Below are 72,089 nucleotides of genomic sequence, written 5' to 3' on the forward strand. Positions count from 1 at the left end.
ACAGTACTCATCTCATAGGTATATACCGTACTCTATACCATGCACTGCATCTTGCCTATGCCGTTCTGTACCATCACTCATTCATATATCTTTATGTACATATTCTTTATCCCTTTACACTTGCGTGTATAAGGTAGTAGATGTGGAATTGTTAGGTTAGATTACTTGTTGTTATTACTGCATTGTCGGAACTAGAAGCACAAGCATTTCGCTACACTCGCATTAACATCTGCTAACCATGTGTATGTGACTAATAAAATTTGATTTGATTTGATTTGTGTATTTTTGAATCACAGCAGAATATTCATACTCGTCAATTGACATTTCTCCATTTTTGCAGCTGAGCAAAAATGGAGGAAAACTAAACTTACGGAGGACCTACCTTCTCCTCCTCTGTATCCACTGCCATAGCCACCCACACGACAGACAGGGAATGCGGCCACCCCCCAAAATTATCAACCTGACTACCAACCACAAAGCAACAATTCCAACTCCCCCACCTATCATGGTAAGCGTAAAAATAACGACCGGTACGCGCAAAATAGGTCGTATGACAGCAAACCTAATAAAACACATGTTGCTAACCAGTCAGACAAAGGGTCAGACCAAAAAGGCAACAAAACATGGAATGGGAATGCAATGCTGAGCACGGCCTCTGCGGAAGAATTGCTCAACAGCTAAACAGGGAAAAGACGGCTAAACAGGGGAAAGACGTCAACAACTAAACAGGGAAAACAAATCGTTATGACTAGGCGTGGGACATCAGTATAACATTAATGTGTCCGCTCCCACTTCCACTCAAAATCCAACCATGTGACTTCCAGACCCCGAAATAAGCACATCTGTTTTAACCATCAAAACAAATACTAATGACGAGCTGTAACCCTATGAAACACCCCCTCTCCACTTTGTTGGGGAGATGACAAGTAAAAACAACTCTGAGGCCTTACCTTTACGACAGTCCCTGAGGACTGTCTGCCCTGTGAAGCTCTGATCAATTCTGGTTCTACCATTTCCCTAATGTCTCTGACATTACTGGATGACCTTAAAAGGATCGTCAACTCGGCTAAACGTGAGTTCAAATTGGAACGATGTGACACTAAACTTTGAGGGTTCACACAAATAACTTCACCTCTCACAATTCTCCTAAAACTAACCTTCCAGAACGTGGCCCTTGTTCACCCTGTGTACGATCCCAGCCTTGAAACCGAGCCACTGCTAATTGGGTCAGACTTAATAGATTGCTTGGTACTGTTGATAGACTGGAGCAGGAGCCAAGTGTGGACAAGTGACCACAGATGCTCCCCTGGTCTTACCATCTTCCCAAGACACTTGGTGCAACACTGTACTCCACAGTGGAGAGCCGACTTCAGCTACTCAACCACCCCATGACACCGAGCCAGACACAAAGGACTTCCCTCTTGGCCACTCAATCACTCCAGCATCCCTTATTGCGGACGAGAAATCATGGCCCTCCACCCAGCCCGTGAACAAAAAGGAGGCTTTCTTGTCTGCTCTGGACCCATTGCCAGTTGACGAGGTCCGCTCCTAGATGGTGGGCGGTGTCAGCCTCAATAAACTACGATTCCCATGAACACGGGGCCCTGCTCACACACTCGTTCCACCCCAAAGTTGGGCATAACCTATTGGCTTGTGTCCCGGTCCACCAACACCACTCACAGATGTGTGGTCCCAAAGACACAAAGGGGGGTGATGATAGCCCATGCCCACGATGAACCTTGCGGAGGCCATATGGGGTCAAGGCTACATCTGAACACATGGAACATGATGTGACACAGCACGTACAGGGATGCTTAATCTGTTGCCAGTTCCAACCTTCCAAACCTTCACAAAGAACCCTTACAACGCAATGGTGTATCTTATCCCGAGAGGTCAATCCAGATTAGGATGGGATTGCTCTGGTTGATCCTGGCACTCTGCGCCATTGTCGAATCAAACCAACTAGATGTACTAACGAGCAGACCCCCATCGGTTATCGTCCTGCACAACGATCCAGGACTATTAATGACCAACTGTAGAGTACACACTTGTCCACTAATCTCTAGAGAGTGTACGTCTGCCTGGACTCTGAGAACGTATACCGTAAACCCATTCCCCCCTGTGCACACCTGAGTTGGTTCCGGGTCTGATTGGATCGGCCAGGCAGTTAAGCACGCCCAGCTAGACACTGCTCACATGTTGGCCCAACTCCAAAAATTCTCCAAGAATTACCAGAGCCCAGACGGCAGAAGCGATTCATTGGAGCCTTACTCTCAGTAGCAAGAGCTGTAGGGTCACTACTCTCTTTAGGTACCACTGCCGTCAACACCGTCAGTCTGGCCACTGTCAAAAATTATGTTAGAGAACTAACAGATGAGATGCCCCTGATCCAACAGCAGATGAAAGACCAGTCACTTAGGTTAAAACATGTAGGAAAGACGCTCCAAGGCCCTATTCTGGGTAACATGCATGTTACTTTCATTAATAGAACTATCCATTCAGTAGGAAAATTGGTAGAGGTCATGAATCATGATTATGCCCACGTACAGCTGGTAAGAATGTGGGATTGCTGCTCATACTCTTTGTCATTGATGTAGAGAATATCTACAGGTTAAAAACCGTACTCAACATAGGGTTCTGGCAAGACAACACACGTGTGAAAATCAACAATCCCTGGTTGTAGTTTTCCAGGAGGAAAGGCCAGACTTATATCTGACAAACAATCTATTAGTGTACTAGAACTAAAGACGTTCATTACTTTCGCCCTAGCGAACCATTTGTTAGGGACAACACCGGACATCTTTAAACCCCTAGCCAGCGATGAGCGCTGCCATGCAAGACTGACAACCAGTGATAATATGTCCACCACTCAGGTGGAGTTAGTAGAATACAAGTGGCTTGTTTACACTGTTCACATCCGCTGCCATGACTTATGACTTTCATGACTCAATCACTCAAATTACCATTCCTAACCAGACTGTCTTTGTTAGTGTGCAAGATCGAGCAATTGTCCACATAGCTATGTACCATCTCTGGACACTGAGATAACAATTCCTGATTCATTTTCAAAACGCACTCTTGAATTGGCTGAACTGTACCATTCAAGACCAAATTTTTTATGAGGGACCGATGGTCGTTGATCTTAGTCTACTTAATGATGGCCTGGTAATCAACCCTGCTGATGATAAGTCCAAAGACTGGTCCGTCACCCACTCGTAGACAATGCCTGACAGTATTTTGACCGCTATCATGATCCTTGGTTTCATTGCCCTTGGCGTCTGTTCTTACTACATGCTTAGGCGCACACACCCAATGGAGGATGTAATAAAGACCTATACTAGAATCACTAGTGCCAGGTCCGAGTCAATACCAGTCTTTGGTTGGCTAACAAGTGATCCCGAGAGTCCTATAAGCAGTACAGCCACTGGCCCCCCAGAGGTCTGCAGGCTCCCTAAGCTGATGCCCCTAAGTCCACGTATACTAGTGCCTTAAGCAACACACCACTGAAGTAGGAACACCCTAAGTAAGACATCTTAGACAAGTGTCCTAATAGAGAAATCTTTCCAAAATGTTGGCTTAGATAGTTACGGTGTGTTAACCAGAATGAATGTGTTTATTTACCTATTTTTGCCTAAACTGCCATGAACAGTCTTCCATACAACCACAAATTAAGTACCACAGCGTCCACTAATAGGAAAGGAAATGTAATGGTGTATTGGTTGAATGTCATGTGCCATTAACATTGTAGCTAAGTTACTGCCTAGGTCAACCAAGACGGCTGACTGGACGACGTGGTCAGGAAACTCAGCATCATAATGACAGCTCGTGGACAGTCCTACATTGTGGTTCACAGCTCGGGAAAACCTTCCAAGCTGAAACCACAAGAGGGGAATGTTGTAATGTTAGCCCACGAGTGGACAGAGTACCACACTCCAGGCCAAGATTTACAGTTCTGTAATTGACAGCACCCCCATTCAACCAATCACAAGACCAATAAACTGCTCTTCTCCCTTTACAACTCTGAATGGCCCTGAGCAGGTTAAGGAGACATAAACCAGACCCTTCTGCAAGTCAGCAGACCAGCTGGTGATCTGCATGTGAATCCGAAGAGGAGTTGGGAATTGTTAAGCTTTGTAACAAATACAAAATGGCGCCAAGCGCGCAAAAGGACATATAAACACGTTTTCTCCATTGTATTAAAACTGAAGGACTCATGACATGTTGAATATCAACTTGAATAGCTAAATTGAATATCCATAGCTAAACTAGCTAGCTAGTTAACGTGAGCCTACTACATCTAGGATACATACTGAACTTAAATCTTCTCAGGCCAATGGTACAATGTATGAATTTGTAGTTAGATCAGAATTTCCATTATAGTCAATGGCCTGTACGGAGATTTAAGTAAAAACAGCAAGTCCAAATTCCCATCTCCATCCATGGCTTAGTAAAGGGCCGATTTAGCTAGCTCGCTACTTTAGGACAACAAGCAGACCAGAAACAGATTTTTTTTCTGACAATGACATTTTGAATTTGGTTTGATGCCAAATCCAAACTTGCCTCCCTTGGGGGGTGTGTTGCTGCGCCAGGACCACCCAGAGTTGAGCTCAACTCAATGCTGATTGGCAAACTATTTTAGAATTGGTTTATCAACTGAGGCCAAATGCTCACTGGCATCAATCAATCAAACGCTTTGGTGGCAACATGTGATATTATTTTTGTCCAGACAGCATCAGATACATGTGGTACACATTCTGAGACAGAGGGCGCTTTCTCCGGTGAGATAGATTCAGCAAATTGCAAATTGAAGGACAATTATGAAAACACAGAGGGAAGAAAGATACACTTTTTTCGAATTTGTGTTAATTTATTTGTAAATCGTTTTTGGTACGCCTGGCTTCCCTTGGCATCCATGAATACACACCACATCAGATCCTGTGACTCATTGTTACTCATTGCTTGGAGTTGAAAAAATGTCAACAAAAACAATAGGACTAATATATTTCATTCAATGTTTTGCTCTCAGTCCAGTGCTGAGTTTAAAATTGCACAGTGTAGTCAGAGATTTTGCCTAAGTTACTAATGGGGGGAGTTCACATGCTGTCAGAGTTATTGGAACTTCAGTGTTTCGACCTGGGAAGTCGCGACTGTGGCCTTGTTCAGATGGTGGAAGGCACAGGAGTAATTTCCCCTCCCTTGAATGCATGCCTTACCTGGGACAACTTAAGAGATTGCTGTGTTTCTAAAGTCAAAAGATTACAATAGCCACAAGACTACTATGACTACAGTTATTTAACATAACAGTCAACCTATTTCCTTTAGTGGCAAATTAATACAAATTGTGTTAATTTAATTATGTTTATTTCTACTTCAAATGGAGCACACTTTGTTAATAAAAGGTATTAAATTATATAAAATTCAAAGAAGTTGACTCACTCACATAAGTATGGGTGTATCAAATTTGAAACATAGTTTTCTTTGTTTGGGCTAATGGCTATGGCATATTGCTTTTACCTGAGCAAATGACATGTGGTAATTGACTGCAATTCACACCTCATCATGTAAATGGCGATAACAAGCAAAACACTCAGTGCTCTGCCCTTTTTTCCTGCCTAACGTTTGTTTGTTAACCGGGCAGCATTGCTGCATGGCCCAGGCAGTGTAGAGCAACTAAGACCAAAATTGGCTAGCTGCACCATACAGGTTGCAAAATAGTTGGGAGGCGATTTTCAATGTACTTATTCCATGCCACATGGTTTACAAACTGATACACAAAATGATACCGGATTCAAAACGTAAAGTTTTTCAATTAAAATACTTTATCAAATTTTTTACAACCAATAGAATGCTATATATACAGTGCATTCAGAAAGTTTTCCGACCCCTTCACTTTTTCCACATTTTGGATTAATACATTTTAGAACAAGGCTGTAACGTAACAAAATGTGGAAAAGTGAAGGTAGGAATACCTTCCGAATGCATCCCATCCCAGCTCTGCATATTTTGCTGCGAAGAGACAGAATAATTAGATGACATGTTTTGGTACTGCCCATATGTAGCTTGTTTTTGGTCACAGGTTCAGGAATGGCTGAAAAATTGCAACATTTACATAGAGCTAACTCTGCAAATAGCACTTGTGGGTGATTTGAAAAGTCATAGTCAATCGATCAATACTATAATAATACTCTTAGCAAATGTGTTTATCTTTCATTTACAATCTGTAGAAACAATGGGAAAGGTTCATCACTTTTGTGAAACGTCACAGCACAGTGGGAAAATGTATGGCATCTAGAAATCAAAACTGGATGGTCTTCAGGGATAGATGGGAGGGGTTAACGGTAACTGAAGGCTTGGTCTAAAAACAAACAAAAGTTAGCTCATGTAAAATATACTGCCCATCAAATGTATGTAGTACTGTATGCATAAGCTGGAAGTGTAAGACTAAGTATTGTTGTCTGTTAGTTTACTCCAATTAGGGGAGGGGTGGTAGAATTAGGGGGAAATAATAAAGAAGGAAAATATTTAAAAAATATATGTATATAATTTTACTGGCCCAACACGTTAGCCACGCTCTATCTGCAATATTAAAGCTGATCTAACACCTAAAAAAAATAAAATAATAATATACCGCGCTGCTGCCATTTCGCTGACGTAGGAAGTGACTCCACTTCCGTCGGCGGCATACTGTTTTGGGACTGCTGGGATACTTTTTTTACGGCTATGAAACCAGCTTGAACCAACAGGAATTTGTCCATTGGTTGATGAAATCCACTGTCGGTCTCAGCTAAGGTGAAAACCACCAATGGCCGAACTGTGAGGGAAAAATCCTGTATAACCTGTTTAAGCTTCTATAGCAGAGACAATGTAATGAAGAATTACTTTAATAGTTCTTAAAGCTAAACTTTGTTATGCACATGCACTGTATGAGCCTTAAACCTGTACATTTCCACTGTCTGTTTGATGGTCTTGTAAGAAGGAGCTGGTGTTTTTCCACTCTGCCTTTGTTCAACTTAGTCACACGGTCAAGACAAAGAGCCTCTTGAGAGTGACCACAGTTTTTCAGTCCATCATGTTTTTTTCTGTCTTCCAAGGGCACAGCTGTATGGAGATATGAAGAGAATAGAGGCTGGCTTGAACAGAGAGGAGTAACGGAACTAACGTTATCACTTGTTTGTGCGCTATGACCCGATATACATAGCCACAAGAAGAAAACAAGGTAGCTTATGATTCCCCGATCTGCCGGGAAAGGTGGAACCAGCCATGACTAAGCATTTTTAGGTCCAATATATAAGACCTCAGCATTTCCTGTATTGTGCGGCTCAACGAACCACCCACCAGCTCCATTATTGTAATAATTAATCGATATTAAAGTACAATTGCTTGAAGAATTATCCAAGTCTCTCCTGATTCTTTAGAACTTCCATGACAGAACTCTGCCGGTTCACACTGGGTTCATATCCTCCCCCAAAAGTGTCCCAGCTGTCAAGAACATTTTTTGCCACCAACGGAAGTAGAGTCATCGCCTACGTCAGCAAAATGGCAGTGAATTGCAGCACTGAAGTTGGTTTCCACCTACTGGTTTGAGCAGCAAAGTTGCTCAATGAACAAAGTAATTTTGGGCGGGAAGGAGGAGCACTGACAGTTATGCTAATTAACGCTATCTACATGGGAGGTGTGAATTGCAGGCTACTACCTAGAACCATGCTAGGTGGTAGAAGAAACATTAGCCTAGCCATTAGCCAAAAACAAAGAATATTTCAAAGTTGATACCTGTGCATCCAGGTATACTTATGCAGGTGATTCAAGTTATTTTAATAACATTATTTCATTTAATTTAATACATATTATTAACAAAGTGTCCTCCATTTGAAGTAGAAATCTTTAACTTTCATAATTTTGAGACTACAGGAAATAGGTTGACTGCTAAACAACTGCTGTAATGGAGTCTTTTGATTGTAGAAAAACAGAGATCTCTAAAGTTGGCCCAGGTGAGGCTGACAGCATGCCAGGGAGGGCCAACTGCACAGGCATTTTACCTAGTTGGTCTGGAACTCAAATCTTGCATTGCGCTCATCTCCATGCTCATGTTCCTCTTCTCAGTCGTTGGATTGCATCAACCAATGAGCCAGTTCCTGCCGGTTCACATTGGGTTCATAGCCCCAAAACGTGCCCCAGCTGCCTCGGTGGAATGGATGTGCGCTACAGAGCGCACATGTAGAAGCACTTCAGTGCTTTGCTGACCAACCTATTCTCAACACTGAAATCAAATGTATTTATAAAGACCTTTTTACATCAGCAGATGTCACAAAGTGCTTATACAGAAACACAGTCTTAAACAGCAAGCAATGCAGATGTAGAAGCTCTGTGGCTAGGAAAAACTCCTTAGAAAGGTAGGAACCTAGGAAGAAACCTAGAGAAGAACCAGGCTCTGAGGGGTGGCCAGTCCTATTCTGGCTGTGCCGGGTGGAGATTATAAATGTGCATGGACATTAAGGCCAGATCGTTCTTCAAGATGTTCAAACGTACATACAGTACCAGTCAAAAGTTTGGACACCTACTCATTCAAGGGTTTTTCTTTATTTTACTATTTTCTACATTGTAGATTAATAGTGAAGACATCAAAACTATGAAATAACACATATGGTATCATATAGTAACCAATTTATTTTAACAAATCAAAATATATTTTAGATTCTTCAAAGTAGCCACCCTTTGCCTTGATGACAGATTGGCACACTCTTGGCATTCTCTCAACCAGCTTCACCTGGAATGCTTTTCCAACAGTATTGAAGGATTTCCCACATATGCTGAGCACTTGTTGCCTGCTTGTCCTTCACGCTGCAGTCCAACTCCTTCCAAACCATTTCAATTGGTTTGAGGTTGGGTGATTGTGGAGGCCAGGTCACCTGATGCTGCACTACATCACTCTCCTTCTTAGTCAAATAGCCCTTACACAGCCTGGAGGTGTGTTGGGTCATTGTCCTGTTGAAAAACAAATTATAGTCCCACTAAGCGTAAACCAGATGGGATGGCTTATCGCTGCAGAATGCTGTGGTAGCAAAGCTGGTCAAGTGTGCCTTGAATTCTAAATAAATCACAGACAGTGTCACCAGCAAAGGACCCCCACATCATCACACCACCTCCTCCATGCTTCACGATGGGATCCACACATGCAGAGATCATCCGTTCACCTACTGTGCGTCTCACAAAGACCCGACAGCTGGAACCAAAAATCTCAAATTTGGACTCATCAAACGAAAGGACAGATTTCCACCAGTCTAATGTCCTGATTCACGCAGTCTCCTCTAAACAGTTGATGAAGAGATGTGTCTGATACATGAACTATGTGAAGCATTTATCTGGGCTGCAATTTCTGAGGCTGGTAACTCTAATGAAAAATAACGTCAAAATAAAACACACAAAAAAAGTATGTTTGAATGACACTGAGGGGCAGTGTTTTTACAGCTAATGCCAGTTTGCCTGAGGCTGAGGCCGCGCAGGTGTTTGTACACATGCATATACACACACACTCATTCAAATGCACACAGATGCACATACACGGAGACACACATGTAAATAAGGCCATACATGCACTACATGCCTTGCTGTTGTGATTTTTGTTGTCCTTGATGTGTTTTATTTTTTGCATTGTTGTTTTCTGTTTTCCTTTGTCTTTCTCTTTTGTTAATTTTCTTGGTTATGGTGGGGAATGGAATATTCTTTTATTATCTTATTTTCTCGGTGGGGGGGGGGGGGGGGGGGGGGGGTCTCGGATGGTTGAGGGGCCGCTCTTGGGGAACTGTGTGGGGATCTTGGAGGGGTGATGTAGGCCTGGCGGTTGGGAGCTTGGGCCGGTGGCTGATGGATCGCTGGTTCAGGTCCCAGTTTTTGACCTTATGGGAGATCTGTCGACGTGCCCCTGAGCAGAGTGTTGACCCTGGTTGCTTCTATGTGTCGCTCTGGATGGGAGTCTGTTAGATGACTAATGGGATGTAGTTGTTGAGCGGCTTCACTGCAAGCATATTGTATGTTTTAAATATGAATAAAACAATTATAAATAAAGTCTAATGAACTTTTCCTCTGCAGCAGCGGTATCTCTGGGTCTTCCTTTCCTGTGGCGGTCTTCATGAGCGCCATGGGAGTGTGTTTAGCACCAACTGAAGTTTATTTAGTGGTTCAGACAAAAGCATGGATTAGCTTTGATGCATCATTTTTGGACAAAACATTTCAGATTTTTGCAATGTTATGAAGATGTAAAAAAGCTGCCCTTGAAATATTCTTGATATGTTCGTCAGAAAAAAAGTAACGCAGACGTCCTTCACTGTTTTATTTGAGATGGCTGTATAGCCATCAAGATTAGTTGTCAGATCAAACAGCAGATGTCTTTGTTTCTTGGGACCTAGAACTATTATCTCTGTTTTGTCTGAGTTTAAAATAAAAAAAATTGCTGCCATCTACTTCCTTATGTCTGAAACACAGGCTTCCAGGTTAGGCAATTTTAGGGCTTCACCATGTTTCATCTTAAATCTACAGCTGTGTGTCGTCCGCATAGCAGGGAAAGTTTATATTGTGTTTCCGAATGACATCGCCAAGAGGTAAAATATATAGTGACAACAACAGTGGTCCTAAAACTGAACCTTGAGGAACACCAAAACTTACAATTGATGTGTCAGTGGACAAACCATCCACAGAGACGGACTGATATCTTTCTGACAGATAAGATCTAAACCAGGCAAGAACCTGTCCGTGTAGACCAATTAGACTTTCCAATCTCTCCAAAAGAATGTGGTGATCGATGGTGTCAAAGCGGCACTAAGGTTTGGGAGCACGAGGACAGTCTGGTCTGATGCCATTAAAAGGTCCCTTACCACCTTCACGAATGCAGTCTCAGTACTATGATGGGGTCTAAGACCAGACTGGAGCATTTTGTATACATTATTTGTCTTCATGAAGGCAGTGAGTTGCTGCACAACAGCTTTTTAATGTTTTTTTTTTCAGGAATGGGAGATTCGATATAGGCCAACAGTTTTTTTTAGAATTTTTCAAGGCACGGTTTGACTTTTTCAGGAGAGGCTTTATGATTGCCCCTTTTAGTGATTTTGGTACATATCCAGAGGACAGGGAGCCATTTATTATGTTCAACATAAGAGGGCCAAGCACAGGAAATAGCTCTTTCAGTTGTTTCCTTAGAATAGGGTACTAGGTCCTGGCAGTTCTGTTCCAACTCAGGACAACTGAGTTTTGGAGAAATATGCAGATTCAAAGAGGAGTCCGTAAATTGCTTTCAAATGGTCATGATCTTTTCATTTAAGAAGTTCATGAATTCATCACTGCTGAAGTGAAGAGGAATGCTGCTTTTTAGTTATTTTTGTGAATGTATCAAAAACACATTTTGGATTGTTTTTATTCTCCTCAATTAGGTTAGAAAAGAAGGTTGATCGAGCAGCAATGAGGGCTCTTCGATATTGCACGGTACTGTCTTCCCAAGCTAACACTTCCAATTTGGTGGAGTGCCATTTGCATAAAACCCTGACCTCAACCCCATCGAATACCTTTGGGTTGAATTGGAACATTGACTGTGAGCCAGGCCTAATTGCCCAACATCAGTGCTCGACCTCACTTATGCTCCTGTGGCTGAATGGAAGCCCCCGCAGAAGTTCCAACATCTAGTGGAAAGCCATCCCAGAAGAGTGGAGGCTGTTATAGCAGCAAAAGGGGGGGAACAACTCCATATTAATACCCATGATTTTGGAATAAGATGTTTGACGGGCAGGTGTCCACATATTTTTGGTCATGTCGTGTTTCATATGAAATGGCTGATGGACATCCACAAATTAATACATACCAATAAGAAACGTAACCTATCTGCTCAGACCCCAACCAAGGATTATCAAAAGCTGCGCTATAAATTCCCTTCATCTACCCAAGGATGTCAGAGTAAAAAATCAGTTATCCACCTAACCAAGGATCTAAATGTAACCTTGCATAATACCCTAGATGCAGTCACACCTCTAAAAACCAAAAACATTTTTCACAAGAGATTAGCTCCCTAGTATACAAAAAATACCTGAGCCCTGAAGCAAGCAACCAGAAAAATAGAATGCAAGTCAGTCAAGTTCTTCCACACTTATCTCAACAAACCATTTCTGTATGGACCTCGCTTTGTGCACTGGGCATTGTCATGCTGAAACAGGAAACTGTTGCCACAAAGTTGGAAGCACAGAATCGTCTAGAATGTCATTGTATGCTGTAGCGTTAAGATTTCCCTTCATTGGAACTAAGGGGCCTAGCTCGAACCATGAAAAACAGCCCCAGCCATTCTTCCTCCTCCACCAAACTGGGGGCAAGTAGCATTCTCCTGGCATCTGCCAAACCCAGATTCGTCTGTCGGACTGCCAGATGGTGAAGCGTGATTCATCACTCCAGAGATCGCGTTTCTACTGCTCCAGAATCCCATGGCGGCAAGCTTTACACCACTCCAGCCAACGCTTGGCATTGCACATGGTGATCTTAGGCTCATGAAGCTCCCGACAAACCGTTATTGTGCTGACATTGCTTCCAGAGGCAGTTTGGAACTCAGTAGTGAGTGTTACAACCGAAGACAGACACTTTTTATGCACTACGTGCTTCAGTACTCGGTAGTCCCGTTCGGTGAGCTTGTGTGGTCTACCACTTTGTGGCTGAGCCATTGTTGCTCCTAGACGTTTCCACTTCACAATAACAGAATTTACAGTTGACCGGGGCAGCTCTAGCAGGGCTGAAATTTGACAAACTTACTTGTTGGAAAGGTGGTATCCCATGATGGTGCCATGTTGAAAGTTACTGAGCTCTTCAGTAAGGCGATTCTACTGCCAATGTTTGTCTATGGAGATTGCATGGTTGTGTGCCTGATTTTGTACAGCTGTTAGCAACAGGTGTGGCTGAAATAGGTCAATCCACTAATTTGAAGGGGTGTTGACATACCTTTGTATATATAGTGTATGTTACAAATTACAATTCATATTATATGTTATGAATTTGCAAAATGTACTATATGTTACAAATTTGCTAAACGTACAATATGTTTCGAATTCGCTAAACTTATATGTTATGGGTTAGCTAACATGCTTTGCAAATTAGCTCAAAAGTAGTAAGTAGTTGAAAAGTTGCTAATTAGCTAAAATGCTAAAGTTGTCCGCAATGAGACTCTAACTCACCACCTTTGGGTTGCTAGAAGTTCATGTTATAAGTAACCTAAGTAACCATCTGTCTTATGTAACCATACTAAAAGCAATAAAATCCTTCTAATTTGAGTAATCATATTATGCTACGTCTAGTCTATGAGACCAGGCTAGACTGACAAGGAGCAATGATGCACTATGAACAAAAGCATTTTAGGCGGGAAAGAGGTGCTGCTTGTGCCAACGTTAGAACGCTTAGTCTATCTTTAAATAACTACTTTGTTACTTGGTTAAAATGACTAGCATTTTATAACAGCAGCATAACTCATCTTGAGGTAAGAAACACGAAAATTGGGGAGATAGGCAAAGGCTGCCATAGGCTGTTTAGGATCTAATTGCGGGTGTGTGGGTGTACGCCATAACCTTCGTTAAACAAAAGGGCGAAAAGCATACACCTTGTTGGCTCAAGCAACCAGAAAAGCAACAGCATAATTTTCCTACTTTAGTTATTTGTTCACTATCTACCCACCAGATGGTGCCATTCCTGCACATACTCTATCTCCCTATGCAGTACCAATGTGCACCATCTATTAATCTCCATTAAATACATATACTAAGTCACTCTTCCCCTTATTTGGCAATATTTTCATAACCCAGTCTGAGAGCCAGCACAGTCCTCCCCCTAATAGGCAGTGGGTTTCTGCTAGAGTGAGGCTACAGAGACACATGGGAGGGTTACACTGGGTCTTTAACAGCTGCAAGTACTCTCTAAGACAGCGTCCGACAATTTCACCAACTGTAGTTATTTTCATTCTTCAAACTCACAACAAATTGACAATTTCAAGGAAACATTTATTGAGGTTTGATTCACATACTACTCAGACCCGAAATGCTCGAAGATAATTGCAATCTCTTACTTACTAAAGCAAACTACTTGGTTGGTTGTTTGTTGTGACATACTGCAATCTAGCGTACTGTATCTGGTTCTGGCTCTAACGCAAGAACAGCTTTCTATAGAGAGTTCAATTGGCTTTCTTTTGCTCACATAGTTGTTCTGCTATCAACGATTCATTTTATATAATTTCTGAGCCAGTGAATCCTTACAGGGATAAACACTTACAGTACATAAACAATCACTATTAAGGTAAAAACACTGTCAGCATCATTGCTGGATATTTCTGTTTCCAGTGCTAACGCCTTAGCTTTAGCTCAGTGAGATAACATTGTCTTCAAAGATGGGGGCTTCAAGCTATTGGGCTTCAAGGTTCCATTCCCTGTTGGATACAGGACACAGTTAACATGTATCAAGATCAAAGTGTAATAAACTGCCTGCTCATACTAATGTAATAATAATGTAATACATAAAATAATTCAGGCACACACACACACACACACACACACACACAGGAATTGTTCTCAGGGTCAGCGCCAATGTAACTTGAGTGGCATGAAGTACTTCTGCAGCTGACTTCCCAGCTAACTGGCCCGGGCCAAGAGCGTCTGTGACACCAGCTGTGCATACCACGCCAAGCCCTTCCAACCACCACATCAAGTCAACGTACATCCAATACCAATTCACTTCCTGCCCATTCCCCATGGCCCGAACACTAAGATGTTAACGGATCTGTATACAGTAGGTTTAAGCAGTATGGGGGAGCTTCCACCTTACAGACCTGTAAATGTTGTTAGAGCCAAGTACCCACTATTGGGCTGATATAGTGAGTGAGCTTTTAAAATCAGATGGTGATCTTGCTTCCTTGTTCATATCACGGGGAAAGATTCACTTCCTGTTTGCTTCATTTTCCTAAAGCACATAGCATGCAAGGTGCTTTTATTGTGAGATTTAGTGTAGTTGTCTTTAAAGGTATAAACCTTTTCACAAATGCTTGGTATCTGTTACTCACTTCAATGCTTCCAACTTTAGCACTACGCTGACTCAGTTAGCTAGTACGTATATGGCAGAAGACTCATTGAGGCCATGAATAGCTCTAAATAGTTTGGTGCAGACTGGACGTCCCCTATTGTTAGCTCCACAGTTCTAAATAGAGAATGCCTTGCTCAGCAGCTGTTGTAACTGGGGTTAGGAGGGGGGGGGGGGATTTGCCCCCACCATGGGAACGTTGAAGCCTGTCTGCTGTGGTACATGACTGAGGCGGATATGAACAAACACTTGGGGTTTACAATGACTGGTTCCCTTTCTTTGTCCCCCCAATAGAACTGCTAGGAAATCAAGTTCTAACCACAACAGAGGGAGAACGATTAGCAAGCTATTGGCAGTGTGCTTTTCTGTGTTGTCCATTATCACAGTCGTAGCATAGAGTATCTGGAGCTAGATCTACTAAGCATTTACACCAGTGTTGTTCTTCATTCATCCAGGAAGTCCCTTAAGGCTTGACACTTCCAGTGGAACAAGTTATATTCTAAAGGTATTCTAAAGGGTATAAAACACAAAAAGTTGAAGGTAAAATAAAGATTAAGAGATGAATAAGGAAAAGTTCATCAAGACAGTTGAATGTTTTGCCTTTGTCTTCCATTTGCATTGCACTAGACTAGAGCAGAAGCTGAGCAAATCAGCCTCCCATTGTACTAATCAATGCACATCAACCATCAAACATATCATGCCCACATCTGACCAACATGAATTGAGAAACGTACATACAGATTTGAATATACGGTCGTTTCATTTGATTTCAATCCCTTTTTGAACTAAACTTTCAATACATATTTGCCCATGGTAGAAGTGTTCAGAAAGTGACTTTCAGGACCTTTAGGAGATATATGTGCTCAAAGTTGACCTGTTTTGCATACCCCACCCTCCCAAGTGTCGCAGCGGTCTAAGGCACTGCATCTCAGTGCAAGATGTGTCACTACAGTCCCTTGTTCGAATCCATTCTGTATCACATCCGGCCGTGATTGGGAGTCCCGTAGGGCAGCGCACAATTGGCCCAGCGTCTTCTGGGTTTGTCCGGGATAGGCCGTCATTGTAAATAAGATTTTTTACATTTATTTACCATGATACATCCATGTCTTCATCACTGGAACAGTTAAGTTTGATATCATTTAAAAGCTTACAAACAGGGTTATATTATTTATTTATTTATCATCTTTAACATCAATTATCTAAAAATGTGTAAAAGACACAGCATACTCTTGAAGACCGAGTGGGTCATTTCAATCATAGAAATAGCATTCATAGAATGGACATATCCCTTCAGACCACTGCAATTTAGCTGGTACATAATTTAAATTGAATTGAAATATTAACTTCAAAGATAGATTAACCACAAAGATGACCGCCGGTCAACCCACCGTTGAATGTCAACTTAAATGGGAATGTATATTCTATTAACTGTATTTCTATGATTTCAAAAGGTTTCCTATGAAAGATTGACACTATAGTTTAAAACAAAATTTTCTGATGTGGTGACCTCCAATAATCTTTGTGCTACCATTTTAAAGTTGAAATGTTATTCCATTTTAATACATTTATCAGCCAAAACATGACACCCAACATGAAAACCCTCTGATGATGTAAAATAGGGTCTAAGTTGTTAGAAAACCTTTCTTGTAAGCTTTTAAACGATATGAGACTCAACCTTTTATCTTCTCCAGAAATGAAGGAATGGATGTCTCTTGGTAGGGTGAGGTATGCAAAACTTTGAGCACCTCAATCCCCTAAAAAATATATATATATTTTTACAAACAGGCAACATTATCCTTACTCATTGAGTTCTTCTTCCTCGTCGTCAAATGTCTCTTCCCCGTCATTAGCCGTGGCCTCCTGGTACTGCTGGTACTCAGACACCAGGTCGTTCATGTTGCTCTCGGCCTCTGTGAACTCCATCTCGTCCATGCCCTCCCCGGTGAACCAGTGCAAGAAGGCCTTGCGGCGGAACATGGCCGAGAACTGCTCCGAGAAGCGCTTGAACAGCTCCTGGATGGCCGTGCTGTTGCCGATGAATGTGGAGGCCATCTTAAGGCCGCGGGGCGCAATGTCACATACGGCCACCTTGACGTTGTTGGGGATCCACTCCACGAAGTAGCTGCTGTTCTTGTTCTGGATGGCCAGCATCTGCTCGTCCACCTCCTTCATGGACATGGGCCCTCGGAAAACAGTGGCCACGGTGAGGTAGCGGCCATGGCGCGGGTCGCACGCCGCCATCATGTTGCGGGCGTCAAACATTTGCTGGGTGAGTTCGGGCACTGTCAGGGCGCGATACTGCTGGCTTCCCCGGGCGGTTAGTGGTGCAAAGCCAGGCATGAAGAAATGTAGGCGGGGAAAGGGCACCATGTTGACGGCCAGTTTGCGAAGGTCGGCGTTGAGCTGGCCAGGGAAGCGCAGTGAGGTGGTCACACCGCTCATGGTGGCCGACACCAGGTGGTTGAGGTCTCCGTAAGTGGGCGTGGTCAGTTTCAGGGTACGGAAGCAGATGTCGTAGAGCGCCTCGTTGTCAATGCAGTATGTCTCATCCGTGTTCTCCACCAGCTGGTGCACAGAGAGCGTGGCGTTGTACGGTTCGACCACCGTATCGGACACCTTGGGTGAGGGCATGACGCTGAACGTGTTCATGATGCGGTCAGGGTACTCCTCACGGATCTTGCTGATGAGCAGGGTGCCCATTCCTGAGCCCGTGCCCCCACCCAGGGAGTGGGTGAGCTGGAAGCCCTGGAGACAGTCACAGTGCTCACACTCCTTCCTCACCACATCCAGCACAGAGTCTACCAGCTCTGCTCCCTCAGTGTAGTGGCCCTTGGCCCAGTTGTTCCCCGCACCCGTCTGCCCTGCAAGGACAGCATAAAGGGATGAAGATTGTCAGTTAAATCCTACACCCCATCCCTCCAGTAACCCCAAATCCACCCCCACTACCTCAAACACAAGCTAATTGTGAGCCATTTATAAGCCAGTCTAAGCGGAAGAGAATGTGGGGTCAGAACAGGGTGTGTGTGAGGTGAGATTCTCGGGCTCAAGTCCACGTGAAAACCCTGAAAAGTTGATGAAACAAATGTCCAAGACATTTAGGCAAGAACGTAGGTTGAGTCTGGCATTTGTACAAGCTACATGTTCTGTCAAATAGTTTTCCATTGTCTCCCCGTAGCTGCTAATGAAAAGGTAAATGACTAAGGCCATGTATCATGCATCTCCTGACAACTTCTGCTGGGACTGCCACACTTGATCCATCCCAGTCTTCATTAGGTCACGCAATGGAAAACTTCTTAAAAAAAATGTAATTAGTGTTTCTTATTGGACAAACCTAGGTAGTCCCTCCCCGTTTCACTCAGCTTTTTTACATTTGATGCCGAATGGTGCCTAATGACTATATTCACCTCCTGAAAAATACTGCTGGCACCACCACACTTGAACCCAGGTAGGAATGTCTGTACAGGGACTTCGAACAGAAGAAAACTGTCTGTGAGGGACTTCCTTGACTTGTCCAATGAGAAACTCAAATTTCTGTTCTCAATTGCAGAACATTTTAAAATGTTTTCCATTTTGGGGCCCTAATGAGAACAACTGGACTAGGACATCATATGGATTAAGATGTGTGATGATTGAACAATTTAATTCATAACTGTAGATCACTTAATTCCATTTTGTTTTTGTATGACAATCATGTGTAGTTTAGAGTCACATGTCATATCTTTGGTTCGTACTAGACACAACACAAGATAGCACGCAAGTCCTTGATGTAGATTGACAATCAGTTGTTATGTCTGTAGAGGATCCCATTTGAACAGCCTTCACATATTTACGTTTACCTCACATATTTCCTGTTCAAGTAAGGTTTTTGAGAGCACTGTTCAGAGCCAAAACATCCATTTCTTTGATGCCATGGCTCATCTATGGAGCTTTCAGGGGCTTTGTGTTATAAACTTGATCAATTCTGATCCCTATGGCCCAGTTTTTCAAAAGTTATCTGATCGGATTTTGACAATCAGATGGGATTAAACGTCAATTGGGTTTTTCAAAACGGAACATTTTGATTCTGATCCTGCAGGTATGGATTTGGATTTTGTAATCCAATTTGACCTTTAATCAGGATTAAATGTCGTTTTTGCGTTTTTCAAAGGTGATTAGGATAGTTTTGCTGCTGAAAATCAGGATTATCTTGATCCCACTGGATGGCTGGATTCAGGTTGCATTTAGAAAGGTTAAAAGCACTACAACCAAGACATTGCAATCTAAGGAAAGGCAAACAAACAAACATTATTACATTTGAAAACCAAAGGTTAATTGGGTTAAATTGACAGCAGTTTAGGTATGTGGTCAGTTGTTATATTAAGAAGTGTCAAATAAATGTATGTACATTTACATTTACATTTAAGTCATTTAGCAGACGCTCTTATCCAGAGCGACTTACAAATTGGTGCATTCACCTTATGGCATCCGGTGGAACAGCCACTTTACAATAGTGCATCAGATCTTTTAAGGGGGGGGGGGGGGGGGCAGAAGGATTGCTTTATCCTAGGTATTCCTTGAAGAGGTGGGGTTTCAGGTGTCTCCGGAAGGTGGTGATTGACTCCGCTGTCCTGGCGTCGTGAGGGAGTTTGTTCCACCATTGGGGGGCCAGAGCAGCGAACAGTTTTGACTGGGCTGAGCGGGAACTGTACTTCCTCAGTGGTAGGGAGGCGAGCAGGCCAGAGGTGGATGAACGCAGTGCCCTTGTTTGGGTGTAGGGCCTGATCAGAGCCTGAAGGTACTGAGGTGCCGTTCCCCTCACAGCTCCGTAGGCAAGCACCATGGTCTTGTAGCGGATGCGAGCTTCAACTGGAAGCCAGTGGAGAGAGCGGAGGAGCGGGGTGACGTGAGAGAACTTGGGAAGGTTGAACACCAGACGGGCTGCGGCGTTCTGGATGAGTTGTAGGGGTTTAATGGCACAGGCAGGGAGCCCAGCCAGCAGCGAGTTGCAGTAATCCAGACGGGAGATGACGAGTGCCTGGATTAGGACCTGCGCCGCTTCCTGTGTGAGGCAGGGTCGTACTCTGCGGATGTTGTAGAGCATGAACCTACAGGAACGGGCCACCGCCTTGATGTTGGTGGAGAACGACAGGGTGTTGTCCAGGATCACGCCAAGGTTCTTAGCGCTCTGGGAGGAGGACACAATGGAGTTGTCAACCGTGATGGCGAGATCATGGAACGGACAGTCCTTCCCCGGGAGGAAGAGCAGCTCCGTCTTGCCGAGGTTCAGCTTGAGGTGGTGATCCGTCATCCACACTGATATGTCTGCCAGACATGCAGAGATGCGATTCGCCACCTGGTCATCAGAAGGGGGAAAGGAGAAGATTAATTGTGTGTCGTCTGCATAGCAATGATAGGAGAGACCATGTGAGGTTATGACAGAGCCAAGTGACTTGGTGTATAGCGAGAATAGGAGAGGGCCTAGAACAGAGCCCTGGGGGACACCAGTGGTGAGAGCGCGTGGTGAGGAGACAGATTCTCGCCACGCCACCTGGTAGGAGCGACCTGTCAGGTAGGACGCAATCCAAGCGTGGGCCGCGCCGGAGATGCCCAACTCGGAGAGGGTGGAGAGGAGGATCTGATGGTTCACAGTATCGAAGGCAGCCGATAGGTCTAGAAGGATGAGAGCAGAGGAGAGAGAGTTAGCTTTAGCAGTGCGGAGCGCCTCCGTGATACAGAGAAGAGCAGTCTCAGTTGAGTGACTAGTCTTGAAACCTGACTGATTTGGATCAAGAAGGTCATTCTGAGAGAGATAGCAGGAGAGCTGGCCAAGGACGGCACGTTCAAGAGTTTTGGAGAGAAAAGAAAGAAGGGATACTGGTCTGTAGTTGTTGACATCGGAGGGATCGAGTGTAGGTTTTTTCAGAAGGGGTGCAACTCTCGCTCTCTTGAAGACGGAAGGGACGTAGCCAGCGGTCAAGGATGAGTTGATGAGCGAGGTGAGGTAAGGTAGAAGGTCTCCGGAAATGGTCTGGAGAAGAGAGGAGGGGATAGGGTCAAGCGGGCAGGTTGTTGGGCGGCCGGCCGTCACAAGACGCGAGATTTCATCTGGAGAGAGAGGGGAGAAAGAGGTCAAAGCACAGGGTTGGGCAGTGTGAGCAGAACCAGCGGTGTCGTTTGACTTAGCGAACGAGGATCGGATGTCGTCGACCTTCTTTTCAAAATGGTTGACGAAGTCGTCTGCAGAGAGGGAGGAGGGGGGGGGAGGGGGAGGAGGATTCAGGAGGGAGGAGAAGGTGGCAAAGAGCTTCCTAGGGTTAGAGGCAGATGCTTGGAATTTAGAGTGGTAGAAAGTGGCTTTAGCAGCAGAGACAGAAGAGGAAAATGTAGAGAGGAGGGAGTGAAAGGATGCCAGGTCCGCAGGGAGGCGAGTTTTCCTCCATTTCCGCTCGGCTGCCCGGAGCCCTGTTCTGTGAGCTCGCAATGAGTCGTCGAGCCACGGAGCGGGAGGGGAGGACCGAGCCGGCCTGGAGGATAGGGGACATAGAGAGTCAAAGGATGCAGAAAGGGAGGAGAGGAGGGTTGAGGAGGCAGAATCAGGAGATAGGTTGGAGAAGGTTTGGGCAGAGGGAAGAGATGATAGGATGGAAGAGGAGAGAGTAGCGGGGGAGAGAGAGCGGAGGTTGGGACGGCGCGATACCATCCGAGTAGGGGCAGTGTGGGAAGTGTTGGATGAGAGCGAGAGGGAGAAGGATACAAGGTAGTGGTCGGAGACTTGGAGGGGAGTTGCAATGAGGTTAGTGGAAGAACAGCATCTAGTAAAGATGAGGTCAAGCGTATTGCCTGCCTTGTGAGTAGGGGGGGAAGGTGAGAGGGTGAGGTCAAAAGAGGAGAGGAGTGGAAAGAAGGAGGCAGAGAGGAATGAGTCAAAGGTAGACATGGGGAGGTTAAAGTCACCCAGAACTGTGAGAGGTGAGCCGTCCTCAGGAAAGGAGCTTATCAAGGCATCAAGCTCATTGATGAACTCTCCAAGGGAACCTGGAGGGCGATAAATGATAAGGATGTTAAGCTTGAAAGGGCTGGTAACTGTGACATGTACTTACTTGTAAGTGATATGCAGGCTAATTTATTTTTATTTCTATCTAAGGTACCTTTATTTGTGTAGTTTACTCCCCTCTGTTTCCCTATGACAGTGTAGAAGTAGTACCATAACCTGTCCAGTAGATGGCAAGGTGTAGGTTTGTTCGAAACACTGAGAATCCGTATTCTGTGATCTTGATATTGTGGTATCTGGATCAGAATGATCTTTCCGATTATGTTCTGAAAAACTGGCTCAAAAACAGTCAGCACGATCTGATCCTGGATTGCAAAAAAGACAAATACATCTGGATCATTCTGATCAAGATTAAAAGTTTTTCAAAAACTGGGCCCTGTAGACCTCCCGTGACCGCCACAAAACTGCTGTGTGTCCTTGATATTGCAGAAACAATGAAAACACTTAATGGTACACATACCTAAAAACAGCCATTTTGAAAATGTGTTAGCTACATAGAGACAAAATAAGCCATATAATAGGATATTATAAATGCTCTTAGATGCCTATAATACCTAATAATAATGCATTATTTAGCTGTTGACTTTAAGTAAGGTGTTACAGTGTCCACTTACCGAAGATAAAGTTGTCAGGTCTGAATAGCTGTCCAAAGGACCCCGACCGGACACTGTCCATGGTCCCAGGTTCCAGGTCCACAAGGATTGCTCTGGGGACATACTTGTGTGCTGGAAAAAAGACAACCAAACACCTATACAGATTGGAATACATTTCAAATATATCTGAATGCATGGCATTGTACAGTAGGCTGTTTCACAAGCAAGACTTCGTCAGGTATGCCTATAGCCTATTACTTAAAACACATTACTTATTTGAAGCCTTAAGGAATTGCCAACAACCTGATAACATTTCCCTTTTCAATGCGGCCTGCCATCTTTCCCTCACATTGAATATGTCAGTCCTAACTAACACTAACTTTAAAGGCTAAATGAATATAAAAAGGTGCTTCAGAAATAATGTATTCACATCATGCTATATAAACAGCCTGGTGTCATAGACTATACTTAACATATTAAGTAACAATCTAAGCAACATAAAAAAAAGCTATAGATTGCATTTTGCATTGGATGCATCTCAATCCACCGCATCCGCCTGTATCGCACTTCCGCATCTGCGGTGATAGGTAGTAGAGCTAGAGCGGTGTTTGTCAGGCTATGAGACGTCCCAAAAATCGGACTTCTCACGAAAACGTCTGTAGCGTCCGAACGGCTTTGCTCTACGACCCCCACAAGCGTCAGGAGACTCGTCTGACGTCGGTACCGTCGATGTGCCAACTTCTGTTTGTAACGTCCGAAAAGTTTGGGCTAAGAACTAATCTCCCCTAATGTCAAAGGGAGATTCTCACAAACACGATGGTGTTCTCAGTTTCGCTTTACGACCCCCATAAGTGTCACGGGAGTTGTCTAAAGGTTAAAAAGAAATCAATGGAAGAATGAAGGCCTACCCAAAAAATGGGATAAATAAGTGTAAAACAATATATATATATATAAACTCAGCAAAAAAAGAAACAACTCACTGTCAGCTGCATTAATTTTCAGCAAACTTAACATGTGTAAATATTTGTATGAACATAAGATTCAACAACTGAGACATAAACTGAAAAGTTCACACAGACATGTGACTAACAGAAATGCAATAATGTGTCCATGAACAAAGGGGGGGTCAAAATCAAAAGTAACAGTCAGTATCTGGTGTGGTCACCAGCTGCATTAAGTACTGTAGTGCATCTCCTCCTCATGGACTGCGCCAGGTTTGCCAGTTCTTGCTGTGAGATGTTACCCCACTCTTCCACCAAGTCACCTGCAAGTTCACGAAAACATTTTGGGGGGGAAATGGCCATAGCCCTCACCCTCCGATCAAACAAGTCCCAGACGTGCTCTTTGGGATTGAAATTTGGGCTCTTTGCTGGCCATGGCAGAACAGACATTCCTGTCTTGTAGGAAATCACACACAGAACGAGCAGTATGGTTGGTGGCATTGTCATGCTGGAGGGTCATGTCAGGATGAGCCTGGAGGACGGGTACTACATGAGGGAGGAGGATGTCTTCCCTGTAATGCACAGCGTTGAGATTGCCTGCAATGACAACAAGCTCAGTCCGATGATGCTGTGACACACCGCCCCAGACCATGACGGACCCTCCACCTCCAAATCGATCCCGCTCCAGAGTACAGGCCTTGATGTAATGCTCATTCCTTCGACGATAAATGCGAATCCGACCATCACCCCTGGTGAGACAAAACTGCGACTCGTCAGTGAAGAGCATTTTTTGCCAGTCCTGTCTGGTCCAGCGACGGTGTGTTTGTGCCCATAGGCGACATTGTTGCTGGTGATGTCTGGTGAGGACCTGCCTTACAACAGGCCAGAAGCCCTCAGTCCAGCCTCTTTAAGCCTATTGCGGGCAGTCAGAGCACTGATGAAGGGATTGTGCGTTCCTGGTGTAACTCGGGCAGTTGTTGTTGCCATCCTGTACCTGTCCCGCAGGTGTGATGTTCGGATGTACCGATCCTGTGCAGGTGTTGTTAAACGTGGTCTGCCACTGCGTGGATGATCAGCTGTCCATCCTGTCTCCCTGTAGCGCTGTCTCACAGTACGAACATTGCAATTTATTGCCCTGGCCAGATCTGCAGTCCTCATGCCTCCTTGCAGCATGCCCAAGGCATGTTCACGCAGATGAGCAGGGACCTTGGGCATCTTTCTTTCTGTGTTTTTCAGAGTATATATATATATATATATATATATATATATATATATATATATATATATATATATATATATATATATATATATATATATATATAGTTGAAGTCTGAAGTTTACATACACTTTGGTAGGAAAAACTCGTTTTCAACCACTCCATAAATTTCTTGTTAACAAACTATAGTTTTGGCAAGTCGGTTAGGACATCTACTTTGTGCATGACACAAGTAATTTTTCCAACAAATGTTTACAGACAGATTATTTCACTTATAATTTACAAATCACAATTCCAGTGGGTCAGAAGTTTACATCCACTAAGTTGACTGTGCCTTTAAACAGCTTGTAAAATTCCAAAAAATTATGTCATGGCTTTAGAAGCTTCCAATGACTCATCTGAGTCAATTGGAGGTGTACCTGTGGATGTATTTCAAGGCCTACCTTCAAACCTTGCGCCTCTTTGCTTGACATCTCGGGAAAATCAAAAGAAATAAGCCAAGACCTCAGAAAAACTATTGTAGACATCTACAAGTCTGCTTCATCCTTGGGAGCAATTTCCACACAGCTGAAGGTACCACGTTCATCTGTACAAACAATAGCACGCAAGTATAAACACTATGGGATCACGCAGCCGTCATACCGCTCAGGAAGGAGACGTGTTCTGTCTCCTAGAGATGAATGTACTTTAGTGCGAAAAGTGCAAATCAATCTCAGAACAGCAAAGGACCTTTGCAAAAGCACAAAAGCATCTATATCCACAGTAAAACAAGTCCTACATCGACATAACCTGAAAGGCCGCTCAGCAAGGAAGCCACTGCTCCAAACCCGCCATAAAAAAGTCAGACTATGGTTTGCAACTGCACATGGGGACAAAGTTCATACTTTTTGGAGAAATGTCCTCTGGTCTGATGAAACAAAAATAGAACTGTTTGGCCATAATGACCATCGTTATGTTTGGAGGAATAAGGGGGAACCGTGAAGCACGGGGGTGGCAGCATCATGTTGTGGGGGTGCTTTGCTGCAGGAGGGACTGGTGCACTTCACAAAATAGATGGCATCATAAGGCAGGAAAATTATGTGGATATATTGAAGCAACATCTCAAGACATCACTCAGGAAGTTAAAGCAAATGGGTCTTCCAAATGGACAATGACCCCAAGCATACTTCCAAAGTTGTAGCAAAATGGCTTAAGGACAACAAAGTCAAAGTATTGGAGTGGCCATCACAAAGTCCTGACCTCAATCCTATAGAAAATTTGTGGTCAGAACTGAAAAAGCGTGTGCGAGCAAGAAGGCCTACAAACATGACTCAGTTACACTTGCCCTGTCAGGAGGAATGGGCCAAAATTCACCCACAATAAGCTTGTGGGAAGCTTGTGGAAGGCTACCCGAAACATTTGACCCAGGGGAAACATCTATTTAATACATTTTAGAATAAGACTGTAATGTAACAAAATGTGGAAAAGTCAAGCGGTCTGAATACTTTTGAATGCACAGTATATTTCCGGAGCTTTCTTATATCTCCTAGATGTAGGACAGACACTTCAAGAGCTTGTTTCTTGTAATTTTTGTTTTTGCCATTCATGAATGTGTTATTCAATGCATTTCTCTGGGCTATAGTAGTAAAGGCCAAATTCAATAGATCAAATAATTTGTTCATATATATTTTTTTGTACCTAAAGGAGTCCTTAATTCAATAGCTAAATGATCCATAGTATAACCATCTTAAAATAGTTCCATTGTTAGAACCCCTGCATTCTCACCAGATATGTCACCCATTGAGCATGTTTGGGATGCTCTAGATCGACAGCGTGTTCCAGTTCCCGCCAATATCCAGAAACTTCGCACTGCCATTGTAGAGGAGTGGGACAACATTCCACAGGCCACAATCAACAGCCTAATCAACTCTATGCGAAAGAGATGTGTCACGCTGCACGAGGCAAATGGTGGTCACACCAGATGCTGACTGGTTTTCCTATCCACAGCCCACGTTTTTTTGTTAAAGATATCTTTGACCAGATGCATATCTGTATTCCCAGTTATGTGAAATACATAGATTATAACCTAATGAATTAATTTCCATTTACTAATTTCCTTGTATGAACTGTAACTCATAGAATTTTTGAAATTGTTGCATGTTGCGTTTATTTTTGTCCAGTTTAATTGGAGTGTTCCGGATTTACATTTACTGCTACGTCTACCACTGAGTTCAGGTTGCAGCAAAAGGTGGCAAAGGGGTTATGGCAATTTATCAAAGCACCAGAAGGAAGGACCCTGTAGCAGGCCATGAGTGCGCTTATGTTAAAAGCTCTATGCCTTTAACAATTGGGAACAACTTGGAAGCATGTTGACTCATTCTACCACAGACACACTTACGGGACGCTTCGTTGTAGTACACATTAATCCTGTCGAGTTGAAGCGATGAGTCACCCACATAGTTTCCTGCCGGATCGATGCCGTGTTCATCACTGATAACTTCCCAAAACTGTCGAGTTATCAATATAGGAGGGAAAAAAGGTTACAGTTAAAAATCATAAAGTTATTAAGGCATCATGAAAAAACGAATGGACATTGTGCATCCTTCGGTCTTATTTGATGACTGAAGCACACTCAGCTGCTGAAATGGATAGACTCGCACAATTTCATGGCACTCCATGGCTGAACGCTGGGGACCTTTATGAAGTTTATTATAGGCTAAATAGATTTGTAATTAAGCGATGGCAATTTACATTTTCAAAGGGCAAAGTCGTAGCCTATGACTCAAAGCATGGGGTCATATGCTATATAGCATTGGCCAACAATTAGCCTATAACTTGTCACATCAGCTTCTAAACATTTAGGTTAAGGACACACCCACGGTATTTTCGGAGTTAAAAGACAGACCGTTCATTCGTCATCCGTTGTCATTCATCTGGCAACGGATGATTCCCATTGAAAAAAACATTGGCTCCGGTAAAAATTATTGGACAAAATCCGTGTGCGATGGCATAATAGAGTTAAGAAATCGTTTTTCTACACAAAACATAAATCAAATGAAAAAGTCATTCTTAATAAAAAGTCATTCAGTTCAATGGTCTCTACTTGCCTTGGTGCCAATCTGATTCCCACATTGTCCGGCTTGTATGTGAACTATTTCTCTCATGCTGTCTGTGTGCAAGGGTGTCTTGGCGGCTGGAGTGTGTATGCAGCCTGCTAAACTCAACTGATTAGCAGGCGCGCTAAATTCCCGTTCACCTCTGCCGAACTTCCACGCCCAGTAGGGCTGAACAAGTGAATGACACCCCAGCTGTGCAATAAAGTAGTGAACCGTTATCTTCCATCCCGTCTCCGTTCTCACAAGAGAAGTATATTATCAGGCTTAGTTTGTTGAAATAATGTATCAATTCAATTCAGTTGTGACTTATGATGCAAATGTAGGCTTTTAAATCATTGTTGAATAATTAAAGAGTGGCCTAGGCTGTATTTGCTTTAGGTCTTGCACCATTTCAAGTGTTAAAGTTAGAAGTTGAGCTCACTACACTCATTCATTATGAGTGTAGTTCCCTTGGGTACAAAAATATCAATACACATAATATACCTTCAGGAGGTACACATTTGATCTAACATGGTACTGTTCTGTACATTTTATGGTACATGTGCGGCTAATCTAGTAATTGTACATTTTTGTACACAATATTTTGAATATAAAAAAGGTATAATCATTGGGTGCGTGGCTTTCAGTTATTTTTGGACACCCGTGAGTTGAAGTTTTGTACCAGTTTAAGTGGTCTATCGTTATATTGCAAGTTTGAGCATGTCTGCTGACAGTTCTGAAATCTTTATATAGACTTACGTAAGAGCATGTGACAATATTGTAATTAATTTTGTAGCGAGCTTAACCCAACACTGAGCAACCTAGTCAAGTACAGACTTCTTGGTGTAATGGTTAAGGTGTTGGCTTGACAGTCGCTGGACCCAGGTTCGAGTCCTGGTTGGGGCTACCCTCTGAATTTGCTATGTGGTCAGAAGTGGGATGGTGAAGTGTAAGCGACTTAGTTAATATTTGCCACTTGAAATGAACAAACATCTTTGTCAATGTGGTGGTACCCCCCAAAAAAGGTACAATGGACATACCTTACCGGGTGTGACAAGAAATCCATCACATAAAAGAAGTACATGTTGCACATTTGTGACCCGTTTCAGGAAACTAGGCGTATGTCGCAAGTCACAACTTTTTTTGGGGGGTGCAGAAATGTCTTCTGGAACATGTGAACTTTCATGTGCCTTAATAACAATCTTGGATGCCATCTGTAAATACAAATAAAATTGTTAAATTACGAGCCTTTTTGGTTAAGCAACAGAAAAAGGTAGCTACCTTCCCACTAGCCACGATTGGCTGAGATAATGAGTGGGCTGGACATGTCGAGAGAGGAGTTCGGATTGGTCTGCCAAATAGAGGGCTTCTGTCTATTTGAGCTGGTCAGTCTGCGTTGGTAATCCTGTCGAACGCAGCTTTTTTAATGTATCGTGTAGTGGAGCTGCATAAGTGTTGATCTCCACTTTCTGGAGAATTGAGTTCTGAAATCAGTGGAATTAGAGTATGATAGCTAAAGAGATGGAGAAAACACCTGTCTATGGATTACATCTTCAAACTAAGGGCATCCGTGACAGGGAGACGCGTCCATCATGCATGATGATGTATTAGGATAATCGAGCTAGCTACATTTTCAGATATTACACATTTCTAATTGACAAAGTGGTTTCATTTCAAGCTAAAGTGTACTGTTAGCTAGCTAACATTAGCTGGCTGGCTCCCTAGCTAACGTCACGTATATGGCATTATTATTCGTATCCCAGAGCTGTTTGCTTTGCTAGTTAGAGTCTAGCAAGCTAACATTGAACCTGGTTGGTATGCTCCCAGCAGATTCATGCAGGGTAGTAGTGCCAAATCATGTTATGTTCATTGTTTTTTTAACTAGCTAACGTTAGCTGGCTTGCTCGTTAGCTAACGTTACGTGTGTGATCTTACACATTGTTTACCTAGCTAGGTTCATTGCTTAGCTAGCTAGCTACTGGTCTTAAGCTAAAGTGTACAACACCCGTTGAATATGGCCTGTGTCAGTAAACGTCAACAAAAAAGCATAAAGAAATGATTGCCAGCAGAGCTGGTAGGCTGTTTATGTTATCCAGAGTTAAACAAATCAGCCAGAGCACCAAGTGTGCGCTCTGAACGCACCGAGAGCGAAATGAGATGGTGGGGCTAAAGCTTAAGAGGGTGTGAACAATGCTATATGGGTGTAGACAAAGAGCTCTTTAGCTACCAAAAGATTCAAAGGCCACTCTCAAAAACTAGTTTACAAGTTTATCAATTTTCAAAGGAAAATTACTTTCCCCATTATTCCTCAAATGCAGTGAATGATATACAATTTTGTTGCTCTGAATCACCTTCTTTCCAATGTTAAATAAAATAAATTACAATTTTGCAACATACTGTAACACCAAATCCAGGTGGTGAGTCACATTGGTGAGTTACGCACACCAGACTGAAACGGGACTAGATGGGTTGTATTCGACTCAAGCTAGTCTTGGACAGGTATTTGTAGTCGGTCCATTTTATGCCGCTTGGTACGGTGTCCCCTTATGAACACAACCCAGAATGTAGCCTACTACCCTTAATTCCCCTGACCATGAATAGATCACATTTCTGCAAGTGTCAAGACTAAAGGATCAAATTACCCAATTGAGGACATCAGAAGTGTGGCTTTCACACTGCTAACTTTGGACTGTCCATAAAGGAACCAAGGCCCTTGGTTCAGGAGGGTGCATCAATATACAGATAGAATTGTACCATGTAGAACAAACAGGATTGATCAGTCATGTATTGGGAAGTGTCCACAAGTAGTCTAATTGCACTTAAAGATTCTAAATACCTGTTCACAGAAATGTGTGTCCATTGGTCTGGTGAAGGATATGTAAAAGTCACTGTGGTTACCCAGCAGAATTAGTGATAAGGTACTGTAGCATTTTTGACCACCCATCACTAGCACACAGCTCAATGGATTTAAAGAGCTTAAGGCCGACAAAGGAAATCATGGCAGTCTGCAAAATGACTGCAGCTAAGCTCTGACTGAAGCATAGGAGCCCCAATGTCTATGTATTTGACATCACCCACAGAAAATGTACAATCATTGACAAACTAATAGCTTGTATCAAGACAGATTAGACTTTTTACAAAAACCTTTATTTATAGATTTGACAGACAGGGCAAATATTCAGTGACATTTTAGTTTGAGTGCCTCCAAATTGAACTTCTTTGTACTTAGACAATGCACAGTCCCAGACAGTTGGGCTTTCAATTGGTCCTAGAGTAACCCCCATTTTAGTCATTTAGCAGATGCTCTTATCCAGAGCGACTTAGACACAATTAGGCCCTTGCTCAAGGGCACAATGACAAGATTTTTCAGAGTCAGCTATTCGAACCTAGGCTACCTAGCGTTGGGCCATAAAGTCTTTGCTCGATTCCTCACATCCTTAAAACTCATTGGAGGACAAGATCTTAGGTGATCTCCTCCAATGCAATTTGAGAAGATGCATGGAGAGGAAATACTTGATTCACCCTAGTAGATTGCTATTCTGATGGGGAATGGAATCACTAAAAACAGTCACCATCAAGTCAATCCAAGCAACATTTCAGGCATGCTTTTCTCTTTAAAAACATACGACACAAATGGGGCCGTTCAGATTAAGGGATAGTTTAAGAACATTGATATTTTGCTTTTAATGACTTTAAAAATCAACAAAATCACATCATCCCAACTAGACATGCAAGTTAGAATATGTTGCCCATAGTAAAAATGTGCATATTGTATTTACGTCCTCCAGCAGGGCAGTGCTTTTATTTGATATGTATCAACATTGTTTTACATTCATTTGCAATGGCTCAACGAAACCAGCCGGTAACAAGGCCTACAGCAACGCATGAAGGAATTTCCCCAGTTACTTAGTGAGACAAATGGCATTCAGGAGGCCCTGGACACTTTCACCTGGTTCATTTTAAAGAGCTCAAACAGGGCCTTGGACTGGTCATGTCCTAGTAGTCATCATCCCCAAAGTACTGCAGTATGTGTGAGGAACCACAAAGAAGCAGCTGCCCCGCCACTCTCGCCACATACGTCAGACAACGCAGAAGAGATCTAAAGAGAATGCGAAAGGCAGAGCTGAAAACTTCCTAAAAGTCAAAGAACATATTCCAATATCTCAGAACTTGTTAAGTGAAGACCCATTTGTAAGGCCCAACTTGTTCATGTTAAAAATAAAAAAAACAGGTGGAATCTTCAGAGATCCTTGCAGCCAACCCACTGGACACAAACTGGTAGAATGAACATTGTTTCTATGTCATTTAAACACCAACAATTGTCCCAACTGATGACGTTGAAACATGGAAATAACTGGCAAAGGAATTTAAATGTTTTAACTTTAGTCCAATGACATGGTTCAATTTGTTGTTGGTTTCACATTAGTTGCCAACGTGATGAAATGTAAATCAGAACTAGATGTTTAACTGATGTCCGTGCCCAGTGGGAATGAATGAACAAAAACACAAGAGGACACAATGACCTGCCCACTTTGAATATTTCTGCTAAAATATTTTCCATTTTGACTAGTGCCTATATAAAATGTACAGTACCAGTCAAAAGATTTGACACCTACTCATTCAAGGGTTTCTTTGTTTTTGCTATTTTCTACATTGTACAATAGTGAAGACATCAAAACTATGAAATAACACATATGGAATCATGTAGTAACCAAAAGTGTTATATTAAAATATATTTTTATATTTCAGATTCTTCAAAGTAGCCATTCTTTGCCTTGATGACAGCTTTGCACACTGTTGACATTACCTCAACCAGCTTCATGAGGTAGTCACCTGGAATGCATTTAAATGAACAGGTGTGCCTGTTAATTCCAGAAAGTACATTTGTGGAATTTCTTTCATTCTTAATGCGTTTGAGCCAATCAGTTGTGTTGTGACAAGTTAGGGGTGGTATACAGAATATAGCCCTATTTGGTAAAAGACCAAGTCTATATTATGGCAAGAACAGCTCAAATAAGCAAAGAGAAATGACAGCTGATCTGGCCTCCGCAATCACCCGACCTCAACCGAATTGAGATGTTTGGGATGAGTTGTACCGCAGAGTAAAGGAAAAGCAGCTAACAAGTGCTCAGCATGTGGGATCTCCTTCAAGACTGTTGGAAAACCATTCCAGGAGAAGCTGGTTAAGAATGCCAACACTTTGGCAACTACATGATTCCATATGTGGTATTTCATCATTTTGAAGTCTTCACTATTATTATACAATGTATTAAAAAAAAGGAAAAAGAAAAGAAAAATCCTTGAATGAGTAGGTGCCCAAAATTGACTGGTACTATAACTCAGTCTACTTCACCTGACATTTACCCCCCCAATAATTTCCCCTTGAGAGATGGTGTGGTAGTAGTGTACTCACTTCAAGATACCCTTCGCCCTGGTGCATTGAATGTCATATGACAGTGTGTAGATTTCATAAAGAGTCGCTTTGATGGTTAGACAACCGATGAAGTCCTTGGGGTTCAACTTGTACAGGTCAAAACTCAATTTACCGATTCCATTTCTCTTGGGCTGGCTGGCACTTGGGAGGACCTGCACAAGAATGGACAAAGGTCAGTCTAAGACAGGGTTATTCAAATCTGTCAAGCTAGGTGAGTTACACTTCTGGTTCATGCTTCACTCTAACCAAGGCATGATTTAGACATACAGTGCATTCAGAAAGTATTCACACCTTGACTTTTTCCAAAATTTGTTATTTTACAAAGTGGGATTAAAATGTGTAATTGTGTCAACAATTACACAAAATACTCTGAATGATTCAAAAATTAAAATTAGATAAGTATTCAACCCCCGGAGTCAAGAGATCACCTTAGGCAGAGATTACAGCTGTGAGTCTTTCTGGGTAAGTCTCAAAGAGCTTTGCACACCTGGATTGTACAATATTTGCCAATTATTCTTTAAAAAATTCATCAAGCTCTGTCAAGTTGGTTGTTGATCATTGCGAGACAGCCATTTTCAATTATTGCCATAGATTTAAGACGATTTAATTCAAAACTGTAACTCCGCCTATATCATAACCCCACCATGGGGTACAACGTGTTCTCAACGTTGACATCAGCAAACCACTCGTCCACACGTGTCCTGCGGTTGAGGCCGGTTGGAGATACTGATAAATTGGAGTCTAAAACATTGGAGTCAGCTTAAGGTAGAGAATTTTATATTTCCAGGATCTTTTATTTCAGCTCATGAAACATGTGACCAACACTTTACATGTTGCGTTTATATTTTTTGTTAAGTGTATATTTAGCCTTGTGTTTTAGGTAATTGTCCTGCTGAAAGGTGAATTTTTCTCCCAGTGTCTGTTGGAAAGCAGACAGAATCAAGTTTCTCTAGGATTTTGACTGTACTTAGCTCTATTCGGTTTATTTTTATTTGAAAAAACTTCCTAGTCTTGCCGATGACAAGCATACCCATAACATGATGCAGCCACCACCATGCTAGAAAACAAATGAAGAGTGTAACTCAGTGTTAGTTTTGTTTGGGGCAAATACAACACCTTTGTATTCAGGACAAAAAGCGCATTTCTTTGCTACATGTTTTGCAGTATTATTTCAGTGCCTTATTGCAAACAGCATGCATGTTTTGGAATATTTTATTCTGTACAGGCTTCCGTTTCACTCTCAATTAGGTTAGTATTGTGGATTAACTACCATGTTGATCCATCCTCAGTTCTCCTATCACAGCCATTCAACTCTGCAACTGTTTTAAAGTCACCATTGGCCTCATGGTGAAATCCGGCAACTGCGTTTGGAAGAACGCCTGTATCTTTGTAGTGACGGTGTATTGACGCACCATCCAAAGTGTAATTAACTGCACCATGCTCAAACGGATATTCAGTATCTCCTTTTTTAAATGATTTCCCCCCTCTCTTCATCTACCAATAGCTGCACTTTTGTGAACCATTGGAAAACATTCCTGGTCTTTGTGGTTGAATCTGTGCTTGAGATTCACTGCTCGACTGAGTGACCTTACAGATAATTATGTGTGGAGTACAAGAAATTAGGTAGTCATTTACAAATCATGTTAAACACCATTATTGCACACAGTGAGTCCATGCAACTTATTAAGCACATTCACTCCTGAACTTATTTAGGCTTGCCATAACAAAAAAGGGTTGACTACTTATTATTAAATCAAGACATTTCAGCTTTTCATTTGTAAACATTTCTAAAAACAAGGAGGGCCACACTTTCACATCAAACCAGGGATCGCCAATTCTGGTTCCAGTTAGCTACTTGGAGATCCCTGTTTGATGTGAAAGTGTGGCCCTCTTGTGGTGTGTGATAATACAGCAAGTCTCCACAATTGGGAAATGTGACATCCAAAAATGGTAAAAGTCACAGTCCTACAACAGAGAAGTACGACATGGCCAGCCCTCATGAAGTTGCAGCAGATACTGATCTTCTAATGCTTTTCCCCAAAGCAACAGTATGCCTAGCACACAAAAGTTAACTTCTGTGTGCATGTAAAGTCAGGTCGATAAATATTTGGACATTTATTTTAGCCGTCTACAACAGCATATGGGAGTTGACATGAAATAATGACTATGACTTTCAGGTTTAATTTGAGGGTATTTACATCCAAATCAGGTGAACAGTGTAGGAATTACAGCCTTTTTAAGGGACCAAAAGTAATTGGACAATTGGCTGCTCCTCATTGGTCAATTTACAAATGAGCAGATAAAAGGTCTAGAGTTCATTTCAAGTATGGCATTTGGAATCGGTTGCTGTCAACCCCATAATATGAAGTCCAAAGAGCTGTCACTGCCAGTGAAGCAAGCCATCATTAGGCAAAAAAAGAATCAAAACAAACCAATCAGAAATAGCAAATACATTAGGTGTGGCCAAATCAACTATTTGGTACATTCTTAAAAAGAAACACACTGGTGAGCTCAGGAAAACCAAACGGCTCGGAAGACCACGGAAACAACTGTGGTGGATGACAGAAATGGTTTCCCTGGTGAACAAAAACCCCTTCACAACAGTTGGCTAGATCAAGAACACCCTCAAGGACGTAGGCGTATGTGTCAAAGTCAACAATCAAGAGAAGACTTACCCAGAATAAATACAGGGAGTTTACCACAAGATGTAAACCATTGGTTATCCTCAAAAACAGGAAGACCAGATTAGAGATTGCCAAAAAATATCTTAAAAAGCCTGTACAGTTCTGGAACATCATATGGACAGATGAGATAAAGATCAACTTGTAACCAGAATGAAAGGAAGAGAAGAGTATGGAGAAGGGAAGGAACTGCTCATGATCCGAAGCGTACCACCACATCTGTGAAGCATGGTGGAGGTAGTGTTATGGCGTGGGCATGTATGGCTGCCAATGGAACTGGTTCCCTTGTATTTATTGATGTGACTGCAGACAAAAGCAGCAGGGTGAATTCTGAAGTGTTCAGGGCTATATTATCTGCTCAGATTCAGCCAAATGCTTCACAACTCATTGGACGGCTCTTCACAGTGCAGCTGGACAATGACCCGAAGCATACTGCGAAAGCAACCCAAAACTTTAAGGCAAAGAAGTGCAATGTTCTGCATTGGCCAAGTCAATCACCTGACGTGAATCCAATTGAGCATGCATTTCACTTGCAGAAAGCAAAACGCCCCAAGAACAAGAAGGAACATAAGACACCTGCAATAAAGGCCTGGCAGAGCATCACCAGGGAAGAAAGCCAGCATCTGGTGATGTCTATGGGTTCCAGAGTTCAGGCAGTCATTGACAGCAAAGGATTTAGAACCAAGTATTAAAACTCAATTTATGATTGACCAATTACTTTTGAGCCCCTAAAATTGGGGGGCCATGTATAAAAATGGTTGTAATTCCTACATGGTTAATACAATAATTGACAAAACCCTTAAACTAAAGATGAAAGTCTACACTTAAAGCACATCTTGATTTTGTCGATTTGAAAAGAAACAATTATGCAAATTGTGTCACTGTCCAAATACTTATGGACCTGACTGTATGTATGTACAGTTTAGATCGGAAGTTTACATACACTTAGGTTGGAGTCATTAAAACTCGTTTGTCAACCACTCCACACATTTCTTGTTAACAAACTGTAGTTTTGGCAAGTCGGTTAGGACATTACTTTGTGCATGACAAGTAATTTTTCTAACAATTGTTTACAGACATTATTTCAAGTATAATTCACTGTATCACAATTCCATTGGGTCAGAAGTTTACATACACCAAGTTAACTGTGCCTTTAAATAGCTTAAATTCCAGAAAATGTCATGGCTTTAGAAGCTTCTGATAAATTATGTCAATTAGCCTGAGTCAATTGGAGGTGTACCTGGCCTACCTTCAAACTCAGTGCCTCTTTGCTTGACATCATGGGAAAATCAAAAGAAATCAGCCAAGACCTCAGAAAAAAAAAATTGTAGACCTCCACAAGTTGGCTTCATCCTTCGGAGCAATTTCCAAATGCCACGTTAATCTGTACAAACAATAGTACGCAAGTACAAACACAATGTGACCACACAGCTGTCACACCGCTCAGGAAGGAGACGCGTTCTGTCTCCTAGAGATGAAAGTCCTTTGGTTCAAAAAGTGCAGATCAATCCCAGAACAGCAAAGGACCTTGTGAAGCTGGAGGAAACAGGTACAAAAGTATCTATTTCCACAGTAAAACGAGTCCTATATCGACATAACCTGAAAAGCTGCTCAGCAAGGAAGAAGCCACTGCTCAAAACCGACATACAAAAGCCAGACTACGGTTTGCAACTGCACATGGGAACAAATATTGTACTTTTGAGAAATGTTCTCTGGTTTGATGAAACAAAAATAGAACCGTTTGGCCATAACGACCATAGTTATGTTTGGAGGAAAAAGGGAGGCTTGCAAGCCGGAGAACACCATCCCAACCGTGAAGCACAGGAGTGGCAGCATCATGTTGTGGGGGTGCTTTGCTGCAGGAGGGACTGGTGCACTTCACAAAATAGATCGCAACATGAGGCAGGAAAATTATGTGGATATATTGAAGCAACATCAAGACATTAGTCAGGAAGTTAAAGCTTGGTCGCAAATGGGTCTTCCAAATGGACAATGACCCCAAGCATACTTCCAAAGTTGTCGCAAAATGTCTTAAGGACAACAAAGCCCTGACCTCAAATCCCATAGAAAACTTGTGGGTAGAACTGAAAAAGCATGTGCAAGCAAGGAGGCCTACAAACCTGACTCAGTTGCAAAAGCTCTTTTAGAGGAATTGGCCAAAATGTACACAATTTATTGTGGGAAGCTTGTAGAAAGCTACCCGAAACATTTGACCCAAGTTAAACAATTTAAAAGCAATGCTACCAAATAGTAATTAACGTATGTAAACGTCAGACCCACTGGGAATGTGATGAAAGAAAAGCCTAAATAAATAAATATCTACTATTATTCTGACATTTCACATTCTTAAAATAAAGTGGTGATCCTAACTGACCTAAGACAGGACATTTTTACGTGATTTAAATTGTCAGGAATTGTGAAAACTGAGTTTAAATGTATTTGGCTAAGGTGTATGTGAACTTACAACTTCAACTGTATGCATGTATACGTACCCGAGTCCACATCTCTCCCTTCTGCAGGACCATGACTGGCGTATTGGCTGGCAGGGACTGGAAGAAGGCCTCAGAGTCCACCATTGTCCCATCTTCCTCTAGCACCAGGATGAGGAACTGGCATGTCAACAGGAAGGCACTTGCTGTCTGGGGAGGACCAGTGTCATAGCACACACTATCATGTGATTTTCAAATAGTTTTTTTCATTTTCAAAAGAAAAAAATGTATGCTAAAAGTGGGCAACAATGATTTCATTCAATCAACAATTTCAACATTGTGGAGAACTGCACTTTTACGGATGACATGCCAGGTGACCATCCTTGGAAGATCAACCATACTAAACTTAGCAAATAAAAAAAGAAACGTCCCTTTTTCAAAACCCTGTCTTTCAAAAGAGAATTCGTAAAAATCCAAATAACTTCACAGATCTTCATTGTAAAGGGTTTAAACACTGTTTCCTGTGCTTGTTCAATGAACCATAAACAATTAATGAACATGCACCTGTAGAACGGTCGTTAAGACAAACAGCTAACAGACGGTAAGCAATTAAGGTAAGTTTTCATAACTGTGACGACACTAAAAAGGCCTTTCTACGGACTCTGAAAAACACAAAGAAAGATGCCCAAGGTCCCTGCTCATCTGCGTGAACGTGCCTTAGGCATGCCGCAAGGAAGAATGAGGACCGCAGATGTGGCCAGGGCAATAAATTGCCATGTCCATACTGTGAGACGCCTTAAACAGCGCTACAGGAAGACAGGACAGATAGCTGATCGCCCTCGCTGTGGCAGACCACGTGTAACACCACATGCACAGGATCGGTACATCCGAACATCACAGGATGGCAACAACTGCCCGAGTTACACCAGGAACGCACAATCCCTCCATCAGTGCTCAGACTGTCCACAATAGGCTGAGAGGACTTGTAGGCCTGTTGTAAGGCAGGTGCTCAGACATCACCAGCAACAACATCGCCTATGGGCACAAACACACCGTCGCTGGAACAGACAGGATTGGCAAAAAGTGCTATTCACTGACGAGTCGCGGTTTTGTCTCACCAGGGGTGATGGTCGGATTCACGTTTATCGTCGAAGGAATGAGCGTTACACCGAGGCCTGTACTCTGGAGCAGGATCGATTTAGAGGTGGAGGGTCCGTCATGGTCTGGGGCGGTGTGTCACAGCATCATCAGACTGAGCTTGTCGTCATTGCAGTCAAATCAACACTGTGCGTTACAGGGAAGACATCCTCCTCCCTCATACAGAACCCTTCCTCCAGGCTCATCCTGACATGACCCTCCAGCATGACAATGTCACCAGCCATACTGCTCATTCTGTGAGTGATTTCCTGCAAGACAGGAATGTCAGTGTTCTGCCATGGCCAGCGAAGAGCCCAGATTTCAATCCAATTGAGCACATCTGGGACCTGTTGGATCGGAGCGTGAGGGCTAGGGCCATTCCCCCCAGAAATCTCTGGGAACTTCCAGGTGCCTTGGTGGAAGAATTGTGCCATCTCACAGCAAGAATTGGCAAATCTGGTGCAGTCCATGAGGAGATGCACTACAGTACTTAATGCAGCTGGTGACCACACCAGACACCAACTGTTACTTTTGACCCCCTCCCTTTGTTCAGGGACACATTATTCCATGTCTGTGGAACTTGTTCAGTTTATGTCTCAGTTGTTGAATCTTGTTATGGTCATACAAATATTTACACGTTAAGTTTGCTGAAAATAAAAAGCAGTTGACAGTGAGGACGTTGCTTTTTTTGCTGAGTTCATAAATCCATTTGTGAATCACATACTGTAGGTCCTTTGCACAACATGGGACTGGGTTGCGTTCAGGAGGGCAAAACATTCTGCCGATAGAAATGTCTTGCATATGATTCCCTGAACATTCTGTAAAATTTCACTCCACTGCACTCCGGGCCACGAGTCTCTCGGGTGAGGTTACTCAACAATTGCAACAAGCAGCATCAACTTAACAGGGTCAGTTAACCAGGAGTGTATTAAATGTGTTGAAATGTTCACATTTGATTTAACATTTGGTTACAGAGTTGCCTGTCTACTAGCAGTGCTTGCAATTTTGTGTATATTAACTTCACAAGGTAATGTAACCTGTCCTTGATGACATCTCATTAGCAGGAAGTTCCACCTCACGTTCCTCCTCTAAATAGACATTAATTAAAAAAATAATCTTACACCGATTAGTGGAGTTGTGGTTGATGGAAGTGTTGGAGAGCCCGATTTTCTGTCCCCATGAAATGGCTCTCTGAATACTTTTAAAGACTGACATGTTGAATGCCAAGAATTGTGAATACCCCAGCGGCACAAACAGTATGCAAATGTTGCAGATATAAATGACATCCAGAGCTGAATAGATTCATGTTTTAGTCATTTAGCAGACACTCCTATCCATGGTGACTTTCAGTTGGTGCATTCATCTTAAGATAGCGAAGTGTCCTGCTGAACGTAGCCCAAGAGTATGCATTTACCTGGTCTAGGAGGTCATCCAGGGAGGCGGCCATTACCCCTTTCCTCTGCCTTCGGCTCTGGGTACAGAGCCTGAAGGGACGGGGCTGGGGTGGGGGAACGATCCGGCGTGAGATTTTTGTTTGGATAGTTGACACTGACCTGTCAGTATAGAAGCAAAAAGGACAAAAAAGGAAAATTAGTTCAGTTCAAGGTCGTGTTCAGTAGAGCACAATTTGTGTTCAGGACAAGTAATGTCTCCAGTTAAGACTTTTAGACCGTTGTGTGCCTAGCTTCTTAGTGTGGAGTGATACTAGCTGCTGGACTTCTTACAGAGAAACATACTGTACGTCTACCGCCTTGTTTTACCACATCTCCGCAGCGAGGAGACAGCATCTCAAATGTCGCATTAGGATCATCAGACCTCAGCAGAATAAGTATTAGAGGCAGACCGATTTATGATTTTGCAACGCCGATACCGATTGGAGGACCAAAAAAAGCCGATATCGATTAATATATATATGTAACAATAAATATGTAATAATAACAATTACAATACTGAATGAACACTTATTTTAACTTAATATAATTCATAAATAAAATCAATTTAGTCTCAAATAAATAATGAAACACTTGGTTTAAATAATGCAAAAACACTGTTGGAGAAGAAAGTAAAAGTGTGCCATGTAAAAAAACAGAACATATGAAAGCTGGTGGTTCCTTTTAACATGAGTCTTCAATATTCCCAGTTAAGAAGTTTTAGGTTGTAGTTATTATAGGACTATTTCTCTATACCATTTGTATTTCATACACCTTTGACTATTGGATGTTCTTATAGGCACTATAATATTGCCAGCCTAATCTCGGGAGTTGATAGGCTTGAAGTCATAAACAGTGCAATGCTTGAAGCACAGCGAAGAGCTGCTGGCAAACGCAGGAAAGTGCTGTTTCAATGAATGCTTACCAGCCTGCTGCTGCCTACCACCGCTCAGTCAGATTACTCCATCAAATCATAGACTTAATTATAATAAAAACACAAATACGAACCTTTGGTCATTAATATGGTAAAATCCGTAAACTATTATTACAAAAACGTTTATTCTTTCAGTGAACTGTTCTGTATTTTAACAAACGGGTGGTTCGTCTAAATATCAGAGGTGTGGGCTCGAGTCACATATGATGACTTGCAACTCGACTTTCACACCAATGACTCGTGACTTGAGCCTTATGACTCGACCCCGTCCAACCCCCTTAAGTGTGCAGCGCATCAACTCTTCATTTAATGGATTACAGTTTGAGTCGGACAGCAGCCAATCAAATCGTGCCAGCAGAGAAAGTTGTGCGTGGCAGTGCAGAGGAACGTCGGCGGGTGATTTCAGATGGAGCCCTTGAAAAGATGATACCTTTCTCATGGCTAACCATGTATTTCCATGGAAATGAAAAATATATTTGGAAAGTAATAAATATACTTTTAAAAGCATTCATGATTTGCATATATGTAATATACTATTTCTCTTGTTAGAAATATGAAATGGTATTACATTTGGTGAAGAGCACATTGACTTGTTTAGGACTCGAAACTCAAAGTTTAAGACTTGAGACTTGACACTTGTTGGTCTTGACTTGGGTGCTAAGACTTGTGACTTGTAAAACATTGACTTGGTCCCACCTCTGCTAAATATTGCTGTTACATTGCACAACCTTCAATGTTATGTCATAATGTAAAATTCTGGCAAATTACAGTCTTTGTTAGGAAGAAATTATCTTCACACAGTTCGCAAAGAGCCAGGCGCCCCAAACTGCTGCATATACCCAGACTGCTTGCACAGAACGCAAGAGAAGTGACAATTTCCCTAGTTAAAAGAAATTCATGTTAACAGGCAATATTAACTAAATATGCAGGTGTAAAAAAAAGTGTGTATTGATTTTAAGAAAGGCATTGATGTTAATGGTTAGGTACATTGGTGCAACGACAGTGCTTTTTCCACAAATGCACTTGTTAAATCACTTGTTTAACAAAGTAGGCTGTGATTTGATGATAAATTAACAGGCACTGCATTGATTATATCCAACGCAGGACAAGCTAGTAATATCAACCATGTGTAGTTAACTAGTGATTACGTTAAGAATTATTTTTTTAATAATGTAAGTTTAATGCTAGCTAGCAACTTACCTTGGCTCCTTGCTGCACTTAAGTAACAGGTGGTCAGCCTGCCATAGTCTCCTCGTGGAATGCAATGTAATCGGCCATAAACAGCATCAAAAATGCCGATTGTTATGAAAACTTGAAAAATCGGCCAAGCCGATTAATCGGTCGACCTCTAATAAGTATGAAATGAGATTATAGAGCAAGTGGAACTCTTTAAAATATGCAAAGAATAACATCTGAATTATTCAGATATGCGTTTCAAACGAAAGCTAACATTGAAAGTTGGCTAGAGCAAGCGGCCTTGTTCACACTGCAGGCCTGATTTAAATAGCCTCATTCTGTCAGTTTGTTGACCAGCACAGTTGTGCAGAACTGAAATTTAACTTTAAAGAAAACTAGTTTATATGAACGTGATTTAACTTGAATCATTTAAGCCTTGCTCACACTGCAGGCCTAATTTAAAAAATCTGTTTTGGAATAATGACTGTCCAAATAGCAAGTTACAAGTGACCAAATCTGGTGTGTGTTCAGAGAACAATCATTTGCTGACATGTCCATGCTATTTCTCATAGTAATGACAGGTGTGTGTGCAGTGGTGTAGGCTGATTAGTGACAGTTAGCAGGAGCACCACCAAATAAGTTATGTAGCAAGCTAAGGTGACAATGGCTGCCATGGACATTTCCCAGTCGCTTTGAATGTTCAAAATTATATAGTGTAAGAAAAACTTTAAAACTTAAAGTTTAAGTTATCCTTTTGTGGCTTAAAAAAAAAAGTTAAGATGATCCAACTTTCAAAACAAGTCCTTTTTGGCTAGCCACAGCAGTCAACTAGCTAGTTAGGTTTATCAGTTTCTAGCACATTCAATAATTTGTTTGTGAACAATTAACAAGCTAGTTATCCTATCACATGTTCTTAAAATGTCAACCAGTGGCAGTCAGTGACGTTTAAGATGGAGGACAGTCTCTCATGAGCATGGCCTTATTTCTATTATAACATATTGGATGACTCATTCATATTACATTCCTCCAGGTCAATGTAACAGTGATAGGGTTAGGCTACAAGATACTCAAACTTTCCCCTATACCCATCATGAGGTTGCTACAACCAAGCCTATGAATGAAAGTTTACAACGTAGGTGCACAGGTTAAGAGACAAATTTGAGTGACACATGGACAGACAGTGACTTTCAACAATGCCTTGCACACTCTTGCCTGCATCTAGCTGATGTAGGGTGTAATCATTAGTCCAACAGTTGCAAATTAGTTTCTATTGGCCAAATTCAGGTATGTTTATCCCTGTTTCGTTCCAATTGAGAAACGTTTTAACAGAATCAGTGGAATTAAGACACCCCTGATGACGCGGAAACAGAGTTCACTCTCATAACAGCCACGTTGTATTTATTTTCTTCGCTTGTGGACTTCAATGGATAAGCTGTATGTGACCAGGCAAAAAAATATAATACTTTCCAAGCCAAACCGCTATACACAACGTCACCATATTAGCTAAAGTAACGTCAGTCAGCATAGCTAATATAACTAACACATTAGTAAACCCTTTACAATCATGCAGTAACATTAGTGTACAGTCAGTAAGCGGTTACACCGGCGGCAAAGAGTTTGGTATTACCAATTTAACTTGGAAAGTCATAGCCAGCTAGTTAACATAGCAATCTCTGTTTGAGCAGGTTGTTTCAGTAAGCTAAACTTGATCGCTGCATTTGCTAAGTAAGTGAAACTGGGGAAAAAATGACACAATCTCTCTTGCTTCTCCTTCATTTTGGAAGAAATAAATTTGTACGGAACTGTTTAACTATTTTATTTCTCTCTTCGAGTCAATTACTCACCACATTATGCACTGAAGTGCTAGCTAGCTTATGCTTTCAGTACTAGATTCATTCTCTGATTCTTCGAATGGAGGGACATCATGTCAGTTCATGCTGCAAGAGCTCTGATAGGTTGGAGGACATCCTCTGGAAGTTGTCATAATTACTGTGCAAGTCTATGGAAGGGGGTGAGAACCATGAGCCGTCTAGGTTTTGTATTGAAGTCAATGTATCCAGGGGAGAACAGCAGCTAGCTGTCCTCCAGCTACACCATGGTGCTACCCTACTGAGTGCTGTTGAGGCTACTGTAGACCTTTGCAAAATAGTGTTTTAAGCAGTTATTTGGTGACGTGATTATATGTAATAGTTTTATCTAAAAAGGATAACTTTAAACGTTTTACAATTTAAATTTAGGAAATTCACTGAGGATGGTCCTCTAAGGAGCTTCCACATAGTAGCTAGCAAGCAAGCAAGCAAGATATGCCAAATAAGTCTAAAAACCACTTGAGGGCAAATAAATTATATGGCCAGCAACCAGATTTGCATCTGATTTCAAAACACCTACAAAGGTGGTTTGAAATGTGGCTTGTAATATCCGATTCCATGTGCCTTTTGGATGTTCAGAAAGTAGGAAAAAGAACAGATTCAAATATGCAAAAATTCTCCCAGTGTCAGCTAATCAAGAATTGAGTTTCATGCCGAATCACATAACTATTGACAATATCCGTTAATTTAAAAAAACTTCTGTCCTATTCAATATCATATTGTAACATCATTACACTGCCAATGAGGGGAGAGGGGAGGTAGACCTCTGTGGAAATGTATGACAAAGGGCACACCCACAGGAAGTATGAAATCACAGAAGTATTAACATTACTTGACATCTTTTGCCTTCAGTCTATATTATCATAATTTTATTCAAGTTCAGATGTTTGAGTTTAAGAGTTTTAAAAGTCTTACTAATTTGGAGCAGGGCCACACTCAGTTGTGGAAATGACATGACTAGGGCGGACATGATTCCTTGTTCTGCATGTCGGATAGGCATGTTTGCTCTACATAACACATCTGAACGTTCAACTTTGAAAATACCATTCTGCATGATCTAAAGACGCACCTATGAAGCGTAGTCTACATAATTAGGATTTGCCAACGAGTCATGTCCCCGTGCGAGACAGACCAGTGGCCTTCTTCCATACAGCATTTTTTTTTTTTTAAGAGACACGACTGAACTGCAACTTCTGTTTAACAACAAAACCGAACATTAACATTGTTTTGAGTAAACTGTTTTGCAACAGAATCGGCGTAATGAATATCCCCCTGTTAAACGCGCCACCAGTCTGTCGCGCAACAGGGTCATGACTAATTGGCAAATCCTAATTGTGTAGACTACGCTTCACAGGTGCGTCTTTAGATCATGGGATATGGGGGAGAGCTGGGACGAAAGTAAAACATTTCAGAAAACACAGAAACTAAAATTACGCAGTGAAATCAGCACATTCCTAATGGAGGATGAACCCCCCCCCCTAAAAAAAAAGACCAGTCTGACCATGTTAAGTGGTTTTGAGCAATGCAAGTCCAAAAAAAACACATTGAAAATTGTGAAAAACATATCCTACGACATTCCCATTAAAATGAGATGAGAAAATTATGGTTAATATAGCTGTGTTCCATTTTAGTCAAATTAATATTGAAAGAAAATATTGTTTGCTAAACATTGAGGTTGATTAATTTACAATGCTTCAAATGTTGATGTCAAACCTATAGCATAATTATACCAATTGAAACAAACATGAAATTATGGCTGACACTTTCAACAAGTGTATGAACTAACGAGCATTACAAACAGGACATAAGACCGATATTGATATAGAACAGCATGCACTTCCAGACAGCTTTTACTTCTGTCACAATGCTGTGCTACTCTCGCCCGCCGGCAGTTACAGAACTAACTTTGCATAGGTCTGTTCAATGTATATTTAATTTACCCTAGAAAATGAAATTACAGTTGCTAATGGTAGAGGACACCGACTAAGCCGTTTTTCATAAAATATGGAGTCGCTACTTCTATCGATCTGAGTAATTAGGACAAAAAATAAAGTGTTACTTTCGTCCCGGTTCTCCCCTGCTAGTAAGTGGAGCTCTAAATAGGCTACCTATAATGCTGGGATATTAAATGAGACCTGGGTAGTTTATCCTTACCTCACCCAAGAGTCCGGGAGAAGGCTTTTAGCATAATCAACACTTGAATGGATAGACAGTGAAGCCATTGTTTAAAATCAAGTGCAATCCTTGTTTTTGCAAGACTATCGAAAATCAATTGGGCTAGATGAGAAAAGAAAGTTGTCGCGCTATTCCCGGCTCTTGTCCGCCTATGTCCTACGGGTGGTCACTGGCCCTGCCAACGGAAGCAAATTACCGAGGGTTCACTTTACGCCTACTACGTCAGGTGATCAACAATAATAGTGATGCCTTTTTAGAAGGTTGCCCCTCACGCGATTGGTCGCTTGTTAGTGACAAAAGCAATACCATGTGCCACAAGTTGTTCCATCATCGTAATGAATTATTCCCCCCCAAAATACAGGTAGACCTTGTCCTAGAATCAATCAAAAAATATCAATAGCCTGAGATGCCTATAAATAATTAGAAAACCACTGGCACCCAGCTTGCGCTTAATGTATTACCAAGGCTAAGAGACAATGTATGGTTGATCTGAAAAATGTCGTCGGAGGCGCTATATGGAAAACGTAACACAATTTCAAAGCCTCCAGAGGCCACATTTAGCGCCATACCGCATTGCTGTACGCCTCTGAAATTTTGTAACAATGCAGAGGGCTCCTCATTGACATGATTTGTTGACGATAGGTGGGGCGGGAGGTCCTGTATAAACAAAAACTCACTTGCATTGACAACAGCACTATACTGCTCTGCAGAGGCCGTAACATCGTAAATGCTGCACAGCCAATGCAGACAGCAGATTGACCATGTAGCGCCTGTACTGGCTCAGACACACCAATAGCGTTTGGAGGCCTACTTTAGTTAAATTCGCAAGTGGCTGAAAGTACACTTTATATACACAAAAGTATGTGGACATTTCTTCAAATTAGTGGATTCGGCTATTTCAGCCACACCAGTTGCTGACAAGTGTATAACATCGAGCACACAGCCATGCAATCTCCATAGCCAAACACTGGCAGTAGAATGGCTTTACTGAAGAGCTCAGTGACTTTCAACATGGCACTGTCATTTTTATCTATTTTATTTAACCTTTATTTAACTAGGCATCTCGGTTACGAACTAATTCTTATTTACAATGACTGCCTACCAAAAGGCAAATGGCCTCCTGCGGGGACAGGGGCTGGGATTAGAAATATAGGACAAAACACACATCACAACAAGAGAGACAACACAACACTACATAAAGAGACCTAAGACGACAACATAGCAACACATGACAACACAGCATGGTAGCAACACAACACGTCAACAACATGGTAGCAGCACAAAACATGGTACAAACATTATTGGGCACAGACAACAACACAAAGGGCAAGAAGGTAAAGACAACAATACATCAAGCAAAGCAGCCACAACTGTCAGTTAGAGTGTCCATGATTGAGTCTTTGAATGAAGAGATAAAACTGTCCAGTTTGAGTGTTTGTTACAGCTTGTTCCAGTCGCTAGCTGAAGCGAACTGAAAAGAGGAGTGACCCAGGGATGTGTGTGTTTTGGGGAACAGAATGTGGCTGGCAGAATGGATGTTGTATGTGGAGGATGAGGGCTGCAGTAGATATCTCAGATTGGGGGGAGTGAGGCCTAAGAAGGTTTTATAAATAAGCATCAATCAGTGGGTCTTGCGACGAGTATACAGAGATGACCAGTTTACAGGAGTATAGAGTGCAATGATGTGTCCTATAAGGAGCATTGGTGGCAAATCTGATGGCCGAATGGTAAAGAACATCTAGCTGCTCGAGAGCACCCTTACCTGCCGGTCTATAAATTACACCGCCGTAATCGAGCATGGATAGGATGGTCATCTGATTCAGGGTTTGTTTGGCAGCTGGGCGAAAGAGTAGCGATTATGATAGAGGACACCAAGTCTCGATTTAACGTTAGCCTGCAGCTTTGATAGTGTTGAAGTTTACATACACTTAGGTGGAAGTCATTAAAACTCGCTTTCTAACCACTCCACAAATTTCAGGTTAACAAACTATAGTTTTGGCAAATCGGTTAGGACATCTACTTTGTGCATGACACAAGTAATTTTCCAACAATTGTTTACAGACAGATTATTTCACTTATTATTCACTGTATCACAATTTCAGCGGGTCAGAAGATACACTAAGTCATGTTTAGAAGCTTCTGATAGGCTAATTGACATCATTTGAGTCTATTGGAGGTGTACCTGTGGATGTATTTCAAGGCCTACCTTCAAACTCAGTTCCTCTTTGCTTGACATCATGGGAAAATCAAAAGAAATCAGCCAAGACCTCAGGAAAAAAAATGTAGACCTCCACAAGTCTGGGTCATCCTTGGGAGCAATTTCCAAATGCCTGAAGGTACCGCGTTCATCTGTACAAACAATACTACGCAAGTATAAACACCATGGGACCACGCAGCCGTCATACTGCTCAGGAAGGAGACGCGTTCTGTCTCCTAGAGACTATGGTTTGCAACTGCACATGGGGACAAAGATCGTACTTTTTGGAGAAATGTCTTCTGGTCTGATGAAACAAAAATAGAACTGTTTGGCCATAATGACCAATGATATGTTTGGAGGAAAAAGGGGGAGGCTTGCAAACCGAAGAACACCATCCCAACCGTGAAGCAGCCAAGGGGTGGGGAACATCTGTAAAGCCTACAGGGAGAGGATCGAACATGGATAGAAAAAACACAAAGTTGCCAAAGCTACAAAAGAACAAATTGAGATCTGAAAATAACTAGGTAAGACACAAGTGAGTGTGTTGTGCAGCCTACCTCTCCTTCCTCGAATAACTGCAGAAGCGTCTTTGGTTCTTACTTTTGCGCCGAGACAGCCGCTGACATAGCTGCCGCTGAGAAAACAGGGGAGACTGAATTACTATTAATATTTCTCTTACATAGGTGAAAAGTACACCTCCAGATACTAATTGCTGATTACAACAGTAACAAATTGTCCTGCCCCTTATTCCTGATTGATGTGTCAACAATCATCTGCAAATTATGAGCAGTCAGCAGTTCACACACCAAGTAGGCAACTCGGAAGACAGGTAGTACTTAAAGTAGATGGCCCTAGCTAGCAAAATGACAGCACAAGAACACAGATAACATTAGCTAGCTAGATAAGGTTAGCAAAATAGCTAGCTAGTTAGATGAGGTTAGCATGCAGGCTAGCTACATTGACAAATGCCTGTGCCCTATTTGGTGTTGTTTCTCCAAGTGTGCAGAAACCCCTTACAGTGCTCCTGGACATTTTCTCTCAGCCCTCTCTAACTCTCAACTCTGAGACACTTTATTAGCCTGCAGTGATCTGAGGTAACCGGGTGATGGGCTCTCCATTATTTCCCAGCCACTCTACTACCCACTTTTTCACACATCTGCTCCTGGAACATTCCATTGCTAGGGGCAATTTTGCTTATCAAGTCAGCTGACGGGGGTCAGCCAATCACAGGCCCTATCTGGTGCAGTAGCATACACCATTCCTGGCTGTTAATTTAGTTGAATTTAGGGTGGCAGAAAGACAACATGTCAGAACTCTGCACCACCTCAACACATTTTTGGACCTTCCACATAGGGAAACCTCCACCCTGGACTTCTTAACCGTGTGTTAGGTCGTCACTGACAATAAACCACTTTCATTATCAATATCTACTACTAGTCTCCTCTTCCTGTTTGCCGTGTGTCTGTTTGGTGTATGTAAATACAGTGTGAGTTGTATCCCGGTCAACTACTGGTCATTTATGTCCTCTAACCAGGGCGCTGGGACAGTTGTACCTATAATCTATACCAGTGGCTCTTTCGGCGATGACCACATGGTGGCACATTTTTTCAATGTAGAAATCACCATGATGTTCTCAACCCCAATTCATGAGTATGTATTGGAGCCTACGACATTCTTCTAAGGTGAAGCCAAATCGAGCATTTCCGCTCTATGACAAGAATTACATCGAAATAGAGGTGGCAACTTCATCTGAAGAGAGCCTTTAATTTCCCTTTGCAGAGATACTGTATGGCATGATTTGATTTAAAAGCTACCGATGGTCATAAATTGTTATTGGTAAGTGATAATTGGCTATTCAATATATCAATGCACTTGTATCAAATAAACCATATAGAAAATACAAATGAAAGAAATTAAATACTCAGGGTGGCATTTTAGTTGTGCAAAAGCATTATGAAAAGTGCAAAACGTACAATTTTGTTACATTTTTACAATAAAACCCATCTAATCTGTCAGGACATTTAATTATATACTTTTCCTCAACAATATGCGTTATGAAAAGCATGGTTGGGGTAAATTTGGAATTTCTGAACTTAATTCAACCCATGAATTTGAATTTAATTTTGAATTGGCCACACCCCGCACCCCACAGGAAGCAGAATTTGAATTGAATGAAGTAGAATTTAATTCAAAGCAATTCAGCTTAATTCAAAGCAATTCAGCTTCAGAGACATGAAATATGAGTCTCACTCATTTGACAAATATTTTATCAAAATAATCTGTCACTTATTAATGCATAGTGTACACATACCATTTCAAATATTACTCTGATTCAAATTTTTCTCTTTCATAATACAGTGTGATCTAATGCATTCTGGGAAATGTATTTTTATAGACAACCCACAACATGTTCTTAGAATATTTCTAGACCACCTTTATTATTTTAAATAGTTTTAGGAGAATGGGTTTTAACAATGAAATGTTTCAACCATATCCTACATGGCATTGGTAACCATACATGATGTCAAAAATAAACAGAGCTGAGTGAGGAGACAAGAAAACAGCCCTTTTCTTTGGAAAGAGATGAGAAAGGAAAACCCACCTTAGTTATGATCAACTGAATGAGGAAAATATTAGAATAAAGTAGGCTAATGCAATTGAAGGCATGTATCAAATTGTTGTTTATAGGCCTAGTAAAACTCCAAACGTGTCACGCCCTGGCCTTAGTATTATTTGTTTTATTTATTATTTTAGTTAGGTCAGGGTGTGACATGGGGTATGTGTGTATTTTGGGGTATTATATGGTAGAGGGGGTGTTTGTTGTAGTTTATGGTTTTGTGTTGAGTGTATGTGTCTAGCTGTGTCTATGTTGGGTGTAGTTCTAGGAAAGTCTATGGTGGCCGGAATGGGTTCTCAATTAGAGACAGCTGATTTCGGTTGTCTCTAATTGGGAGCCATATTTAAGGCTGCCATAGGCTTTAGCTGTTTGTGGGTCATTGTTTGTGTATATGTATAGTTCGACGTAAGTAGTTTGTGTGTGCACTTACGTTTGAAGTTTTCACGATCGTTTGTTGTTTTCGTTAGTGTTGTAATAGTGTGTCGTGTTCATCTTCGTCGTTGTTATTAAAAAAGAAGATGTATTCAAATCATGTTGCGCCTTGGTCCTCTCGTTCATGTCAACGCGATCGTGACAACGTCATATCCAACCGTTATACTAAATCTAAAACAATAGATTTGAGTGTCCGCTAAATTACTAAAATGTCAAATGTAAGTTGTGGGTGGTGAACTACACGATAATTTCAGCAAAGTTTTGATTGGTGCTTTGAGACAAGGGGGGGGGGGGACACATTTTGAAAAATCAATGTCAGATTTTTTTCCCACTGAATCTCCGTTTGGATATTTGGTTACAATTAGGCTGGTAAACTGTTAGCTAAGTTGAGGTGAGTGCTCATGATCATCTTTATTTAAGTTTTCTCAGTGGTCAGAACATTTTGCTTGTCACACCCTGATCTGTTTCACCTGTCTTGTGCTTGTCTCCACCCCCTCCAGGTGTCACCCATTTTCCTCATTATCCCCTGTGCGTTTATACCTGTGTTTTCCGTTTGTCTAATGCTAGTTCGTCTTGTCTCGTCAAGCATACCAGCGGTTTTCTCTTACACCTGTTTTTCCTCTCTAGTTTTCCCGGTTTTGACCATTCTGCCTGCACTGAGCCTGCCTGCTATTCTGTCCCTTTTGACACTGCCCTGGATTACTGACCTCTGCCTGCCCGTGACCTGTCATTTGCCTGCCCCGTTTTTGTAATAAACGTGTTACTTTGAACTGTCTGCATCTGGGTCTTATCCTGAGGTCTGATATTGCTAGCATGTTATGTAGCTTAAAGGTCCAATGCAACTGTTTATCTCAATATTAAATAATGTCTAGGTAACAATTAACCTTACCGTGATTGTGTAATTAAAATTGTAAACTTCTTAGCAAAGAGCAATTTCTCAAGCAGGAACATTGCTAGGACTGTCTGGCAGGGTCTGCGTGGGGAAGGCAAATAGGAAAACTAGCTGTTATTGGCAGAGAGGTTTACGACTCTTTCTTATTGGTCTATTAACTAATTTACCGCCTGTCCTACTTCCAACCAAAAACCTCTGGCTTGTCTGATAAGTCAATGTGATTTTGTTTAACTGATTATCCATCTGTATATTTGGTTAACTGATCTGGCTGGGCAAATAAGTGGTGGTATAATAAGTGGTGGTATAGCTAATTTATTTGCTCATCTATCACTGATCAGAAATATTTAGCATGCAATGATGTAGCTTAAATTAAGTATGATTTTGCTCTTGACTCACAGTGTCACTGGTGTAGAGAGGTGTAGGCAGTCGCAGGTTTAGAACTACTGAATTTATTTAAGCACTACAGAACCACGAGGGACGAAACCCAAACGCTGTTGTGCTCAAAATATATATTCATAAACAAAAAGGCACAGGGCGAGCCCAAAGTGCAAAATATAAAGTACTCAGGAAATGGTAGAAGAGATTCCTCTCAGGAAAACAAGTAACATTTACAATGACCGACAAAGACAAATGGCAGAGGGAGTATATATACAGTGAGAGTGGGGATTGGAACCAGGTGTGTGTAATGAGACAATTCCGGGGTAGATGAGTGAAGGGCGTTTGCCAGCAGCTAGAAGGCCGGCAACGCCGAACGCCTGAGCTGGACAGGAGGAGGAACAAAAGCGAAGGCTGGTGGGACAGTACCCCCCCCCCCCTCCCTGAAGCGAAGCTCCAGCAGCGGGGAGCCGCCGACCTTGGGGACGACCCCGACAACGCGGTGCGGGTCGAAGCCTGTGGAAGTCCAGAGTTGAGAGAACGATCCAGGATGTCCCGCGCCGGAACCCAGCACAGCTCTTCGGGACCGCACGCCTCCCAGTCGACCAGGTACTGGAGAAGCCCCCCACAATGCAGTGAGTCCAAAAGGCGCCCACTTGACATCCAAGGGAGGGGGAGGTGCGTTGTGGGGTCCAGCACTAGCCAAGGGACCAGCTGCCACCGGCCTGAGGAGATATACATGAAATGAGGGTGAGATATACGACATGAGGGTGAGATACGATAATTGACAGGGAGCTATAATCTGTACATCACCTCATTGACTCTCCTCAGGACTTTGAACGGCCCCACAAACCGTGGACTCAGCTTCTGGCAGTGCAGGCGGAGGGTCAGGTCTTTCATACAAAGCCAAACTCTGTGAATGACCGGGGCCACACTGCGGTGACGATCGGCCTGCGCCTTCTGTCGGAGGACGATTCGCTGGAGACGGGTGTGCACGGTGTTCCATTCCTCCTGGGCGTGCGGGAACCAACTGTCTACAGCAGGAGTATCGATCTGACTCCGGTGCCAGGGTGCCAGAGCCAGCTGATTGCCAAGAACACGATTGATGAAAGGGTGTGAAGTTAGTGGAGGAGTGATGGAGGGAGTTTTGTGGGTATTCTGCCCAAGGCAGAAACGCAGCCCACTCCACTGGCCGGTTCTGACAGTAACTACAAAGGTACCTCCGCAGTTCCTGATTTACCCTTTCCACCAGCCCATTTGATTGGGGACGGAACCCGGAGGTGAGGCTAACCGTGACCCCAGTCGTTCAATGAAAGGCCTTCCAGACATGGGAGGTGAACTGAGGACCACGGTCAGACACAATGTCCTCCGGGATCCCGTAGTGCCGGAAGACGTGAGAGAAGAGAACCTCCGTGGTCTCCGTAGGGAGACCAGGCAGAGGAATCAAACGACAGGCTTTGGAAAACCAGTCCACAACGACAAGGATGGTGGTGTGCCCCTCCAAGGGGGTGCCCCCTCCAAGTTCCTGTTGTCCGTCCATACAATGAATTGGTGTTTAGCACCCTCCAGCCAGTGTCGCCATGCTTTCAGAGCCTTCTTGACGGTCCACAACTCACGATCCCCCACGTTGTAATTCCGCTCGGTGGGAGACAGCTTCTGTAAGTAGAAGGCCCATGGATGGAGTTTAGGCGGCGATCCAGTGCGTTGGGAGAGAACAGCCCCTACTCCAACCTCAGAGGCGTCCAACCTCACATCCACGATGAAGGGCAGAGAAGGGTCAGGGCGAGCCAGAACAGGTGCGTTAGTAAAAGGTTCCTTGAGCGCACAGAATGCTACGTTGGCCTTCCCAGTCCATCACAGCTGTCAAGGACCTCCCTTCAGGAGGGAGGTGAGAGGAGCCACCGCTGTGCTGAAACCCCTAATGAAACGCCAGAAATAGTTGGCAAAACCAAGGAAGCGCTGCACCGCCTTGATGTTGGATGAAATAGGCCACGACCGTACTGCATTGACCCTGCTCTCCAACACCCGCAGTGGATATCCGATAGCCCAGGAAGAAGACCGCCTGCAGAAAGAAAAGAAACTTCTCTGCCTTGGTGTACAGGTGATTCCCTATCAGCCTCTCAAAACGTACCTGACATGAGAGACAAATTGCTTGTGTGTAGTGGAGTACACCAAGATGTTGTCTGTGCACACCACTACACAGTGACCCAACATGTCTCTAAACACCTCATTAATGAATGATTGAAACACAGAGGGTGCATTTGTCAGGCCGTAGGACATTACCCTGTATTTGTAGTGCCCGGTGCTGAAGGCGATATTCCATTCAGCTCCCTCTCTGATGCGCACCAGATTGTAGGCACTGCGTAAATCCAATTTAGTAAAGTACTTAGCACCGTACATTTGTTTGATCACAGTGGGTATGAGAGGCAGGGGATAACTGAATTTAACAGTAGCCTTATTCCGTGTCTGGTAATCGATACAGGGGCGAAGACCTCCCCCCTTCTTCACAAAAAAGAAGCTGGAGGTGGCCAGAGAGGTGGACGGACTGATGAATCCTTGGGCCAGCGCCTCCTGGATGTAGGCCTCCATGGCTTCGATCTCTGCATGCAAGAGAGGGTAGATGTGCCCCCGCGGGAGGGTAGAACCAGACAGTAGGTCGATAGTGCAGTCCCATGAGCAATGTGGGGGCAGGCACATGGCACGAGTCTTTGAAAAGGCTACCTGTAGGTCCCGGTACTCCTCCAGGATAGGGATGTGGGTGGCCTGGTCCGGACTTTCCATGGAGGTGGCACAGATTGACACCGAGAGACGCATCCCCTCATACTCCTGCGACCAACCCAACAACCTCCTCTCTGTCCACGGTATGCTGGGGTTATGCAACTGTAGCCAGGGGGAACCTACAACTACGGGGTGTGCAGGAGAGTCTAAGATGAGGAAAGTGATGCGTTCATGGTGGTTGTGCGTAACTGAGGGAAATGAGAATGAGAATTGTGGTCTGGCGCACCAGTCCTGTTCCTAGGGGACGGTTGTCTAGGGCAAGGACTGGGATAGAGGGTTGTAAAGGGACTAGAGGAATCCGTAATGATAAGGCCACTGACCGGTCTAGGAAGTTGCCTGCAGCACCTGAGTGCACTAGGGCAGGACTCAGTGGGCAGCCAGGATAGTCAGGGAAGGTGATAGGGAGGAGGACGGGCTGGGTGGACAGAGAGGAGCAAGGCACGTCCACGCCTACCTGGGAAGGTGCAGGAGCGCTCCTCGGCCTTTCGCTTCCTCGCTTGGTTTTCCTCCTGGGACAGGTGTTGCAGGGGTGGTCCGACTCCCCACAGTAGGAGCAGAGACCCTGTTGACGGCGGCGTTTACGTTCCTCAGGGGGAAGGTGCGTCGTGCCTACCTCCATGGGCTCAGTCTTGCTGGAGGTTCCTGGGAGAGACCCGAATCCCGGGATTGGCAATGACGGGCTGATGGCCATGGCGAATAGCTGGTCCAGCGTGAGGTCCTCATCGCGACAGGCCAGCTTGGTCTGGACGTCAGCCTGTAGCCCGCTGCAGAAAACCAGCATCAGGGCCTGGTCGTTCCAGCCAGTGGACGCAGCCACCTTCCGGAAATACAGAGCGTACTCCGACGCTGTCCTGGACCCCTGGCGTAGACGGAGGAGACGCTCACCTCCCTCTCGGCCCTCTGTAGGGTGGTCGAAGACGGCACGGAAGCGTTGGGTGAACCGCTCATAGGACTGCACTTCTGGTCCATCCCTCTCCCAGACGGCGTGCGCCCACTACAGAGCCCGGCCTGTCAGCACCGAGATCACCAAGGCCACCTTGTCCGTCTCGGAGGCTACCCTGGCATGAAAGGCCAGGTGGAGGTCACACTGCAGGAGAAACTCCTACAATGAGCTAGGGTTCGTCAAACCGCTCCGGGAGGGGCAGGTGGATGTTGCTGATTGGACCGGGTGATGTAGATGGTGATGGGGTGGCTGGAACGACTGTGGGGAACTGGGAAGGTGGTGGTGTAGCCTGCAGTTGGTGTAAGGCCCGGAGCACCTTGTCCATGGCAGTCCCGAGGCACCCCAGGTACGAGTCGTGCTGGTGGAGCTTTGATCCTTCCGCGGAGATGGCGGGATGTCCTGCTGCATCCTGTTTTCTTGGGTCGGTTTAGAGAGGAGTAGGCAGGAGGTTTAGAGAGGAGTAGGCAGGAGGCAGTCGCAGGTTTAGAACTACTGAACTTATTTAAGTACCATAGAACAAAGTGAGATGAAACCCAAATGCTGTTGTGCTCAAAATAAACTCAGCAAAAAAAGACACGTCCCTTTTTCAGGACCCTATCTTTCAAATATAATTCCTAAAAATCCAAATAACTTCACAGATCTTCATTGTGAAGGGTTTAAACACTTGTTCAATGAACCATAGCAATTAATGAACATGCACCTGTGGAACGGCCGTTAAGACACTAACAGCTTACAGACGGTAGGCAATTAAGGTCAATGTTATGAAATCTTAGGACACTAAAGAGGCCTTTCCACTGACTCGAAAAACACCAAAAGAAAGATGCCGAGGGTCCCTGCTCATCTGCGTGAACGTGCCTTAGGCATGCTGCAATGAGGCATGAGGACTGCAGATGTGGCCAGGGCAATAAATTGCAATGTCCGTACTGTGAGACGCCTAAGACAGCGCCACAGGGAGACAGGACGGACAGCTGATTGTCCTCGCAGTGTCAGACCACGTGTAACAACACATGCACAGAATTGGTACATCCGAACATCACACCTGCGGGACATGTACAGGATGGCAACAACAACTGCCCGAGTTACACCAGGAACCCACAATCCCTCCATCAGTGCTAAGACTGTCCGCAATAGGCTGAGAGAGTCTGGACTGAGAGCTTGTAGGCCTGTTTTAAGGCAGGTCCTCACCAGACATCACCAGCAACAACATCGCCTATGGGCACAAACCCATCATCGCTGGACCAGACAGGATTGGCAAAAAGTGCTCTTCACTGACGAGTTGCAGTTTTGTCTCACCAGGGGTGATGGTCGGATTCGTGTTTATCGTTGAAGGAATGAGCGTTACACCGAGGCCTGTACTCTGGAGCGGGATTGATTTGAAGGTGGAGGGTTCGTCATGGTCTGGGGCGGTGTGTCAAAGCATCACCGGACTGAGCTTGTTGTCAATTCAGGCAATCTCAACGCTGTGCGTTACAGGGAAGACATCCTCCTCCCTCATTTGTTACCCTTCCTGTAGGCTCATCCTGACATGACCCTCCAGTATGACAATGCCACCAGCCATACTGCTCATTCTGTACGTGATTTCCTGCTAGACAGGAATGTCAGTGTTCTGCCATGGCCAGCAAAGAGCCCGGATCACAATCCCATTGAGCACGTCTGGGACCTGTTTGATCAGAGGGTGAGGGCTAGGGCCATTCCCCCCCAGAAATGTCCGGGAACTTGCAGGGGCCTTGGTGGAAGAGTGGGGTAACATCTCGCAGCAAGAACTGGCAAATCTGGTGCAGTCCATGAGGAGAAGATGCACTGCAGTTCTTAATGCAGCTGGTGGCCACACCAGATACTTGACTGTTACTTTTGATTTTGACCACCCCCTTTGTTCAGGGACACTTAATTCCATTTTTGTTAGTCACATGTCTGTTGAACTTGTTCCGTTTATGTCTCAGTTGTTGAAACTTGTATGTTCATGCAGATATTTACACATGTTAAGTTTTCTGAAAATTAATGCAGTTGACAGTGAGAGGACGTTTCTATTTTTGCTGAGTTTATATCTTCATAAACAAAAATGCACAGGGCGAACCCAAAGTGACAAATATAAAGTACTCAGTCAATAGTAGGTGAGATTCCTCTCAGGAAAACAAGTAACATTTACAATGACCGACAAAGACAAATGGCAGAGGGAGTATATATACAGTGATAGAGTGGGGATTGGAACCAGGTGTGTTGTAATGATGACGAGACACGTCCGGGGTTGATGAGTCAAGGGCGTTTGCCAGCAATAGGTTCGGCAAGCAGCCAGAAGGCCGTCGATGCCGAACACCTGAGCTGGACTGGAGGGGGAGCCAAAGCGAATTCTGGTGGGACATAGGCTATAGGCTATATTAGCCTTATAGAAATTGCAGCCCAAATAAATGTTTCACAGAGTTCAAGTAACAGACCCATCTCAACATCAGCTGTTCAGGGTAGACTGCGTGAATAAAGCCTTCATGGTTGAACTGCTGCAAAGAAACCACTGCTAAAGGACAGCAATAATAAGAAGATACTTGGTTGGGCCAAGAAATACAAGCAATGGACATTAGACTGGTGGAAATTTGTCCTTTGGTCTGATAAGTTTGCATGTGTGGTTCCCAACATGAAGCATGGAGGAGGATGTGTGATGATGTGGGGGTGCATTGCTGTTAACACTGTCAGGGATTTATTTAGAATTCAAGGAACTCTTAACCAGCATGTTTACCACATCATTCTGCAGCGACATGACATCCCATATGATTTGCGTTTTTAGTGGAACTATCATTTGTTTTTCAAAAGGACAATGACCAACACACCTCCAGGCTGTGTAAGAGCTATTTGACCAAGAAGGAGAGTGATGGAGTGCTGCATCAGGTGACCTGGCCTCCACAATCACCCAACCTCAACCCAATTGAGATGGTTTGGGTGAGTTGGAACGCAGAGTGAAGGAAAAGCAGCCAACAAGTGCTCAGCATATGTGGGAACTCCTTCAAGACTGTTGGAAAAGCATTCCAGGTGAAGCTGGTTGAGAGAATGCCAAGAGTGTGCAAAACTGTCATCAAGGCGAGGGGTGGCTACTTTGAAGAATTTGTTTAATAGTTTTTTGGGTACTACATGATTCCATATGTGTTATTTCATAGTTTTGATGTCATCACTATTATTCAAAAATGTTTAAAATAATAAAAATAAAGAAAAACCCTTGAATGAGTAGGTGTGTCCAAACATTTGACTGGTACTGTATATAACTCCGTGGTGAATGATTTGCGCAAGGCTCCCCAGTCCCCACGGTCATCACCTGAGCAACACGACAACAGCCTGGAACGCACCCTTCATGGAAAGGGTGGTGCAAATTTCTTAGCCAATGGTGAAGGATAACGAAGGTCAAGGGGAGGGTTCAGTTTTGTAAATAGCTAATTCATTTGGCTGGATTGTCTTGAACATCCAAGTTATTGTATTTTGGACTGAAATGACCTAACTGTCATGGCTGTGGCTTTACGCAAAATTTCTCCGTGGCGATTTGTCAGGTAAGATTAGCTATAAAGAATACCCTCACTTGCAAGGTGGATTTACAGTCATTTAATGTAGCCTATGTTGCACGGATTTGAGGTCAAACCATAGACCGAGTAACAGTAAATTAGCCTGGCTAACTTAAGTAGATTTTAGTTTAGCTGTCCTGTATGACGGGAGCTAGTTAGTTTAGCTACCGTTATAACAGAGCCTAATCGTCATTGTGAATAGTTATTATTGAATCTTCACCATGCAGTTTTGGCTGGTTGGCACGAGAGTCTGTTAAAACTCTGCCTGTATTTAAAAGGTGTCATGTGCTGCACGAGCTAGGGCTGTCTGTCTTGCTTGGAATGATGTTTAGCTTGCTAGGTTAGCTAAAGTTAGCTGTCGCTCAGCTGTTCAGGGGTGCTTCCGTATCCCTGACGAGAAAAGATTGCAGTCAGAGTCTGCAATTTTTACGTCCAAAATACCACAGTCGACTTCAGTTACAGCAGCAAATGACAATATAAAAACAGTATGTACATGACCTAACATTCCAACGTATCAGCTACCACGAAAAACACTTGCAAGATGACCTGTTGCTAGGATGTGGGGCATAGGGCATAGCTGGCTGTTGAAAGGCTAGTTACTTAGTTAGCCTTTCAACAGCTAGCTATGCCCTTGGCCCCACATCCAGACGTAGCTAGAATCCGTGAATAAAAACCAGAGGAAAGGTCGCAACTCATTCTTGATGGTCCATCCAATGCTGTCACTACATTGTATCACAAACTGTACTGTAACTCCCAGTACATTATCTTTCGTCCTGATCCTGCTCATATATAATACAACTAATTATTTAGAAAGGCCACTGTAGGTGTTTGGATCTAGTTTAATGCCCTCAGCCAAGTTCAGTTCATTTGTGCTTGGCTATTGTATTGAAATAACATTTTATTAAAATAATAACATTTTATTAAAATAATATTATTTAGTCTTTGTGGCAGTCAGTAATTGTTTTTGAAACCGTACCACTTATGTCACTAATTTGACCTGAAATCATCTCTTCAGGGCAGTCCAAGTCGCATACATTCCCACGCTGAAGCTGCACATGACTGGTTCTATGATGGGGGCGACGGTGGAGCAATTCAATCATGCCAAGAGTCAAATGGGCACGCTGAAGGAAGACCCTGGCAATGAGGCCAAGCTGAAAATCTATGCTCTCTTCAAACAGGTTAGAGGTCATTGTGCTTTAGTCTTAGCTACTTGACTGTCATGTCTCTGAACATCGAGCAATATTCCCTCTAATCTTTTTCAGTAATGAGCAAATTTCAGGTCTGCTGAGTGCAAACTTTAGTTGTGAAAAATCTGTGTAACTTCTAGTGCGCTTTTACTGTGAACACTGAGGCTGTACCCGCTTTAAGTTACAGTATTAAGTGGTCAAGTTGGCTACTGTGGCTATTTGATAACGTAGGCCTACCATCAAAAACGGTAAATAAAATGCATCCCATAATATTTTAACAGCTGTTCTATCTAGAGGTCGACCGATTAATCGGAATGGCCAATTAATTAGGGCCGATTTCAAGTTTTCATAACAATCGGAAATCAGTATTTTTGGACACCGATTTGGCCGATTTTCTTTTTCATTTTTTTTTTTACACCTTTATTCAACTAGGCAAGTCAGTTAAGGACACATTCTTATTTTCAATGACGGCCTAGGAACGGTGGGTTAACTGCCTTGTTCAGGGGCAGAACGACAGATTTTTACCTTGTCAGCTTGGGGATTCAATCTTGCAACCTTACAGTTAACTAGTCCAATGCTCTAACCCAACGCTCTAACCACCTGCTTTACATTGCACTCCACGAGGAGCCTGCCTGTTACGCAAATGCAGTAAGAAGCCATGGTAAGTTGCTAGCTAGCATTAAACTTATCTTATAAAAAAACAATAAATCAGTCATAATCACTAGTTAACTACACATGGTTGATGATATTACTAGTTTATCTAGCGTGACCTGTGTTGCATATAATCGATGTGTTGCGCATTCGCGAAAAAGGACTGTCATTGCTCCAACATGTACCTAAACATAAACATCAATGCCTTTCTTAAAATCAATACACAAGTATATATTTTTAAACCTGCATATTTAGTTAATATTGCCTGCTAACATGAATTTCTTTTAACTAGGGAAATGGTGTAACTTCTCTTGCAACAGAGTCAGGGTATATGCAGCAGTTTGGGCCGCCTGGCTCGTTGCGAACTGTGTGAAGACTATTTCTTCCTAACAAAGACAGCCAACTTCGCCAAACGGGGGATGATTTAACCAAAGCGCATTTACGAAAAAAGCACAATCGTTGCACGACTGTACCTAACCATAAACATCAATGCCTTTCTTAAAATCAATACACAGAAGTATATATTTTAAACCTGCATATTTAGCTAAAAGAAATCCAGGTTAGCAGGCAATATTAACCAGGTGAAATTGTGTCACTTCTCTTGCGTTCATTGCACGCAGAGTCAGGGTATATGCAACAGTTTGGGCCACCTGGCTCGTTGCGAACTAATTTGCCAGAATCTTACGTAATTATGACATAACATTGAAGGTTGTGCAATGTAACAGGAATATTTAGACTTATGGATGCCACCCGTTAGATAAAATACGGAACGGTTCCGTATTTCACTGAAAGAATAAACGTTTTGTTTTCGAGATGATAGTTTCCGGATTCGACCATATTAATGACTCAAGGTTCGTATTTCTGTGTGTTATTATGTTATAATTAAGTCTATGATTTGATACAGCAGTCTGACTGAGCGATGGTAGGCACCAGCAGGCTCGTAAGCATTCATTCAAACAGCACTTTCGTGCGTTTTGCCAGCAGCTCTTCGCAATGCTTCAAGCATTGAGCTGTTTATGACTTCAAGCCTATCAACTCCCGAGATTAGGCTGGTGTAACCGATGTGAAATGGCTAGCTAGTTAGCGGGGTGCGCGCTAATAGCGTTTCAAACGTCACTCGCTCTGAGACTTGGAGTAGTTGTTCCCCTTGCTCTGCATTGGAAACACTGCTTCAAGGATGGCTGTTGTCGATGTGTTCCTGGTTCAAGCCCAGGCAGGGGTGAAGAGAGGGACGGAAGCTATACTGTTACACTGGCAATACTAAAGTGCCTATAAGAACATCCAATAGTCAAAGGTGTATATGAAATACAAATCGTATAGAAAGAAATAGTCCTATAATTCCTATAATAACTACAACCTAAAACTTCTTACCTGGGAATATTGAAGAGTCATGTTAAAAGGAACCACCAGCTTTCATATGTTCTGAGCAAGGAACTTAAACGTTAGCTTTCTTACATGGCACATATTTACTTTCTTCTCAAAACACTTCGTTTTTGCATTAATTAAACCAAATTGAACATGTTTCATTATTTATTTGAGGCTAAATTGATTTTATTTATGTATTATATTAAGTTAAAATAAGTGTTCATTCAGTATTGTTGGAATTGTCATTATTACATATAAAATAAATAAATCGGCCCATTTAATCGGTATCGGCTTTTTGTGGTCCTCCAATAATCGGTATCGGTATCGGCGTTGAAAAATCATAATCGTCGACCTCTAGTTCTATCATTCAGCAGCAGCAAATGTGTGGTGTTCAATGTAGGCCTACATTCCATGAGAAAATAACATGCAGGGAGTGACATTAACCTGTTTATCCACATGTCCTTCAGACAAGGTGACTGAAAATGTTGTGTCGTTTGATGCAAGAAACCACGTTACAAAATAAAATGCATTATTATTCCAATACCCTTATTCCAGAGAATCAAACAAATAATGCTACCCTCTGCCTATTGGCTACTTAGCTTATTCAAGACCGTCTTAAAATACAACTTTTAAGAAATGTAAAAAAGCTTACTCTAAAGCGCTATGCCTACAAGCAAATCTCTTGCACAGGTAGTTTTGCATATTAAGTCTTGCATAGTTCATTTTGTTTTTGTATGTTACATTGAACGTGGTTAATATTGCATTGATTCGAGCGCAGTTCCCACAGTAGAGCGAAACGTTGATAATGTTAGCTAAAGGGGAAAACTCTTGAAGTTCAATTTTGTGCTTCTCTGCACTGGCTGATATTTCTTCTGCGTAGCTTAGAGGGAACATTGATCAAGAGTATGATAGACAGAAGGGGTGCTCCTTTTTTTTTCTTTTGCTGTGTCACAGTTGCATTGAGTAGCATGTTACTGAAGGAAGCTTTGTGCTTGTAGCGGCGGCCCAGTAACTGAAGGGTTGACGATTTCGAATCCCAGGGCTAACAGAAATAATCTTGAGGGTTGCTGGCATCATCTCGGGTGACTCAACTTACTTCAACGGACTCTGTGCGGCTCTTAGGCTGTCTGTGTGTGGTCGGGTGCTTGCATGCTTGATGCCTTGTCAGCAAAAATACAAGTTTTCATTGTACTGTACATAGCAAATTCTCCAGTGTTAAATCAACACTGAAAGAGGGGGACCCTATAGATACTGGAACCAGTGTTAAATTAACACACTGCTTAGTGTAAAACCTTATTTGAATATTTCCTACAGTGCCTTGCCTTTTGAGTGAATTGTAGAGTTTTACATTCTATAGCTAGAGGACTCCTGATCCCGTAGAGGTTAAAGTAATGATGGACTGCTGTTTCTCCATGCGTATTTGAGCTGTTCTTGCCATAATATGGAATTGGTCTTTTACCGCCCCTACCTTGTCACAACTGATTGGCTCAAACTCATTAAGAAGGAAATAAATTCCACAAATTAACTTATTAACAAGGCACACCTGTTAATTCAAATGCATTCCAGGTGACTACCTCATGGAGCTTGTTGAGAGAATGCCAAGAGTGTGCAAAGCTGTCATTAAGGCAAAGGGTGGCTATTTTGAAGAATCTCAAATAAAATATATTTTGATTCACTTTTTTTGTGTGGCTATTACATGATTCCATGTGTTATTTAATAGTTTTGATGTCTTCAGTATTATTCTACAATGTAGAAAATAGTAAAAATAAAGAAAAACCCTGGAATGAGTAGGTGTGTCTAAACTTTTGACTGATACTGTACACATTACTTCAATTAGCTTGACTAACCTGGATCCACGCACATTGACTCGGTACCGGTACCCTCTGTATACTGTACATAGCCTCGTTATTGTTACTTAATTTTTTTTTAAATTTAGTAAATTTTTTCTTAACTGCATTGTTGGTTAAGGGCTTGTAAGTAAGCATTTCACAGTAAGGTCTACATCTGTTCTATTCGGCGCATGTGACAAATAACATTTGATTTGACTTGGTGAAGTCCATAGGTCCTAAAAAATTGTGAATGCAATAACCATGCTTCTGTCACTCACTAACAAATAGTCATTGGTGGTAACTAGAATTCATTTGCAAGGATTTAACACTGGATAATTTGCTGTGTATGTTTTCATGATTGGAAAGCTATCCAAGGTATCACCCCCTGTTTCAGTCTGTTTTCTTCCATCTGATATCTAATGAAAATGACCTAGATTGTTAACCTGTCAGAGTTCATGAAGGAGACAGGACAAGTAAAGTAAGCCCTTAAAGTGTACCAGAGACACCGGCTGTATCTCATTTCAGTATCTCCTCTTCTCTCTTTGGTGTCTTACTAGGCTACTCAGGGACCCTGTAACACCCCAAAGCCAGGGATGCTTGACTTTATCGGCAAGGCCAAATGGGATGCCTGGAAGTCTCTGGGTTCTGTATCTCAGGTAATCTACATTCCAACATTGCATATACACTGAGTATACAAAACATTATTTTTATTACACAGACTGACCAGGTGAATCCAGGTGAAATCTATGATCCCTTATTGATGTCACTTATTAAATCCACTTCAATCAGTGTGGATGAAAGGGAGGAGACCGGTTAAAGAAGGATTTTTAAGCCTTGAGACAATTGAGATGGATTATGAATGTGTGCCTTTTCAGACGAGGCAAGAGGAAAGATTTGTCTTTGAACCGGGTATGGTAGTAGGTGCCAGGCGCATCGGTTTATGTGTCAAGAACTGCAACTCTGCTGGGTTTTTCACCCTCAACAGTTTCCTGTGTGTATCAAGAATGGTCCACCACCCAAAGGACATCCAGCCAACTTGACACAACTGTGGAAAGCATTGGAGTCAACATGGGCCAGCATCCCTGTGGAACTCAGTGTACAGAACACCACTGTCATACATCTTTTATTAAGATACCCATTTGTCCATTTTAAGACTATTCTTCCCTAGTTTATTAAAAACAACAAACACACGACCTGCGAGCAATTTCAAAACAGACAAAAATGATAGTAGTTAAACAAAACCTATTAGAATCAGCCATTCTTACTGAATGCCAATATAAGAACACTAAAAACTCAGTTGTCACCACGATGTGGAGATGTGCCATTGTCTTCACACAATGAAATTGACAGACAGGAATTAATACACTGTACATCTCCTTTTTCCTTCCTCTCAGGAGGATGCCAGACAGCAGTATGTGGACCTGATCGATTCTCTGCTGGCTGCTGAGGGGCCTGCGGTAGCCGCACAGCCCACTGGGAGCGCTGCTACCTTTGAGACGCTGCTGGTCTCCACGGAGGACAACATGACCACTATCCGCCTCAACAGGCCACAGAAGAAAAACGCCATCACCGTGGAGGTATTTCAAATGCATACATTCATTAAGCATTAGTGTCATAGTCTATTTGCCGCCGCCCAACATCAGCGGCAGTCTAAACAGCAGACATATTTTGTAGATGGGTTTCACAGTTGTAAGTACTACATACCAATGTGGAGCCTTAGGATACTCTATGGTTAAGTGTTACCGACGTTGTGATATGGTCTTGTGTTTAATCAATGAAAGGCCTTGTCATAGTGAGCGATTTACTTACTTTCTATGAGAAGAGCAATTACTAACATCCCAAATATCCAGTTCTTCAATTCTGTTATTTCAATTGTTTCCCTCTTGATATCCAGATGTACAACGAGATCATCAAGGCTTTGGAGCAAGCTGGCAAAGATGACTCTGTCATTACTGTAATCACAGGTAGAGTCAAACCAACCAATTTCTCCAATGGAAGTTATGAGTGACCTTAATACAGTTGAAGAGAGTATCAGTGATATGAATATGCACTATTTTGCCCGCCCAGAAATTAAACATTAGGAATAAAGAAAAGCCAGCACACACTATATTACAGAGTTTATTATGGTGCAGGAGAAAAGCATGTGGGAGCAAGATTTACTGTGTGCAGGCTTTTCTTTCTCTAGACCTCCAAGGCTTTGCCGTGATACAGTAACGGGCACTGCTCCAGTCTTCTCACTTGCTCTACGTTGCTCTCCCTAATTGACGATAGCTGTTCTTGTTCACCCCCTGAAGGTAGTGGAGACTTCTACTGCAGTGGCAATGACCTGACAAACTTCACCAAAATCCCGGAGGGCGGAATCGAGCAGATGGCAAAGAATGCAGGCGAGTTGCTAAGGTAACGACTTACCCAAGAGGAGCAGGCAAAGGTTTACCTTGAAAGAACCTTTTTCCTAACGCTGTTGATATCATCTGTTGACAAATCAGTGTGCGTGTGTGTGTGTGTGTGTGCAGGGAGTTTGTCAAAGCGTTCATCGACTTCCCTAAGCCCCTGATTGCAGTGGTCAATGGTCCGGCTGTGGGCGTGTCTGTCACTCTACTGGGCCTGTTCGAGATTGTCTATGCCACAGAGAGGGTAAGGTGCTTTGTCATGTCCACTCAATGCTGGCTAAGAACACATTTATATTGTTGACCGATTATGATTTTTCACCGCCGATACCGATTATTGGAGGACCAAAAAAAGCCGATACCGATTAATCAACTGTTTTTTAAATATTTGTACTTGTAATAAATGACAATTACAACAATACTGAATTAACAATGGACACTTATTTTAACTTAATACATAAATAAAATACATTTAGTCTCAAATAAATAATGAAACATGTTCAATTTGGTTTATATAAAGTAAAAACAGTGTTGGAGAAGTAAAAGTGCAATATGTGCCATGTAAAAAAAAAACTAACATTTAAGTTCCTTGCTCAGAACATATGAATGCTGGTGGTTCCTTTTAACATGAGTCTTCAATATTCCCAGTTAAGAAGTTTTAGGTTGTAGTTATTATTGGACTATTTCTCTACCGTTTGTATTTCATATACCTTTGACTATTGGATGTTCTTATAGGCACTATAGTATTGCCAGCCTAATCTCGGGAGTTGATAGGCTTGAAGTCATAAACAGCGCTGTGCTTCAAGCATTGCTAAGAGCTGCTGTTTGAATGAATCCGTGTGAGCCTGCTGCTGCCTACCACCGCTCAGTCAGACTGCTCTATCAAATATCAAATCATATATTTCATTATAATATAATTACATTTACATTTACATTTAAGTCATTTAGCAGACATAAACACACATACGAGCCTTTGGTCATTAATATGATCAAATCTGGAAACTATCATTTCGAAAACAAAACGTTTATTCTTTCAGTGAAATACGGAACCGTTCCGTATTTTATCGAACGGGTGGTAACCCTAAGTTTAAATATTACTGTTACATTGCACAACCTTTGATGTAATGTCATAATTATGTACAATCCTGGCAAATTCATTAGTCTTTGTTAGAAATAAATGGCCTTTCAACAGTTCGCAACGAGCCAGGCTGCCCAAACTGCTGCATATACCCTGATTCTGCTTGCACTGAACGCAAGAGAAGTGACACAGTTTTCTTAGTTATTATTGCCTGTTAACATTAATTTATTTTAACTACATATGCAGGTTTAAAAATATATACTTGTGTATTGATTTTAAGAAAGGCATTGATGTTCATTGTTAGGTACATTATTGCAACGATTGTGCTTTTTTCGCAAATGCGCTTTTGTTAAATCATCACCCGTTCGGCGAAGTTGAAGTAGGCTGTGATTCGATGATAAATTAACAGGCACCGCATGGATTATATGCAACGCAGAACAAGCTAGTTAACCTAGTAATATCATCAACCATGTGTAGTTAACTAGTGATTATGTGAAGATTGATTGTTTTTTTTAATAAGATAAGTTTAATGCTAGCTGGCTACTTACCTTGGCTCCTTGCAGCCACAAGGTCCTTTTGATGCTGCACTCGCGTAACAGGTGTTCACCCTGCCACGTAGTCTCCTCGTGGATTGCAATGTAATCAGCCATAATCGGCGTCCAAAAAGGTTGATTACTGATTGTTATGAGAACTTGAAATCGGCCCTAATTAATCGGCCATGCCGATCGGTCGACCTCTAATCTCTATACATGTCTGTCTGTTAATACGATATTAGCATTGTTTTATATCAGGGTTGGGGTCAATTTCAATTTGGAAAGTAAACCCAATTCCAAATGTTCCTCATTGAAAAGCATTGAAGATAATTTAAATTTCAGTGTATTTCCTGATTTGCTTGGAATTGACCCCAAACCTGGTTTCCAACTACACTCCTGGAGAGATACTGGGTCCCCAGGCTTTTGTTCCTGCCCACCAGCACTAATATACCTGCTAAGCTTGGTCACGATTGTTGTGACCACTAGTGCACTACCCATGCCACTACGTCCACATTGCCATTCTCCACTTGCATTGCAGGAAGACGGTGGGGGTTTTCCTGCCTAACGTATGCTTCTTCCACCTCCTGACAGGCTACATTCCACACCCCCTTCAGCCAGCTGGGACAGAGCCCAGAAGGCTGCTCCTCCTACACCTTCCCTAAAATGATGGGCAATGCAAAGGTATGGATGCACAACCTTGTTATTTTGCTGCAAATGTTGCACTAAATAGAGGGGTATTCTCAGGCAGTTATCTTCTCAGTTTCCCTGTTTCTAACATCAATGCATGATTGATGCAAAAACGGCAAAGTTTCAGATATGGATCAAATATTTTTTTTATACTTCTGTATTTTATTTGAATGTATTTAATTTGCAATTGGAATTGAATGAAATTACACGAATAGACATTGCCATGCTCTGTGACTAGGCCAGTGAGATGCTGCTGTTCAACAAGAAGCTGACTGCCGTCCAAGCGTGTGCCCAGGGCCTGGTGACCGAGGTCTTCCCTGACAGCAGCTTCCAGACCGAGGTGGCCACCAGACTCAAGGCCTACGCCAAGCTGCCCAGAAATGTGAGTCAAAGCCCCAGTAAATGTTGAATGTCAGACGTTTGAAATGTTTGTGCATTTTGTGGAATGTATTCCTCAATATTCCTGGAACGTATCAATATTGATGAAAGCTGGTTGTATTTTACAGAACTTCCTTTTGAATGTTCCAGGAATTTTGAATGACGTATTATATTATTGGCCGTAGTTGCGCTTCCGTGGACCGGAGGGCGCCAAATCGTGCAACTTGAAGGTCATTCACACATTTTTCAACAAGTCCAAAGCTGATCTGATGGACAGCGCAGTTGAATTTTCAAAACTGTCACTAATATATGATATGGCCGTATATATCTAGACCACAATATTACATAATCGCTAACATCAGCAGAGAAAATGTTACAGGAATGCGTCATTAAGTCTGGATGGCAATGATGGCAAGGCTACAATATTTGCACAATTGGCAGGGAGTTAGACAACTGGGCCATTGTATAATGCTTGAAGATTGTTTTGCTTCAGATCAGTAGAAGAGCTGAGCCTAAAATTGTTTGTCATGCATGCCAAAATAGGTTTAATCTCACAGTAAGCCTTTGATTCTGCTTTGTGACAAACTGTGCTGTTGTTTAGGGTGTATCATTCCCTTATTATTGTTACTATTGGGCGAGGCATAACCAATACATAATGTAAATGTATACAAATAATTAATAAAGTCGCAGGTTTGATGTCCTCATTGCATGCAAAAATAAACAAATTAAAAAAGATCGGATTTTTCCGGACCCCTTATCCCTGGGGCTGAAGGTCCTGTAGCTTCTCTACTTACGCACCGTCTCTGCTCTACTCGTAGAGAACAGGCTACTCGGGTGAACGGTGCTTGTTTAATAAAGTTAGATCAAAACTGAATCAGTGTCTGCAAGATCACATTATGATAGTATTGTACATATTCAAAAATAATAGCATAGTATAATGTTACTGTAAGACAAACACCATCTAATTTCTTAGGAGATTTTAGGATGATTTAGCAAATGGTCGCATTTTACCTTCATGCAGC

At 42.6% G+C, this 72,089-nt stretch overlaps 3 protein-coding genes across 5 annotated transcripts in view; 1 reads left to right on the forward strand and 2 right to left on the reverse strand.

Moving 5' to 3' along the window:
* Nucleotides 1-13,943: 13,943 nt before the first annotated feature.
* Nucleotides 13,944-28,075, reverse strand: tubb6 (tubulin, beta 6 class V). The gene is made up of 5 exons (XM_055929260.1): nt 27,948-28,075; nt 27,239-27,347; nt 22,726-22,836; nt 16,883-17,942; nt 13,944-14,434 (listed from the first exon to the last, which is right to left on the reverse strand). Exons 1-5 carry the CDS (start codon nt 28,002-28,004, stop codon nt 14,410-14,412), a joined length of 1,362 nt encoding a protein of 453 aa, XP_055785235.1. The 5' UTR covers nt 28,005-28,075; the 3' UTR covers nt 13,944-14,409.
* Nucleotides 28,076-31,085: 3,010 nt separating this feature from the next.
* cidea (cell death inducing DFFA like effector a) lies at nt 31,086-47,415 on the reverse strand. The gene is made up of 5 exons (XM_055929261.1): nt 47,179-47,415; nt 41,031-41,169; nt 38,543-38,689; nt 33,349-33,521; nt 31,086-32,034 (listed from the first exon to the last, which is right to left on the reverse strand). The coding sequence occupies exons 1-5, from the start codon at nt 47,244-47,246 to the stop codon at nt 31,932-31,934; spliced, it is 630 nt and encodes a 209-aa protein (XP_055785236.1). The 5' UTR covers nt 47,247-47,415; the 3' UTR covers nt 31,086-31,931.
* A 13,410-nt stretch (nt 47,416-60,825) lies between these two features.
* Nucleotides 60,826-72,089, forward strand: part of eci2 (enoyl-CoA delta isomerase 2) — a 14,200-nt gene continuing 2,936 nt past the window's right edge. For all 3 annotated transcript variants that reach the window (XR_008760163.1, XR_008760164.1, XM_055929262.1), the window contains exons 1-9: nt 60,826-60,960; nt 61,988-62,150; nt 66,562-66,660; nt 67,399-67,581; nt 67,899-67,968; nt 68,299-68,401; nt 68,518-68,638; nt 70,594-70,683; nt 70,928-71,071. Coding sequence is in view for 1 of the 3 variants with exons in the window: in XM_055929262.1 (XP_055785237.1) it covers nt 60,917-60,960; nt 61,988-62,150; nt 66,562-66,660; nt 67,399-67,581; nt 67,899-67,968; nt 68,299-68,401; nt 68,518-68,638; nt 70,594-70,683; nt 70,928-71,071 (1,017 nt within the window). In the remaining 2 variants the exon portion in view is untranslated. The remainder of the gene's footprint in view (nt 60,961-61,987; nt 62,151-66,561; nt 66,661-67,398; nt 67,582-67,898; nt 67,969-68,298; nt 68,402-68,517; nt 68,639-70,593; nt 70,684-70,927; nt 71,072-72,089) is intronic.

The sequence above is a fragment of the Salvelinus fontinalis genome, chromosome 7, assembly GCF_029448725.1.
Source record: "Salvelinus fontinalis isolate EN_2023a chromosome 7, ASM2944872v1, whole genome shotgun sequence".
Lineage (NCBI taxonomy): Eukaryota > Metazoa > Chordata > Actinopteri > Salmoniformes > Salmonidae > Salvelinus > Salvelinus fontinalis.

Bases quoted from the DNA above. Each gene is read 5' to 3' on its own strand.
- cidea (XM_055929261.1), bottom strand. From the start codon at position 47,246: ATGGCTTCACTGTCTATCCATTCAAGTGTTGATTATGCTAAAAGCCTT. The intron at 38,690-41,030 runs GTAAATGCATAC...GGTCCTCCCCAG, and splicing joins TGGATGACCTCCTAGACCAG to ACAGCAAGTGCCTTCCTGTT. The intron at 32,035-33,348 runs GTGAGTACACTA...CATTCTCTTTAG, and splicing joins AGGGCGAAGGGTATCTTGAA to ATCTCTTCTGCGTTGTCTGA.
- tubb6 (XM_055929260.1), bottom strand. From the start codon at position 28,004: ATGAGAGAAATAGTTCACATACAAGCCGGACAATGTGGGAATCAGATT. The intron at 27,348-27,947 runs GCAAGTAGAGAC...ATAACTCGACAG, and splicing joins GGAATCAGATTGGCACCAAG to TTTTGGGAAGTTATCAGTGA. The intron at 14,435-16,882 runs GTAAGGATAATG...TGTATCCAACAG, and splicing joins GAGGAAGAAGAACTCAATGA to GGAATGGAACCTTGAAGCCC.